Genomic DNA, 64,306 nt, shown 5'->3' on the forward strand with positions numbered 1-64,306 from the left:
GTAATGCTATTCCCACATCCAGAGAGAATGTCAGCCATTATGCTGCAATGGCGATTTATGATATGTTTATGTGACGTCCCCTCCCCACAACAAATTTAGAATACAATGGAATCTACTTGTCTCCTGTCCATAAATCAGATGTGTGCGTGTGTGTGTGCGTGTGTGTGTGTGCATGTGTGTGTGTGTGAGAGAGAGAGAGAGTGAGAGAGAGAGTGAAAGACTGCAAGTGTTGATTGCACACAACATTATTTGTCGCCCCATTCATTCCCTGGTGAGTCCAGTCTGTGTCATTATGGTGCGAAGACAGGCTTTGTTTTTGTGTGAAAATAAAGGGCTTGCTGTGCTGTGAGTAGCGGGTGTGTTTGTTCGCCCGTTAATGTTTTTTAAGGTCTCGTTATGTGCAGCCGGGAGGGTGAGTGAACGTAGTGTATTTGTATAAGAGTCTGTCTGTGAGGGAGTGTTAGGAGAGTGTGTGTGTGTGTGTGTAAACTAAGCTTTGCCTTTGAGTGAGGGCACAGGATCTTGTGTGCACATTCAAAGCCTGCATGCGTCTTTATTGTTGTTTGTTGGCTATGTGCCTGTGGTTTATTTGTCTTTGTCCGTGTGTGTGTGTGTGTGTGTGTGTGTGTCAGGGTCTATTCAGGATCGCTGCAGGGGCGTCCAAACTAAAGAAGCTAAAGGCCGCTCTGGACTGTTCCACTTCACAACTGGAAGAGTTCTACTCCGACCCCCACGCTGTCGCTGGTACGTCCCGAACAAGCACCATTCTTGTTTTTTTTTGTAGTGGCATCTGTCTTGGATCTCCTGTCTAATCTGTATTGTATTGACTTTTGTTAAATCAAAAAGCAAGTAAAGATAATATGGGAAATCCCTCTCAACACACACACAAACACATCCATGCCACATAAACAGCGTTTATCTATCCAAACGCCTTTGACGAGGAAATGATTAATCACTCTTATTGAAAGATGTTTTAAACTTACTGTTTGTGTTCTGTCAAATGTCAAGCCATTTTCACTTTTCACTTCATTTTACAAGCCACCTAAAATTTTAGAGCAGCATAGGACTTCAGAATCATAGTTGGTTACCTACCAAAGTGGCTGAAAGAGAAACAAATTTACCAGCCACCGCCAAATGTAGGTAATTTCTTTCCCTGATTGTATAGCTTTTGGGTGCGAAGCAGGAAACGTTTTTGCCTTCTAGCTAACGGGCTGATAGACTCCAAAATTCCCTGCCACATTTGATACTGTACCGGACAAGTTTTAGAATGAAATATTACCTCCAGATGATATTTGGCTGCCTGCCAACATGGATGATTCTTAAAACGTTGTGGTTTCAGGAGCGCTGAAGTCCTACCTGAGGGAACTCCCCGAACCTCTGATGACCTTCCAGCTTTATGACGAATGGATCCAGGCATCCAGGCAAGGCTCATAACTTTATCAACAGGGATGAAATGCATCATAAATGGATCAACCACTGTACTGCAACTTGGAAGAAAAGAGAGGAGATGAGAGGAGATATTTTTAGTGCATTTAGTCACCTGGAGATTGGACTTGTACTGTGCTCTGCTTTCAGCCTGCCTCTTTCTCTTTCCAGTGTGTCAGATCCAGACAAGCGGCTTCAGGCTCTCTGGGTTGTATGTGATCAGCTACCAAAGAACAACAAAACCAACCTGAGGTTAGCCACTACTCAACTCTTCTTCCACATACCTGAAAGCACTGAATATCTTGTGTTTATACTACGGAAGCTCCCTATTCAAGACTGTATGGTGCCATCCATAGAAATGGGGTCATGAGAGCAGTGTTTTGTCTGCAGTTTTGTCTATTGTGTGAAGTTGGGTCCACACCTTTACTCACTGTGTGTGTGTTGTCATGCAGGTATCTGGTGAAGTTTCTAGCCAAGCTGGCGCAGGACAGCGAGGTCAACAAAATGACTCCCAGCAACATTGCCATTGTCCTGGGACCAAATCTGCTCTGGGCCAAGACAGAGGGGTAAGAGGGGATCAGAGGGGGAGGGGGAGAAAGAAGAGAGGAAGTAGTGATGAGGAAGAAGGATAAAATTCACTTGCTAGCTACTGTATAAAGCAAAGGAAACGTAATCGTCTTTGAGAGGCGTGACTCCAGTCTAAACAAAGAGAAAGGGCAGTGGAGTGGATTTCTTCAGATGATAGTCTGTTATTTTAGTTTATTTTAGAGTGGCCCTCATTATGTTGGCAACCATCTCATTTTCGCCCATCTGTGTGTGTGTGTGTGTGTGTGTGTGTGTGTTTGTACACCCAGGAGTCTGGCTGAGATGGCTGCAGCTACCTCTGTGCACGTGGTGACCATCATAGAGCCTATCATCCAGCACGCCGACTGGTTCTTTCCTGAGGGTAGGTTCCTCTGTGGTTTGTATTTTGCAGGTCAACTACAAGGTTTGATGCCTCTCAATGAGTTGTCTGTCACACACAGACAAAACAAAAGGAAGCTTTCACAATAGATCTATGCTCTTTCCTTAGATTTGATTTTTGTAGAAGCTCCAATGTAGAAAAATCTGTGTTACAATGGTTCCACCAAAGTTTGTGCGCTGTATTTATCTCGGGATGCGATCACACCTAAAGTTTGTTTTCTTTATTCCGAACCATAGTGGAAAGGTCTTGTAAACAAAAGTCACATGGAATCAAAAGTAGCTTGTTTATTGGACAGAGTTTTGGTAACCTGTAATCTCGTGAGGTTAGAGATTTTGGTGGCGGGTGGGAGTGAAAATAAATCTGATTCCAGCATTTAACTGAGCTATGATGCAGTGGTCTGCGCTATTTGCTGCAATTTACCTTCTCTTGTGTTCGTACATAGTTTACAGGTTCTCCCCATGTTCTCCTGGGAGTCAGGTGGATTGGAGACTCTAAATTGCCCGTAGGGTTTGTGTTTATCTGCCTATCTGTGTTCCCCCTGTGATGAACTGCCAACCGGTTTTTCCCAGTCTGCTGCCCAAGGCATGCTGGGATTGGCTCTAGCCTCCCCGTGACCCTGAATAAAAATAAGTGGCTAAAGAAAATTAATGAATGAATGGTGTTCATATCAGTTCAGAACACATCAGTCGAGGCTGCGGCTTAACTTTCTTACCCTCAGTTCATTTTGTTATTATTGTAGTCTTTCCAGTCATGACTAACTGCTGGCTATCAGATGTCAACATCTGTCCCATTATACCCATAAAACCTTGTGTTTTGGTTCAGACTACAAACTGCCTAACGAGTCTTGGTCCTGTCAAAGTATCCTTGAGCAAGACTGTGCACCACTACCTGCTCACTTATTATATGTCACTCCGGATGAGAACGTTGCCTAAAATACCTAAATTCCATAATGCACTCTTGAACCTTCTGGTGGTGTTGTGTAATTCAACAAAAGCAGCTGCCCTCCTGATAACCTCAGTGACAAACCTGCTCTCCAGCACTAAAAGCCGCTTTTCCTCCTAGATCAAGCCAAGTTGGCGCTCAGCCTAAATAGCACAAGTGTTAGTTAAACCACATTGTTTGTATTGGTAAATATTGCATTCTCTCTTGTCGTTCTGCAGATGTGGAGTTCAACGTGTCTGGCATGTTTGCGATGCCCACGCCTCCTTCCAACCACAACAATCACCTAGACTATGACTGTAGTACCATTGAGAGGAAGAGGCCTGGCAGCATGGTGGGACCGGAGAACGATGCGATGCGCAAAGACAGGTAACCAAGCTGCAGTCGCTCAGTACTGACACCTCCTATGCTCCCTCAGGAGCCCCATAGGTTTCCCTCCCTCACCACATTCAAGAACAGGCCTTGTACCGACACTTCTTACAGAGACAACGGACATCAATGGTTGAAATATAGAATTACTTACACCACTGATTGCTTTGTAAATGATTGTGCCTAATCTAACCAAATCAATAACAGATTTACATGTGTAATATATGGGTACTGAATCTGCTGTTTTTTCTAGTTTTACTTTCTGGTCCATTTCTCTTGCTTCTAGTGATAGAATTGCTGTAATATCCTTTAACACTGTTTTGACGCACCTTTCTCTGTGTGCTTTGGGGTTATGGTGATTCTCTAACATGGGTTAATCTTTGGGTTTCTGATCAGAGCTGTGGTGTTTTCTTTTTTTCTCCTTCACCTCCTAACCCCCTATAGCACCCCTAACAAGCACTCGGACCATTCTACCCTCCGTAGAGGCAGTAACACCTTAGGTAGAAAGCAGCACACTTCGCCCGCCTTCCAGCCTCCCTTACCCCCTGTGGAGGCTCCAGGGCCGGGGCACGGGGCCGGGCCTGTCCCCCAACCCGCGGCCGAGCCCCAGGCCCAGCCCCAAGCCCCACCAGGGGGTTTAGGGCCCGACGCCTCCCAGTCTAGCTTGGCGCAGAGTATGGCTGCTCTAGCGGCCGCTCAACAGCTTCTAGCCCAGCACACAGAGGAGATCAGGTAAGGGCTGCTTCCCTCCCTGCCTGCCTGCCTGCCTGCTGCTGGTGGGGAATTACACAGACACGCCACTGCATGTGATTGAGGAAATGAATTCATATGCTTTCTTTGTTCGTATTGTGGGGAGACGTCTGCGCCTCCTCTCAGAACGGATAAGATCCGTCTGATTGCCGTCTTGAAGCACAGCCGGTTATTAATGCCACGATTCACCCGTATCTTGCATGCACAGCCTCTTCATTTGGCCGCTTTTGTTCCGCTTGTGGTTCCCTAGCAATACCACAAGTTTTCATACAGCTCCACCAGTTACAGCTATGCAGACAGCCCACTGACACAGCACAACAATGGCTGCTGTCATTCTCACTCCCAGGGCCTCGCTCCTTCCCAAGCCTCTGCTCTCCTCCCTAAAACACTGGAATCAGCAGCAAGTTCAGACCAACTGGACTCAACTGCCTTGGAAGGCCTGGACATTGGTGCCTTCTTATGTAACGATTGAAGGGGAGTCAGTGAGTGAAAGGACAGCATTCATAACCGAGGCGCCCCAGACAGATAACTCTATTCAGTTCAGCATTCTATTGATCCTACAGACTGTATTGGGAAGGTGAATCGAGGAGAGACACACAGAAACATAATTATAGATTATATGTATGAGGTTTCTCATTGCAGCGCCTGACATTGGAGATCAGTTTTCCGGGTTGAGAACGCACTGTATCTGCTTTTAACGGCTCCAAACTGCAATAAAATCCCTCTCTCTGGTGGATGCTTGTATCTAATCATTACCCAGCATTTCAGCAAACTTGAAGTTTTAACAGGCATTTTTTTTTTCTTTTTTTTCCTCTCTATCCAGCAACCCAAAGCTACGTGACGCCGGCTCCACCTCCAACCCAACCCCTCTGGTCCAGAGGAACGGGTCCGGAGGTGGGGGGCAGGCTGGCATGGGGACCCCCGGGGCTGGATCCATGGGGCCCAGTCCCCACATGATGCGCAGAGGTGAGAGAGTCTGCAAGTTAATACCCCCTTCCTAACTGAAAACCAGTATTATTACTGTGTTTGCTGCTATTATTCATTAGATTAGATGAAGCTGTAATGATCCCTGTGGGGAAATTGGGTTATTGCAGCAGCAGAGGATAAGAGAATAAGATTAACTGAGTACTGAAGATAACAAGTAATTACAACAACCAAACATAGTAAAATAATACAGCAAATATATGATGTAGTGTCTTCATTGACATATTTGTAGAATTGAATGAATGTACAAGTATGCATCGTGACCTATTCACATGTGCTAGTGTACAGATATACAGTATACAACATGCATAATAACAGAAATGTGTCCAGATGTGCAAATATGCAGATTTACTGATGGTAGTAACATGCGTGCAGAAAAATGTTCAGAGCATAGTGTACAGTTATGTTTTTCCAATTGGGAAAGAACTCTAAAATAATTTTTATCATTTTAAAAAAAAAATCTATTATATACCTAGAAATGGTAATTGCTGCTTTTATTTCCACTTGATTGTACTCTTGTCTGGTATCAGTCATAACACACTCTCTCTCTCATGTCTGCAGTTGGTTCAGAACGCAGCTGCCAGGCTCTTAACAGGCATTAGGAGAATAGACCACATTACTCTGATTTTTGCTTCCCTGCAATATAAAATGTATAATTGATTTTAAGTTCTTATTGATCACTTACAAGACAGTATGTGGTTTAGCCCCACCCTACATTTCCAAGCAAATATGTCCACATACTGCAGTGAGAGCCCCTAAACTCTGGAATGACTAAATATAAAGTTTGCCAAGTCTGGATCATCTTATAAGTCTCTTTTAAAGACCTCTTTTCATAAACGTTTTTGTATAATTCTTTTTTTTAGACATTATTTTATTGTTCTTACCTTACCTGTTCTTATGTTGTTTCCATTGTTCTCCTTTACCTACAGTTTTTTTTATTATTGTTCTGTTTGGCTGTAAAGCACTTTGTAAATTGTTTTTATGAAAGTGCTGTATGAAAAGTTTATTACTACTCATATTAGTAGTAGTAGCAGCAGTAGTAGTTTAGTTTTACAAATGGTTCACTTTACAGGAATATACCAGAAAGTATTTTCTAACTTGTTTCACACATTTATTGCATTAGATGGATCGGCCCAACTGTAGTGGAAAACAGACTGTTTACCCCTTTAGACCACAACTAACAAACCAGGAAATAATACAATGTTTAGGTCATGGAAGAGCTCCGAATTAGTTATGGAAAGTCATGGAATTTTACATCAGGATCACAGTGGGAGCCATGTACAATATATACAGTAATGTGTCTTGACAAGCAAATGGGGATTGTTGTTATTTACAGATGGAAGCAGCATACACAAAGACACTATAGAACAACTGATATGTTATTATTTTTATCTTTCACCAATTACAAATCTTGATGTAGAGATTCACCTTCTGCTTCCCAGGTACCAAGAAGCCGGCTCCCGCCCCTCCCAAACCGACAAACCCTCCTCCCAGTCAGCCCAGTAATCCGACGAGCCAGCCCCCCTCCTCGGGCTCCTCCCAGTCCCTCAGCCCCACTCCCAGACCGCTCTCCAGCCACTCGCCCACCTCCCCCACCTCCCCGACCCCACAGCCGTGTGCCACGCCCAGGCGCCACTCCAGCAACCAGCCCCCGATCCAGGCGCCCAGCCACCCGCCCCCGCAGCCTCCCACCCAGGTCAGCCCCTCGGCCCAGCCCAGATCGTTCAGCCAGACCCCCGGGGAACAGCCGGGCCCGGACCCCTCACCTCCAGACACCCCGACCCCGCCGGACACCCCGCCGCCCTCCACCGCCACCCAGGACGGGCCCGGCGCCGCCCCTCCTCCGTCCCCCTCTCCCTTCCAGTCCGGCTCCCTTCCCCGACCGCGGCCCGTCCCCAAACCCAGGAACAGACCCAACATCCCCCCGCCGCCCCAGCCGCCCACACAGGCCGGCGATACCAACGGGATCTGTGCCTCTGCTTACAAGATCATGGGTGAGCATCCTTTCTGATTTGACTACACGTATCGTCACATTTTTGCACTGCGATATATTGAATTTGGATATATTTTGTCCCATCCCTATTTTGTACATTTATTTCACTGCTGAAATAGTAGTTCAATATGTTCCACATGCTTCCTCTCTAATAGTCTTGCATTGCAATACCTCCACAGGTTAAAGAGGCACTTGTGAGAGGTTTGTTGTTGATTGAACTTTGCATTTGCAGCTCCCGCACTTTTCGTTTGCCTTTTGAAACATCATTTATCACCGCGGCCATTTTGTTTTGCCTGCCGTCCACCTGGCCACCCAGACACCATTATAGCTATCATTTATCACCAGTCATTAACTTCCATTCCCAGTTATTGAAACATCTTATCAGTAACACTTTAAGGGTTTGCAACTGACTGTGTGTGTTTTTTTTTTTTATAATTGCCAAATACAAATTTTAACTGCATTTGCAAAATTTATAGAACCGCAGTGTCATTTTCAAACCCTTTACTATCAATGGAAATATTTGCTCACTTAGCTTCTGTGGGATTATTTTCGCAAGGTTTTTATAGGTTTTTAAATGTGAAACATCGTATTTTGTTTGTCTCGTTGTCTGTACTGTCAGTATTTTGAGTTTCAAAAGCACTGCCCCAGTATCAAGCATGTTCAACTCTGACATGCATGTCTGTCACTTGATATGTCTTGTCTCTGGTATGTACCAGCTGAACATGATGTACTGATGTGTATTCAGAGTGAATCGCACAGCCTGCATGCACAAAAGCATCCAAATCACAGCATATGCTCTCTGCCTTGCCTTGATTGATTATTGACTATTACTTTGTTTGTTTGTTTTAAATTCAATCTGAAATGGGGTTGATTATTGTTAGGAATTTACCAGTCCTGGTTCTATTTTTTATTCTCCTTAATGCAGTTAATCTTGTTTATTCTAGGAAAATACACATTCAGATTAAGATATTCTAGGAAACATATTGATTAGTTTTAGCTCTTTGAGTGACTATTCTTTGTCAAACTATGATTTAAAATATAAATTGGGGATATGCAGCATCATATTTCCTGAACTTGGACTGAAATTAGCACTGTCATAGAGACAGAGTATTCCATTACTTATTGATTCCTAGACTTCAAATCAGACAATTTATCAATTCATAATTGATTTAACCCCCACTTCAGATTAACATAACCTTCTGTTATTTCACTTTCTATCCACTCATCACCACTGCTTGTTGCACTTCACTTATGACTGCAGTCTCTGGCCAAACAGCCCCACCTGCTGTTAGAAAGCTCACTGTGACAGAAACCTTCCTGTTTCACTGCTGAACCTCCCTGCTGTTCCAGCCATGGAAAATATTACACTGCTGCACTGGATGGCATAATTGCAGACAGTTTAAATGTTTTCATCCTTCTGGATGAAATTGCGCAAGTTTGTGTTTTTGGCTGTTGTTCATGTAAATGTGGGCATACATAGTGTGTTGGCCTTTTAAGGATATTTATGTTATGTTTTATGTGAATGCCTGTTTGCATGGGAACATGTTTGCCATAGCTTACTAACACCAAACAGTTGTCAAAGCATCTTGTTTTGATTACAAAAGTGAGTATTTTACAGTCTGAATATGAATAGCTTATCTTTAATTATAGCTTATTTTGTTTTAGTGAAACATTGTTTTGTTTTCTTTTGTTAAAGCTGCACTAGGCAACTTTGCATGTTGGTGGCTCCAAATGGCAGGGAGAGGTAACTGTTTGAAAAATCTCAACTTCAATACCCAGAAATGTTTATCCTATATACCAAAGTAAACCAAAGGGAAAGATCTAACGTTGGTGAGTCCAGCTTTCTCTGGACGGAGCGCTGCTCACTGCTGTCCAGGAGACAGTTTGGATTTCACTTTTAAGTTCATGGTCCTTTCCTGTGGGAGAAGTGACCATACTGACACCAGAATTTCATTTTGGCAAACAGGGCGAATCTACAGCGTCTCATTTAGTGAGGGTGAGACGCCCTTCTCTATTACAGCCCCACTTTGTGAATTAGGCTTATAAGACAGGTGTGTTTTTTCATAAAAATCTTGCCTAGTGTAGCTTTAACTAAAGTTATCATCCTCAGTCTTCACCAGAGGCTTATCATGTGTTCTTCACAGTCTGCTGAGTGTGACTTGTGTGTCCTTGGTCTTGTGTTTCCTCTCCAGACCCGGCGATGTCTTTCAAAGGGTTGAGCCGCGCCTTCGTCCCTGAGCTCGCTGTGGACCAGCAGCCAGCGGCTTCCTCCTGCCTGCCTCCTCCCAAAGACTCTGACCTGGACTCTGAGAGCACTGTCCTATAAGGAGGAGAGGAGACCACACCCCCTGCACCTCCTCTCATCCATTCTCCTCCTCTTTTCATCCCAGCCCACTTCTGCAGCGCTCCTCAGATAGATAAACTTCTGCTGTTATATTCTCCACCTGTATAGAGGGCTTTCACATGACGTAACGCACCCTCTGGCGGCCATATTGGAGGTCCACAGTGGCTGTGAACGGCTGATTGTGTTTCTAATTGTACAATTTGTCCGTCTCAACAGAACTGAATAGTCACACATCTGATTTGAGCACTAGCTAACTTATCTAGTAGAAGCTAGCATTCGCCATGGCTAGTTGGGACATTTTAACATTAACATCAGTGTCTTTACTAAATCTGCCTGCTGGCTAGTTAGCTAGCTAGTTTGTTCAGTTTAACTGAACTGACTCCTCTCAAGCTACAACTTGAGGTGCTTTATAGTAGAGGATAGGGCTAAAGACGAGAGCTTTCTGTGTCACAGTAACCTACATTTAGAAGCAAACTGCCATATCGGACCACTCACTTTCACTGCTAACATCACTGAATTAACTTCCACACCACAATAATCCTTTTCAGGTATCTGTCTTCTTCTAGCCTTGTTAAATATTTAGCTGTTAAGTGTACAGTCAGCTCTCCACTGGACCTCCATGATGGCGCCAGACGTGGCTGCTAGGAGATTTGTGACGCAGCTGCCTGCAAAGCCTCTGTACTTCTATACTGTAACATTCGCTCCATGCAGACCAAACTCCAGACAATCAGCTACAAACAGCAGAACCCGAGGACTCGAGCCTCGTGTAAATTTTCCACTGTAGCAACGACAAAGTCCCCATAAAACTTTGTTAACGATGATGCGCAGCAATAAAGAGCTTGGATACTTTCAGTACATGGAGGAAACTCGCTTGTGTTTTGCCTGGGAAGTTGTACCTGAATGGACTGGGCAGGAGGGGGGTGTTGCTGAACTGTGGACTGATGAGACTTCTTTGGTATTTGGTGTGAGGTGTTTTGTATTTTGTTGATGTTGAAAATGGCCTTAGATCAAGAAATAAAGGAGGTGTTTCTACAGCACAGGGGAGAGAGGGGAAACGTTAGAGAGTGAAGTAGAAACCAAAACTGTTGCTGAAAGTGTAGCTGGTGACTGCAGGTTTCCAGTCGTCTCAAACACTTGATTTACCTTTTTAGCCTGTTTTTGTATGGAAACCCATCCTTTTGCTCTCTCTTGTATTTATTTCCGGAAAGAAAAAAAACACAAAAAAAAAAACACACATTCCCTGTGGCTTGATGTAAGTATGCAGTCTTCTAAATGTAAATCATGCCTTACTGGTTCCTTCCAGAACCATATATTGAAAGAGTTACAGCATTATATATTTACTGTATGGAGGATACACTTTAGCTCCTGATGCTACAGTATTTCCAAGAAGCTAATGTCTTGGCAACATTAATATTTCAGGGACGTAAAGAGGCGTTTGACCCTCTGTGGTGGAACTCTTGTTATATGGTTCTGGGTTCCACACAAGCCGTGTATTTAAGATGTGTTTTTGGATTAGATGGCTTTGGGTTTCACAAGCAGAAGTAGCAGCTGTATCTCCCAGCCTGGAGGCAATCAGTATTTTGCCTTTCTATTTTTCCATCTATCTATCTTGTTGTTTACTCTGGTGTTGCTGGGGCATTAGTGACAGGATCTGTATAAAGTGAATGTAGGAAAAGGACGATATCAAAGCACTCTTCATCCCGAACAGCGAGTCACATAAACGGTTGATTTTGCACTTGAGCGCAGCCCAAACCCGAGGAGTGGTTTTTGTAGTGAACAGGTTTCCTTCAGTCTTTCCCACTGAGCTGGGTTTTACGCCGCGCTGTAAAATAAACTCAGTAGTGAGGTGGTGTTAGATTTTTGCCAGGTCAGAAAAATCGCTTCCTTGTATTTTTCTGTGTAAGCTTTGCTTTTGGCCTTGAATATAATTCAGAGTTTGGTTCCCAGAGAACTGACCCGACATGGTACCAACGGGGAAAGTCTTGGATGCTGCAGTTGCCCTGAAAGCAGATTGATAAACTGCTTTTCAGAGACAATCACGCATTATAAATCCCCCCTTTCTCTCTCTCTCTCTCTGCTCCCGGACCTCGCTGCCTTATCCCCCTGCATCAAGACTCCTTGGTCTCTCAAGGCTCTTCAAGACGAACAAATGCCATTAAACTAGAAATGATAATGCTGCAATTTTAAGCTCCATAGTTTTTTGTATGTATGCTGTCTGGTGAGCTTAAACATGAAATAAAAAAAAAAAACATGTAATATGAATGCTTGGTTATACCCCCTTTCCAAAGAAAATAAAGTATATGAAGAAAAGCTTGACTGCTAGTCATCATTTATATTTTGTACAGTAATGGACAGGTATGTACTTGTGAATTTAATAATATCTAAGAACAAAAATCTTCTCAGGTTGGGGGCTGCATGGGGGAAAAACAAACAAATGGGAGTCTATCATTATATAAGTTACTTTTGATGTTTTTCTGTGAACAATGAGTTTTCATAAAAGAATTGACTGACACCTCCCGTTAAAGCTTAGGTCAAAGGTCAAGCTGTTTTATAACATAAATGTGTCAGGAATATTATGGTGATACTACTGGAGATCAAAACAAAAACAAACAAAACCCTTAGTCGTTGTTAAGGTCACTATAACCTCAGTGATATTATAGTGATTTTTCATTAGGAGGCACAGGGATGTCAGGCAGTTTTATTTTCAAGCATAATACTTTTTATAGGTCAAAAACATATCCTTCATTTGAAAGCATTTGACCAAAACATATAAAGGTAAAACATAACCGCACGACATAAACAGCTTTCCATGAAAACATATAAAACAGTTATAAAAGGGAAATTGTAGGCAACGAATAAATAAACTTAAACTAGACTAACAGAATCGCTTGTATTTTAAACCTAACTATCCAGGGAGGGTGAACAGCTCCAGATCTTTTTACATTAAAATGCACCAACATGCAAATGATTTGGACGAGAAACACCGTACTACACTAGTAGCAGCTAGGATCGCATTTTAGGAGATCACACAGTCACCTAAGCCTGACTAAAGCTGTGCAGAAATAAAATTGTGCTTTCCTGATGACATTCTTGAAATTCCCATACGAAAATAAATGATGTGTAATGTGGATTTTTAGGACTCACAGGCGTACAATACGGAACAAAAACGATGAACTGTGCATAGCAAACCATGAATGTACAATCTAAACAATATCCCATCAACGTAAAATACAATATAGCTACAGGTACACCGTGGATGAGTCATGACATCACCATGACAACCAGGAGAGTCAGGAAATAACAATTTACAGTAGGAACTTTTTTTTTTTTTTCTCCACGCCTTTGACATTATACATTTTTTCTTCTTCCATTCAGCAGCCACCCACTTGTTTAAAGCGGGCTTGTGTTTACAACGCTCTAATAATACTCTAGAAAGTGCAGAACCATTAGCCGTCCTCTCTGCCAGAAGCACACAGCGCAGCCTTTTCACATAAAAGCTGGCGTTTATCTTCATATTTATGAATCGACAGAAAAAAAAACCCGCTAATTGTTGAAAAAACGTTTTACTATTCCACCCACGCATTTCATGGAACTGAGATGATTTATGGGCCGACGTCCACAAAGTATCTCATATGGTGCTGATATAGGATCAGTGTTGCCGTTAAAGGTGCCACATTATTCAGTTTCCATCATGTTCTCACACATACTATGGCTCAGGATAAGAATAATGTTCTTCGTGACTTTTTGCACATAAATGTAGTTTAGTTAAAAGGGTATTTATTAAATTCATTTGAAGACTAAGTCCTCACAGGCAGAACAGTAACAATACTGGACCCTGATTGGATGATGCAGTGCCTGTCCAGCCAATCAGGAATCAATACGTCTCCTTGTTTTGATCTGTAATGGTAGCGCCCCCCCTGTTGGGCCAATTAGTGTTTGAAAATGCTGTAAAACAGTGGTGAGATGCATCATGTCCCCAAGTTTCATCACAATCTGTAGCGCCCCCCTCAGGTAAATCAGTGCAATTTTAAAAACGGCACAATGGAGCGATGAGATGCATCATTCCCCGAAGTTTCTTGAAAAACCCAATCAGTGGCGTCTGAGATATTGTGCGTAACGAATGGACAGACTAATGATCCATAGTCGCTCCCCTGATCTCATTGTAGGGAACAATGAGACAAACTTGCTGAGCAAACTTTCCTCATTGGAAGGATTTTAGTAATTGTTTAGTGATGGGAGCCAATCAGGATCAAGTCCAGTTGTGATGCGTTGACTGGAGTTAGGCTGAAACTGCCTGTAAACAAGGATGGATTTTGGAAAATGTAAAATTCAACCACTGAAGTAAAATACATTTTGACAGTGTCTTCATTAAATATATTCGATTATAAATAGAGGAAAAGCTTAATTCCTGTAATAGCGCCCCTTTAAAATCACAACAACATTGTGCTTTTAATTGTGATTTGTGCGAGAATGACTTGATCTGTGATTCTACATCAACATAAAGACTGAGATGCTTTGTGGAAACAGACTGTGGTAAACAATATCTATCATCAAATAATTATCTATGGGAGTCAGTAGGTGTGTATTTACCGTCTCATTAAACACACTGGGGGTTATTAAACCAAACCCCACTCCCATAAACTCCCACTACACTTAAAATGTCTTGATTCCAGATACATCCGGTACAATCAACTGGCATCAGTCTACATCTACGCTTAATCTTTACAATTTTCAAATATGATCTGATAGAAAATATATACTTTATAGAGTCATATAATAAACATAATTAATTTGTAAATATTCAGACCAGTTGTTTCCATCGCTTATATCTCCTTTTAATAGTTATACTGTACAGCAACGAGATATACTGGAGCAAACAAGTGTATCTGTTGCCATATTAAATTTTGCTATATTAAAAAGAGATGTAAGCAATGGAAAAACTGGTCTGAGTGGTTTCAGTGTGCGGTGAATTCCTATTGACTTTGGACACCTGAATGTTCCTGCTCTAACCAGCACCTGAAATAACACACTCACAAGCTGCTGCCATCGTTAAATCAATCAATCAACCAATAAATATATACAATTCCATTATTATCGTTTTGTTTTTTTTCCTATTTGCTATAGATGATGAGTTCTCTGTTCCTGTCGGTTCGAGTGTCTCTGTGTGTGATCTTGGCACTTTGGTTGAGGAGAGCAGAGTGAAAACGGATTTTTGGCCGCGTTTCCCTCTTTTCTACCAGGCCAGAGGGGAAGACAGTCTGGGGCTTCTGGGGTTTTCTGAGCCCTGCGTCTCACTGAGCGCCCTCTGCAACACAGAAACCAGAATCAGTCTGATTTAAGCTTATTTTGACTGGATACTAGCACACATATCATTTTCGGATTAGGGGTACAATTAGTTATTTCCACAGAGGGCTGCAAAAATCCTTCAGAGCTTTAGCTGCTTTATGGCTTTACGGCTGCAGGCTGTTGGTGTGTATGAGAGTGTTAAAGCTAAATGTGTTGCAGTTTTGAATCGGTGTCAGACACCTGCTGTGAATCTGTCAAATATAACAGAGTGTTAGTTCACCTCAAACTTTGACATGAACTCTGCAAAGATGCCGAAGAAGCCCTCTGTGCTGGTGGCCTTGCTGTCCTCTCCGAAGTAGGAAGCCACCTTGCAGAACTCCTCCATGGCTCTGGACTGCAGCGAGTCCAGAGACTGGACCGCAGGGTGGCTGTTCTCCAGGAAGCTCTGTGGTGCCAGGGGTCAAGGGTCAAACACCGGGGTCGCTCTCTGAAGAATCAGTTCTGTGTAACTCATTTTACTACCACTTCTATCCATGTTAAAAATGGATGGACTCCTGCTACTGTAAGGCCTGTTGGATCAAAGTGTCCGCAAAATGGCAGATGTCATGTTACAGTGCATGAAGCATGCAGTGGAGTTACAGATCAGAAATCAGTAGAGTGCTGCACAATAACAACACATTACATACTGAACCCTATCTTGAATATAAATAATATAAATAAAAGGGCTGCTTTAATGGTTACTATGTATTTACAGCGATGTATGTGTGCTGATAGGGTATATTGGGCTGATATTGGCTTTTTATTAAATATCTACAAAAACAGTCTATAAAAACAGTCTATAATGAAATGTTATTTTAATTGTGCCGTATTTATTCATTTATTTTTTTTCAATAAAGTCATTTAAAGGCAGAAGTGTATCCCTGAGTTTCACCTGCTATTGAATTGGTGCAGTGAGTCATCCTGCTTTAAAGAGCAGCTAACACTAAAAGAATTTCAATATAACACCAATACTTTCTCCTAAAAGAAACTGTATTGGTTTCAGTGGAGAGTTTTAGTAGTGGTCTAAATGCTACTAATTCATATCCTAATTTATATATTGTTGATATATTTTTGATTTATTTATCAATTGTTTATTATTATATTCTTGGCTGGAAGGATACGCTCATGACGGAGGCGAAGTGGTCCTCGGAGGTGGCGGTGATCTTCAGACAGGCCGTCCTGATGTCCTGGATGGTGGAGTGCAGGTCGCTCAGCTCAGCTGTGATCGCTCTCTGGTTCACTGCACAGAACAGAGGAATTATTACTGAGGAGACTCATCTCCAATACACTACCAGCTACTAAGTGTTAGTCAGTGGTGGAAAAACTACTCAAATACCATAAGCAATACCATAATTTAAAAATACTCCAGTAAAAGTAAAAGTTCTGCATTCAGAATCTAAAAGTATAGAAGTATTAGCAGATTAGCAAAATGTAAGTATCAAAAGTAAAAGTGCTCATTCTGAAGAACTGAGCGTTTAATTATTGATAACTCTAACAATGCATCATATTCTATGAGCTTATCGTATGTTTTGCATGTACATTCTGCAAAGTAACTGGTAACTCCAGCCGTCAGATAAATGTAGTGGAGTAAAAAGTACAATATTTCCCTCTGAAATGTAATGGAGTAAAAGTATAAAGTCTCACAAAATGGAAATACTAAAAAGTGCCAGTACCTCAAAACTGTACTTAAGTACAGTACTTGAGTAAATGTACTTAGTTACTTTCCACCTCTGGTGTTAGTCACTGGTCTAAGACAGTGGTAGTGGGAGTTGTGCTGACTGCTGCCCACAAATGGGAGCAAATCAGGGAGGCTGTATTTTTACACAGTACAGCCTTCCAGTCCAGTCTTAAAATGTCAAATGAAAAAATGCAAACATTATCTTGGTGTAATATAAAAAAAAACAAATCTTAAAAACAGCAGCTGGAACAGTTACAGACACATAAATCTGCATGAAATGAGGTGCTTTTAGTCCCGGTCTGCTGCTCCTGCTGTGAAATTGAAATGCAGAACACTGTGTACTGTATATGAAGCGATGGCATTTCACAGGATGGAACAAATGCATTCTGCTGCAGAACTTTTCAGGAAGGAAAGCAGAGGGAAAAAGAGCCCTGCTGCTGTAATATCAGCGTACCTTTGGCTGCCAGAGGAACTGTTGTAAGGTCTCTGGAAAAGTTGAGCAGCTCGGGGAAATGTTGGCACAGAGATTTGGCCAGAATGTGAAGAAAGGTGGATTTCCCGTCTACTGTTTTGGTTGTGCTTAGCTGTAAGGGACAGACGGGGGAGAATGAGACACGATCATCCACAGACTTGGAAGCAAAGCTGAACCAACAATTCACAGGGAGCTAAATACCGATTCCCAACAACAACAACAACAGCTGAGATGAACATAAAATAGTTCAAGCACAAGCCTCCGTACCTCAGTTAGGAAGTTGATCTTAAAACTAGTCGTCCTGTGGCTCTTGGGCTGGCCGTTGTTCAGGTAATTCCCCATCGCAAGCACAAACTGTGGACCAAGAAAACAAGAAATTTGACCCCTAATGTACTAAAAACTACAATCTCTACACCAGGGAAACTCAAACACCTTCATTTTCTTTTGGTTTTAAATTTTATAGTCACCAATAACCAACAGTAATACCACTGACATCTCACAACAGTATCATGTTTTACCTCAATTCCTTTATCAAAATAATCAAGAGTGCAGCCACTGTCAGAATGATTGTCGAAGCTTAATAAGAAAATTTCAAGGCCGCAATCTTTTCTTTTCTTGCGGTAGGAAAGCTGAATGGAAACGAGCGTGTTTAGTCTCTTAACCACAACGTTTAGGATTAGGATGAGATGGTAAAATGACGGAGAAGTCATAAAATTAAATACATATCAATGATTTAAGAGAGAAGGTTTTATGAATTCATCTTCATGTATTAATTTAATAAATTTAGGCTACTTATAGTGCATTAATATGATTTGGATGACTCTTTGCGGGCCAGATATGAACTTTGAGAATCTCTGCTCCAAACTGTTCAAACACTGAATGAACTGAGACGTTGTTTCCCATTCCCTGAGTGACAACCAGACTGACTTTACCTCCAGGATCTTGGCCAGTTTCTTGCTGCTCTTCAGCTCCACTGAAGCCTTGTAGATGTAATCGTAGGCAACCTTCATCTCCTCTGTCCGCTCCTGCAGCGTCGTCTTGAAGTGGAGGCTCCGCAGGCGCGTCTTGTACTCCGGCACCATCAGCATCTGACAGAGAGTATGAAAATCATCTCATCTTTGTTCTGGTTCATTTGTCATCTTTAATTTTCTGGCTTGGGAGTGAGATGTTTAAGTAAAGATGAACATTTATTGATTCCCTGTAGGGAAATAAGCTTGTTGCAGCAGCAAAAGTAATAGGATTCAGCAGGGAAAATAGAAGATAAAGACAAAAATAGACTGTAAAATAAGCAATAAAATATAAAAAATGCTAAAACCAATAAATCAATAAGCAATAGCAATAGAACATTATAGAACATTATACTGGCGGCAGTACCAGTAGGAAATATGGGGAAAGAGTATGGATTACTTACATATATGGATTAATTTACAGTTGTTACTTACAGTTACTTACAGTTTTTACTTATAGATGTATATATGAATAAAGTCAGAATCTTTAAACTCAGAATTCTGATTTTATTCTCAGAACTCAAACACATTTTTCACGTGACCCTAATCCTCTGAAGTCTTTTCTCCACTTTTTTTTTTTTATTATTGTTTTATCATTTGTATGCATGTGAAAATAAAGCAAACCTAACCCAGGTGTGTTGGACATGAAACACTGCTCCTGGTTTCTCCTTTGTTTCAGTTTGCATTGGGTAATAATTCAATTTTCAAGCGTGTTACCTGGAGGGTGAACTGGTCAGACTGTGCAGTGTGTGTGTGTTACCTGGAGGGTGAACTGGTCAGACTGTGCAGTGTGTGTGTGTTACCTGGAAGATGAACTGGTCAGTCTGTGCAGTGTGTGTGTGTTAGCTGGAAGATGAACTGGTCAGACTGTGCAGTGTGTGTGTGTTACCTGGAAAGTGAACTGGTCAGACTGTGCAGTGTGTGTGTGTTACCTGGAAGATGAACTGGTCAGTCTGTGTAGTGTGTGTGTGTTACCTGGAAGATGAACTGGTCAGACTGTGCAGTGTGTGTGTGTTACCTGGAAGATGAACTGGTCAGACTGTGCAGTGTGTGTGTGTTACCTGGAAGATGAACTGGTCAGACTGTGTAGTGTGTGTGTGTTACCTGGAAGGTGAACTGGTCAGACTGTGCAGTGTGTGTGTGTTACCTGGAAGATGAACTGGTCGGGCTCGCTGAGCTTGGCGGGGTCCTGGTCAAACTGCTCGTACTGTTTGACCTCCTCGTCGTCCGGAGCGTACAGCAGCAGCTGCTTGATGTGAGTGGGCTCCAGACGCTCCGTGGTCATGTTCATCAGGACCTGACGCAGCTCTCCTGGAGACAGCTTCAGGTGAGCGATCAGGATGGCTGTGGGGGGAGAGGTGGAGGGAGAGGTGGAGGGTGGAGGGAGAGGTGGAAGTTGGAGGGTGGAGGGAGAGTGGTTTAACCATAAGGATCATTTACTTCTGTTCGCCTAAGTCAACTTTGTTCAAGTCCCAAGTCAGTCTCAAGTCTTGAGGCACAAGTCTCAAGTCAAGTCCCAAGTCTAAATGTAGAACACCAAGTCAAGTCCATATTATTAATGTCAAGTCTCAAGTCTAAATGTAGAAACACCAAGTCAAGTCAGAACAAATCAAGAGTCCAGTATCAATTTAATATCCTAAAGCAGGGTTTCCCAAACCTCTCCTCGAGTACCCCTTGTCCTGCATGTTTTAGATCTCTCCCTGCTCCAACACAGCTGATTCAAATGATGAACTCTTTATCAACCCCTGAAGCTGCTTGTTAACAAGCTGATCATTTAAATCAGCTGTGATGGAGCAGGGAGAGATCTAAAACATGCAGGACAAGGGGTACTCAAGGAGAGGTTTGGGAAACCCTGTCCTAAAGAAAACTAAACTTTTTCAATGCAATATGGTTTTAATAGGATAAAAACTTGGTAAGAGCATCATGAGTTTGATTTCTATAATCAGTTTCAATTTCAATAAATTCAATCTTTACATACAAATTCAGAACACAGAATTTAAATTCAGTTGTCTGGTGGAACAAATCTTATCACTATCACTATCTAAGTCATTTACACAAACACAAGATCTCAAGTCAAGACTTTAGAAACCTTTTCAAGTCATCAGAGTACAAGTCAAAGTCAAGTCCCGAGTCACCAGAACCCAAGTCAATTCAAGTCTAAAGTCTTCTCTTCATGCATCAAGTCAAGTCTCAAGCAATTAAAACTGTGACTCGAGTCCAAGTCATGTGACTCGAGTCCCCACCTCTGCTTTATTCCCACTACAGACAAAACGTTTTCAGCCTTCTGTGATGCCGTGTAATTTTCCAGTGTATATTTTTATACTTGTCACCATGTTCCCGTGGTGTAAATTTGTATATAGCCCTGGGAATGAATTTTGAATAAATGAACTTGCATCATGTCTATTAGAGGATTCCCTCCAATGTGATAACCTGGGACCTTCCCTATTACAGAGGGAGGTGAACCCATCATCCACAGACACTGATGAAGGCCAGGAAGCCAAAAATGTTTTGTCTGCAAAGGGAATAAAGTGACTCTCGATTAAAGACTATTTTTGTCGAGTGTGACCCCATTTTCTTCAGGATAACGCTCCAAGCTGTCAAAAACTGAACTGACTCAAGTATCTAGCACCTACCATCATATAGTCAATATTTGTATATACTGTACACAACTCTTTACTGGCTGTATACTTGTATATTTATACCTATTTATATCGTTCCACCCCTTTGCACTGTTCAAAACTCATCATCTGTATATATTTACCTCCGCCAATGGAGTTGGATGAGGGTTTTGTTTTTGCCCCGTTCCGTCTGTCTGTTTGTTTGTCTGTTAGCAGCATTTCTCAAAAAGTTGGATTTACACGAAAGCTTGGTCATGGGGCGAGGAAGAACCAATTCACTTATGAACAGATTCACGTAACACCATCAGACTTTGTGGCCAATCAGCAGACAGAAGAAGAGGCAAACCCTCCATTATTGGCCCAATCAAACAACATGGAGGCACTGGAGAGCTCATTCCCGGTTTAGACAGAACCGACCTGCTAATTTTTCAAAAATTCAAAACTTGAGTCTACCAGTGGTAGAAGGGCAGCTCTAATGGAAACTGAACAGATATAGAGCTGATTGGTTAAGCTAATCAGCTAAAATGCTTATAAGTGTGTAGAATGTGAACAGGCAGATCTCATGTCCCATTCAGGTCCAGTCATGAAAATGTGAAACAAGTTGGTAATGTGGTGTGGAAATTATTAGCTTTTGGTGAAAATCCGACATGTGGAACCGGCATATCTTGACAATTCCACAGCAATGGTGGAGGTATGAACTCTACTGAATGCCATCTAGTTCTATTTTTTATTTCTATTACTGACTTCCATAGCTTCCTATCAGTGCAGTCAGGCTCCAACAGAAATCCCATTGAAAGAAATTTCTATTTTATTTTTTTTATATGCTACTTATACTTACATACCACTTTTTAGATACTTCTAAAAGAGACCTATTTCCTAAAGTTTTATTTTTTCATATACTACTTATATGCTACTTCTTATATACTACTTCTGAAAGAGTGGAGTCAATATTGAATTTTTCATATACTACTTTTTTCACTACTTTTTTTATACTACCTCTTAAGAGACCTATTTCCTAAATTTATATTTTATTTTATTTTATATACTACATATATACTACTTTTTATATACTACTTCTAAAAGAGCCTACTAAAACCTACTATTTCCTAAATTTCTATTTTTAATTTTTTAACAATTTTGTTATGTTAAATGTGACCTATCCACCAAGTCGAACACCTTATATATGCAAACTGATTCTGATTCTTGTCACATACTCAGATATCAGTAAAATCAGAATACTGAGCACAGGATTATGAAACGAATGAAAGAACATAAGCTTCCAGCTGTATCTGTAGGTGTTTTTCGGGCTGTGACATCACAGCTTTGACCTCTCGACCCCTCGGGCGTCTGTCATACTCACAGGCGTTGTAGGCTTTCTTATGAGACAGAATCTCCACCACGTCTTTCTTTTTAAAGTTCTCAGGCAGGAAGGCCGGCTCTGGAGGAGAGACTGATAATTTAATAACAGTGTAAGGATTCGTTCTCCAGGCACCGGGGGTGGACACTACACACACACACACACATACAGAGACACACACACACACACACAGACACTGGCTATAAATAATGGTAGGTCGATGGGTTAATGATACAGAGGTGCGTAACAAGAAAGCTCTTCCATTTAATTCCCTGGAGGCCAAAACAGTCTTCGAAGAATATCTGAGACTGAAAAAACAGTTCCCAATAAATAAAGGCAAGCTGCCCTTTTCTCATTGACAGAGCCATCTTGTTACTGAGCTCTGTGGAGATTGGGGGGGGGGGGGGATGGAGAGAGGGGTGGTGCCTTATGGAGAATGGATTTGATGAGCAGGTGAATGGACAGGCTCCAAAGCAGGTTATGGAGAACATGGTAACTGTGAAGGTACAAACAAAACAGGTCATGTCAATAGACAAATATACATATATATATGTATGCCTACTGTATATACAAGCTTTCATATCAGGGTCAGAAATTAACCAGGGCTCATGGCAAAAATTCCCCAAAAAGTCCATAAAATACTTGTGAAATTAAACATAAGGTTCAAAGAAGTCCCCAAAAGTTCAAATAAGGAGTAGCTTCTTTTGTATTTCACTCTGTTCCCATTCTAGTCAGTGGGTTGTCATCATAGACTGTAAAAAAAAGATTGTCAAATATTCATGTGTGAGTGCAACTACTGTTCCTTGTGGGCCACCGTAGGTGATTTGTGGGAGGCGATGTGTGGGGGGATTCTTTAAAATGCATTCTGGGAAAGAAAACGGATCGGTTTTTGATCAGAAAACAACCGAGTATGCAGCTTGAAGCAGTAGAAAATGATTGTTACTCTGTTTATGTGATGGTATATTATGATTGAAAAAAAAGCAAATCTTAGTGGTACAAATGGTGTGTTTATTTACTAATGTGGAATGTAAATGTATAATTTTATAGTTCAATAAAATAAAATAAAAAGGACCAAAATGCCCCAAAAAATCAGACCTAGGGGGCAAAAAAAGTTAATTTCTTACCCTGTGTCACAAACAACAAGCAAATTCCATTCACATTAATAGTATCAGCGACAGTATAAGGCAGCACATTTGTAAGCAATGATGACAGTGAACATAATGATGATGCAGGGTGATACAGGGTGAACAGAAGCACAAAACAACTTACTGGATCTGCGCTGAGTCCCAAAGTGCAGCTCCAAGTCCAGGTACTTCACCATGTCACTCAGCTTGTCATAGTCTGAATCCTCTCCAAGCTAAACATAAACAAAGACACACTCAGCACATTCAAGGTTTTGCAAGCCACAGCTACCCAGCTAATAACTATTTCTGTAAAAGTACAAATATCAGCCATTATCCACATTACAGCATGTGTTTTTAAATAGTTTACATAACAAAAACAAGATATTTTTCCTCACGTTGACATGAGCAGTCACAGATAGAGTAGATGAGTAATTCTTTCCCAATATGGCAAGAGGATTGTGGGAGATGTGAGAAAATTCACAGCTAAGGCGTGAAGATTCATAGTTAAGGCTGAATTCTCACAATAATAGAACTTCTACTCTCTTTAATCAAGTAGATACTGCTCAGTAAACAACAGATACGATTAGTAGAAAATGATTTTCTCAAGTGCTTTTAACCGTGATGAGGTTTGATAGCACACAGGTATCGATGAGTGAAGAGTCGAGACCTGACTGACTAAACTGAATCTGCCTCATATTGTGGCAAAAAAAAGATATACAATAGAAATACCCAAATTTTGTCCAATGAAATGTAGGTTTCAGTACATTAAAATAGTACTATTTCTTGATTAAAAATTTACACTCCATTACACCTTACAAATGTATTAACCGATGGAAAAGTACTGTAAGTATACAATAATATTTTGTTAGCTTAATGGAAAATCTCCCAAGCGCTTACAAGGATCTAACAACAATGTAAGTCAAATAATTAAATTTCTTACATCATGTATTAGGCAGATTTTCATTAAGTATTTAAGTTTTAAGTTTTAATTAAGTTTTATTGTGGTCTTTCACAGGGTATCTGCAGGTTTCAGAAAGCCAAATTTAAGACTTTTAAAGGACTTTAATGCTGCCGAAACTGAATTTAAGACCAATTCAACAACAAAAACTATTAACTACTTCCAATTGAACGGAGTTAATGAAACTTCTGAAACTATAAATGGGCAGTATTGGAAAAAGCCTAAATGCTTAAAAATAAACCTACATTACATGCAAAAAAATTGAGATCTCAATTTACTGTATTTAAGATGTATAAATATTTTTTAGGGACTTAAATTGGGATTTTTCAGACTTGTTAGACTTGTAACACCCCGTTACACCTTTCCACAGCAGCCGTCTGACTCACCTGACCCCATATGGTTCCCTCTGAGTTCTCCACCTGCTCCCAGCGCAGCCTCTTCACACTCATGTGGTTGGTGTCCGAGGCGTGGGGGCTGGATTTGGGCAGCGGAGGAGGAGCGCAGGGTGGGGGCAGGGGCGGTGGAGGGGGCGGGGGGACCTTGGAGAGCCATAAAACAAGATTTACAAGATGTTTTTTAAACATTTATTTAAAGTGTCCCGACAAACTAAACAGGGATGTTACCTTTTGCGACTGCCGCTCCTGCCGTGGGGTTTCGTAGGTCTTAGAGTGTGTGGGGAGGGTGGAGTGCGCGCTCTGAGTCTGGGACAGCAGCGAGGAGGCGGGCGGGGCTTGGCTCGGGCCGTGGCTCTGGTCCTGCAGGGACGGGGGCAGCGGGCCCTGGTAGCTGTGCTGGTGGTGGAGCTGGTGGTGCCGCTGCAGGACGAGCTGGCTGGGCCTCAGGAGCTGGGGGGACGGCTGGGGGGACGGCTGGCGGACCGGCTGCGGCTGGCTGATCTGCCGCGGGAGGTGGCTGGGGCGGGACGGCTGGGGCGAGCGGCGGGACGTCAGGTGGGACAGTCGGGCGGAGGTGGCCTGGAGGCGCTGGTGACTTCGCTCCACCATCTCCTCTCTGGTGGGGAGCACCTTGCGTAAGGGGGGCCGGCTGGACAGGAACGCCCTGGGAGGGGGCGGTGGCGGCGGGATGATGGGGTGCTGCGGCTGGAAGGCCATGCGGGCGCGGGGGACGTGCTCCGGGGAGAAGCGGACGGGCGGGAGGGGGTCGGTGAACTGGAAGGGGGGCGGGATCGGGGTCTGGAAGGGCGGCGGGGGCGGGGGGCTCTGAGACGGGGGCGGGGGGATGGGCTCGGAGCCGGAGGAGTAGGAGAGGGAGGTGGCCTCGTCGCTGCTGCTGTGGTCCTCGCTGCTGGCGCTGCTGAGCTGACGAGGCATGAAGCCCAGGTCCTGGTCGTCCTGGAAACTCATCTGGAGAGGAGAGAGGTTCACCCGTCAGACCCGTTCTTCACACACATCCTCCTCCTCTGCTAAACTGCTCCTGTCTTGAAGCAAAAAAAATCCTTTCTACCTTCTCCTCTTGCTCTTATATCCTCGCCTATTCTCTATCGCACATGATGATTTCTAGGGTCGCAGGAATATTTTCTTACATTTCTTATCAGGGAACTGTGGCTCTGACACTTGCACTACACTATTGGCTGCTTCTACTGTTGTTGATCTGGGGAATGAAGCTTCTTCTACTGTTGCATTTATTGTAAGTTGCTCTGGATAAGAGCACCAACTAAATCCTTAAAATGCAAAGCAAAAACCTATTCAAAAAACACTTACCTTCAGTTTAAATAGCTTCTGAACCTCTACCCATATATTTATGGAACATATAAAATGTGTACAGTAATGTTGTTTTTCTTTCACTCAGTTTACTGCAAACTACTATAAACTTAAAAATTTCTGTTTTATAACAATTGCAACCCATTGCAGTATGTATAATGCTGAAGACAAACACACAACCATCATGAAAGATGCAAACACAGCTGTTTGTTTCATGATGTTTTTATGTTCCTCTCAACCGATAATAAATACATCTCAGCTAATTGAGGCAGCACACCATTATACACACACCTTATAATTATAGTCAGAAATAGGTAGATATAATTAGTCTCTATTGTATAACACTAAGTAGGTTAATCATTTTTTACTTACAGGCACATCTCTTCTTCTGAAACCATGACAACCACCTTGATATATCTGTTCATGTGACACAAGTGTTCATTGTAGCATACATTAGAGTTACTCTAATGTAAACATGCAACACTACAATTAATTATGTCACTACCACTTAATTATGTCTATGATGTTTCAACATAAGCCTTAGCAAGCGTCTGTACTTCCGAATACACAAAGAATTGCTTATTAAAGACGCTGCGTGAAGCAATTTAACAGCAATGAAAAATATTTTGAGACTTTAGTGTAATTATTGTAAACAAAAAAGATCATCGAGAAGATTGGAAGACTCTAGCAGCCTCTACTGTACACTGCATTTTACTTTGTGAGCCACCAGGATGGATTTGGAGGGAAATTTGCTGGATTGCTTTACGGCACAAAACAGAAAGAGGCCGAAGTGAAAGGCCGATCACAGATAAATCACTTCCAACATGTTTATCCTCTATAGTGAAGCCAAAGAGAAAACAATTGACAGAAGAATCAATATTCTTTTTGTGAGAGCAAGCAGCAGGGTTTATGGGAAATGTGGTCTTAATTTGAGAAACAATAACAATACCACTTGCGTGAGATATAGAGGCTGCCAATCATTTCAAACATGGTCTAATTTGTTTACGGTAATTATACCAAGGTATCACAATTAATTTGACGCAATGATGATGCATTGATGTTTAAAAATGCTACACATAACACCTTTAATTTCAAAACATAAATAACAAATACATTAAAGATTAAAGACTTTCATTAGGGCTACTTCTCTCACACTTTCTTATCAGGTAATACCCAACAAAACTACCATCCTAATCTCAAACCTAAGAAATATGAATAAAAGCCTTGATATGAAGACATAAACAAATCATGATCATATATGTATATATATATATGTCATATATATCATCATATATGTGTATGTATAAAAACAACAGCTGGTCTGTCTGATGGCGGCGGGTCTCCCTCACCTCCTCATAGTCGTTCTCCCCGGGGACAAAGTCGTCCACCAGAGTGACCCGGTGGCCCAGCTGCTCGCTCAGGGCGTCCAGGAACTTGTCGGTGTCGCGGCTGCGCGGCGGCCGGGAGAAGGTGAACAGCTTCTTGCGGCGGGTGAGCGGGCTGAGGGCGTCGTCGGAGTGCTGGGGGGAGGCGGGGGGGCTCTCCAGGCTGACGTAGGGGTTGGAGTCCAAGCTGTTCTGGTGGTAGATCTCATACACGGGAGTGGGCAGAGGCTCCTTCCAGGACAGGGACAGGCCGGACTTCCGGCTCCCTGCAGAGAAACAAAATAAAGTTTCAGTTCAAAGATGGCCGCCGCAGTCATGGCGAGTCAGTGTTCAGTGCAGTTTGCGTGACGTTCGACCCTCGCGCTGCAGATGTTGAGGCCATTTAGTGATGGGAATTCTTTTTTACCAGATGGGCTCGGGTTGTAAATCATGCTACTTGACTTTCTTGAGGGAATGATGAGTGACATTATTTGTTGGCGATGTTTTCCCCTTGAGGACCGTTTCCTCTGAGAGGTTACCATGGCAACAAAAAGGGCATGAACCACATGCTTGTGTGTATATGTAGACTGTAGAATTTGAGTGTGTGTGTGAGTTAGAGCAGCGGTTCTCATGCCACGTTCATGTCTTATTGGGAGAAGCAGAAGGACACGTGTTTAACTCATTGGAACGCCCACATCCGAAATATTTTTTATTTATGAATTTAAAATCAGCTGTAAAGGAATGGCATTTTGTAAGTAAAGTTGATTGTATTAGTGTGAATATAACTGATCATTTAGATTTTTTTTTATGGATTTGCTGCCATGTTTCGAGGGCCAAGGGGGAGATATCAGAGCCTACAAATAAATTCCCACATATCCTACTTGTAATTACCACTAGTAGGCTGACGTGAATATTTTTTCCCAGTCGGAAGTTCGTATTTACAGTAAATCCGACATGACATGAACGCAGCATCAGCCATGTGCCATCAAGGCCCAAAATTATGCAGGTTTTCATTCCAACCAATCAGTAAACCAGCTGATTTCACTAATACTGGGTTCGAATGAATACCTGTAGACTTTTGGCCTTGATGGCACGTCGTTGAGAACCAGATAGTTGGAGAGAGCATGTGTCTCTGTGTGTGTGCGCGTATGTGTGTGTGTGTGTGTATCTGTACACACCTGTACCTGTCATAGGGGGGAGTGTGAGGGGGGAGAGAGAGCGGTAGCCCTCGGTCTGTCCCAGCCCCTCGGGGTCTGGAGAGGAGCTAGTCTGCAGGGGCGACACACTCTTCCCTGCGTACACGTTCTCCAGCTCCGTGTACACACCTGACATCTACGGGCGGAGGCATGACCAGCGGGTTAGCACACATCACTGCAGCTCAATCAGTTTGAAGGTCCATGTGCACACTGCTCTTTAGTTATTTAGAAATAAATTGATGACGACAAGTAAATTGCAGCCACAAATTCATTTAAATATCACATAACATTGAATAGCAGTAGTTATGAGCGGACCTTCAAATGATGTGACAGCAGAAAGCACAGATAACATAACCAGCATTCGTAATGCCGGTTGCCGATTGGCTAGGCGCTGAGAAGCTGCGGTTATACCTACATGTTTGAGGTCGGGGGACTCGGGGAAGGAGGTCCCGTCTCCGCACTGCCTCTCCTCCGGACTCCCAGATTCATCGACATGAATTCCTAAAGCACAATAAGGCATGAGCCGGGACACACGGACATACAGTAAGCATCCCCCAAGTCCATCCACCTCAAGCCAAGAGAGGAGAGGATGAAGAAGAAGAAGAAGAAGTAGACAAATAAGAAGAGAACAGCATGGAGGAACAACAGGCAAAGCTTGGCTCCTGGTGCAGGAGTTAGCGATGGAAATGGAAAACAGGGGAAAACGTGAATGAAACCTGGAACAGCCTCAGTTGGAAATAAATCCCACTGAAGTTTGTGCTTTTGAACTGAGAGTTTTGAGACCTTTTCAAAAGCAAAGCCAACTGAGATATGGACTTAGACTTCATGGAGGAACGATTGATGAGATTTTTTGTCTTATTTAGCCTTTATTTATCCAGGGAAGGCTTTGCTGAACACAAACCTTTTTCAGCAACAGCCTGTTTGACATTCTTACAGTTATGCTCATCCCCACCTGGGAGCTGCCCAGTACTCCCACACTCTTATACTGTTTGCTACTAAGCAGGTCAACTGGAGCAATTGCTGGTTAGATGCCTTGCTCAAGGGAACCTCAGTGGCAGCTGTTGAGGGAAAGGTGAGTATTGCTCATTCACTATCCCTGCCCAGATTTTTCTGTCCAGGGATTCAAAACCAAAGAAACGGTCCAGTATTAGTATCTCAATTCAGGAGATTCCAGTAAAAGTTGCTTTCATAACAAAGCTGCAACTAAATCCTCTGTTGGTTAGATGCTGACTCCATGCCATGGTGAAGAATTACCCTCCATGTTTTATTTGCTCATCATGAAACACAAACACTCCCTAACCACAGAGCGTGTTTGCTTTGAAGTTGTGTTTTTCCGGTGGGAGAACTGGCCGTAAAAGCAGAGGTCTGCAGAATGAGATAAACGAATGAACCTCCTCTGGCGTCAGGGTTCACAGAGTTAGTGCTGCTGTGTTCATTCATTTCAGTCAAGCTCCTGCTTTTTCTGGAACATTTCCTCTGATCTTAACTGAACAGTTTCATTTCTTGTTTGATCTCTTCCCTCCTGTGTCGGTGTGATCTGGGTCGATCTCATTTCACCTTTGTTAAAGGTAGGGCTGCAAGTAACGATTATTTTCATTATTGATTAATCTATCAATGATTCTTTTGATTAAACATTAGTCTATAAAATGTCAAAAATAATGGCAAATGCCCATCACAAGTTACCAGACCCCAAAGTGATTCTTATAATTGCTTACTTAGTCTGACCAGCAGCCAAAAAAAATGAATGATTCTGTGAATCTGTAACCAGAAAATGTTTGCTATTTTTACTTGATAAATGACTAGGAGCAGAAGTTTTGCACACCTGTAGATCGACAGGTGCGTAGGAGAAGACCATGGGCCGACTGAAGTTGAACAAAGGACTCCCTGGGAACAACGTTTCGATAAAATAACCTGATGAAGGTCTGTGTACCGAAACGTTGTTCCCATTACATTTTTTCTAATTGCAAGTGAAGTAGACAGTGTGCGGGAGTCCTTTGTTCAACTTGATAAATGACTAAAACGATTAATTCTTGTTCATCAAAATTATAATCGATTAATTTTCTGTTCATCAATTAATTGATTAATCAACTAATCATTTCAGCACTAGTTAAAGGTGCATTAAGTAATCTGTGATTTCTATCGACCTCTATTGGTAACCAGCAGGAATCACAACAACATCGACAAGTCTCTGGCACTGCCCCCCCCCCACTCCCACCCCTCCCAACCCCTTGAGCTATGGTGGCCTGTAATTGGCACACTCAATAAAGTGACATTTTCACAATAGAGACAAGTAAGTTAGTTAATTAGAGTAGAGGATCCAACTGAAGTCTTAAAATTCCAGGGGGGTCGGGGTTTTTGATCCAAAAGTACAGGCCAGAAAGTGAGTTTTGAAAGCCATAAATCAAATAAAAATAATTGTCGAGTCACTAGTATTGATCAACAACCGTATCAAACCCTGTGAGAGGAAACACTCTTTGTTGTTGTTGTTGTTGTTTTTGTTGTTGTTGTTGTGGTGGTGGTGATCTGCAGCCTACCCATTCCCAGGTGCGTCCCGATGATGCAGTCGTCGGAGCTCCTCTCCCGGACGATGCCGCGGTACGAAGTCCCCGTCACCCGCATCGAGCTGCTCCTCCGGTGGTGCTCCGGCCCCAGCTCGGGCTCCGCCGCTCCAATACACACACACACACACACACACACACACACATACTTAGTATCACCTTTTGCTTTGACTCTGCTGCAGAGATTCGCATGATAATTTACATAACACATGCTTTACATAATAATTACATACCGCTGCTCCCTTGTGTCTCTGGGAATTAACAGTACAGTACATCTCACACCAGGTGGTTTAATACAAAAGCTAACTGAAAACAGTTTCCAATCCAAACTGCCATTATATCTGAAGACAAAAGTAATCACATTTAAGAGTTGCTGTTTTTTTAAGATAATTTTTTAGGCATTTTTAAGCTTTATCGGAGCTGGATTCGAACCCAGTCTGTCATGTACATGGTTTAAATCTTAGCCAACTGGGTGGCCAGGATCTCTCACATTCAGAAGTTTTGAACGCAGATGTGTATAAAAAAAATGGAAAGAAAATCTGGGGCTCAAATGTGATGCAAATGAGGATTTTAAGAGCAAGATTTCGCTCTGAGCAGAAACGCCACGCTGTTTAAAATCAACCAAGAAACTAACTGATCGTCTGCTCATGCTGATAAGTATTAGTGAGGGTTATTTTTTCTTTCTTCCAAATGCAGTTAACCCCCCCGAAGGCCTGCGGTTCTGGCTCACCAGCGCTCTTGAACCCCAGGAAGCGTGAGATCTTGCTTTGGCAGTGCTCCTGTTCGTCGTAGGTCAGCAGCTGGTAGATGAACTCCCAGATCAGCTGTTTGGCCGGAGTGTCCAACACCGGAAACACATCGACGATCAGGGTGTCCACGTTCCTGCAAACACACACACACACACACACACACACACGCCCATACACACATAAACGTCACAAACATGTCACCGCCCCCCTGTTCTCAATGCTTCGTATCATAACTGATTGCAATTCGGTGCAAGGATTTAAATGCCAGATTTAAATTCTCTGCATCTGTAATGAGAAGTTCAGTCGAGAACGAGCGAACAGGATGAAAACAGATTAGGAAAACAGGTAGGAGGACACCAGAGGAACGTCGGATACGGAAGGATTTGTTGACTTGCCTTCAGGTGTTTGCATGTACGTACAGTAGAATTAAGTTTTTAAGCCTGCCGCGTGTCACGCAAGACGTTTGGATCGTATGTTTGGATCAGAATCAAAGACGCGTAAGTAATCCGATTCCTGGTTCCTTCCTCAGCTGCAGCGCTAATCACCATCCATCTCTTCCCTTCATCCCTTCGCCCTTGGAGGAATATCTTCAGAGGTCCACACACTTCCTGCATTCCTCCAACTGCATCACTCTATTTCTCATCGATTCCCTGTTTCTTCTCGTTTCTTTTCCTCTCACCGTCTATCCCTCCACATCCCTCCACTTGGAAGAACATCCTCAGCAACCTTATTCCAGTGTCCCTGTCTCCATCTACATTCCTCTATCCTCTCTCTCTATTTCTTCTCTTCTCTTCTCTGTCCCTCCTTCTACCCCCTGACCTGTGTTGGAAAAGCATAACCCAGAGGCCTGACAGACAACACTCTTATGCTGTGTGCCATTCAAAATCGGAAGTCAGATATTCCCAGCTGGTAGGTCGTAATTACAACAATGCATGCCTTCCAGTGGTCCAGAAATTGGGGAAAACATGGATGCTTGAGAGATTTTCTTTGCCTAATGTAAAACACTGTTCCCCATGCAACAGCAAACGTTATGATATTTGGCAATGTAAGCTAGCTAGTAAGCGCAGACTGTTAGGGATAGGACGAGAAACGTAACATATGATAGATAAATTCCTCATACTCTATTCTATATGGATTGCAAACTATTGGTTTATGAACTGGATCAAATATACAGTGTTGGGCACTAATGGATGCAGATGCAGATTTTGTCCTGTATGTTTATGTTTGGATGATGTTTATGTTTTTGTTTATGTTTATATTTATGTTTGGATGATATCTATGTATTGTGCTGTTAGATGATGGTGGGTTAACATGCCGGAATGAATGTTTGGATTGTTGTTAGTTAATGTGTCTGAATAATTCCATGAGGGATGGGTCATGTAAATGACCAGACACGAAAATAAAATATTCATTCATTCATGTTAGAAGAAGTACAAGTTTCAAATTTATACGTTAACCACACAGGCGTCAAACAATGCTGAAAATGTAACTTTAGGTTACACTAGGCTAAGATTTTTGTGTAAAAATACACAAAAATCAGCCTAAACCACAAAAGAGTATTCAATCTGTGTCCCTCCATCCACTGACCTGTGCTGGAAGAAGGTCTCCAGGGCCTTGCAGACGGTGTACCTCTCCTGGATGGTCAGCAGGTGCTCCAGCTGCTGGCTGAAGGTGCGTCCGTGGACCTTGATGCTCGGCGGGAGGATCTCCGCCACCCACTGCAGAGAGCTGAGGGCCGGAGACCTGGACCGGGGGAGCATGCACTTTATTTTAGCATAATTTATTCCATTCATACATTTATATTTTAAAAAAACCCGAGAACATCAGGATTTTTTTTTTTTTACTGCAGATTGGCCTCAGGCTAGCTGCCATTTTAGGTAGACAGCTCATTGAGATGAGTGACAAGTGTTGGGGCGGGAACTTAGGCCAACTGAGGGGGAAGGGGGCGGGACTAACAATACACTTCCTCTCTCAAAAAGGCAAAAACTATTGTATAGCTTATTTAGTAGCTTATTACGATGTATTTTAAAGTTTAATCTAATCTAAATCTAATGTGAAATGCAATTTGTAGTTTTTGTATCATTCTCCCAAGATTTTATGTCATTTGGTTACTGAGCTCAGTTCTGTTTATGTTTATCCTCTTGATTTATTCTTTCTTTTGGTCTTTTGGGGTTTCTTTGTCTCACCTGCTCACCTTTGTATTTCTTCTCTCCTTTATTCAGTTTTTAGCATTTACATAAGCAAACAAACCTTAACCTATGACAGAACGAAACAGAACAACAGCCAACCCGAGGGACACCTGACGTGAACTGCTCAAAATGTCAAATCCAAATGTCAGGTTTGTCGTCAGCGTATTGACCTGGAGCGCGGTGCGGCGGCGGGGGCCAAGGCGGGCGAGTCCTCCGGGTCGGTGTGGTCCGAGGAGTAGTCAGACGGTCCGTCCTCCACCACCAGGGTCGGATTCGCTCCGCTGCCCTGAAGCATGGACACCACCTTCTCATGGGAACAGTTCCTGGAGAGAGAGAGAGAGAGAGAGAGAGGAAATGAGAGAATAAGGGGGAGAATCTTGAAAGAGAGTGTGTTTGACTGATGCAGGGCAAATCTGGGCTGTAATGGTTTCCAAAAGCGATTTTAATTCACTGTTCACCAATAGAAACACTCATAGCCGATCGATTAGAGTAGAGGATGAAGCATTTCTGAGGAGGATCTCTGTAACACTTAGACAGCAATAAAATCAAGAGAGAGAGAACAAGAGAGGGAGATATGTCTGAGTGTGTTTGTGTATAGTATGGTATATGATGTATATGATGTAGTATATGAAGTATATGTAATGTATATAATGTATAGTATGTAGTATATGATGTATAGTGTGTATATGATGCAGTATATGATGTCTAGTATGTAATATATGATGTATAGTGTGTATATGACGCAGTATATGTCTAGTATGTATATGATGTAGTATATGATGTATATGTAGTATGTAGATGATGTAGTATATGATGCATATATATGTAGTATGGATATATGATGTAGTACAGTATATAATGAGGTAGTATGGTTAGTATGCTTGAGATAAAGGGCTATATAAGTAAACATGACTAGACTATAGGGACAGAAATAGATGATGGAAAAAAGGAGATGATGGACTTTATAAAGCAGACAGAGCGAAGACAGATTTAAAGGGGCGTAAAATAATCTATAACCTTTATTAACCTCTTCTTTCCTTCTACTCAGGTCTCTGGCGCAGCCCACCACCCCCTCCACCCCCCTCATCCCCTTCAATTTTGTTGGCCTGTAATTGAAGAAAACAATAGAGTCCCGTTTTCACCACAGAGATGAGTAAGCTGGCTATTCAGAGTAGAGAGCCAACAGGAACAAGGGGGGGTTGTGGATGACTGCAGGACCTCGGCACCTGGCTATGTAATCGCTGAGTCACTGATATTGATCAACATTATCTATTATGGTCATTTCGCGCCGTGGAGTGGTAAGAATCAAACTTATTGCCCCCAAACACTCTTCTTCTCTGAGGTGAGCAATCTCTAATGCGAAAAAAGAAATAGAATCTCGTCATCACCGAACTCCAAGAGACTCTGAATCTGCTCCTGCATTGTGTTACATAGATCAGTGGTTCTCAACGTGGGGTCCGGGGACCACCAGGGGTCCTTGAGGGGGTTCCAGGGGGTCCCCAAGCAAATTGATGAATTGTTAAACTTCACCATTATTTTATTTACAAGACGTTAACGCAATTAGAGAATGTAGAAAAATAACTGTTTTGATCGTAGTTTTACTGTTATCTCTCTACAATACAGATAGTCATGGAATTCTGGACAAAATCATATCTGACAATAAATATATTCTCAGATTTGGGTTCAAGAGACAAAATCTCATCAAATGGGGGTATGTGGCTTTAATGTGGACTAAATCAGGGGTCCTTGATATGAAAAAGGTTGAGAATCACTGATATAGATCATGGATAAAGCCTCCTGATGGGGATAATGTTGGATAAATCTTACTAACATGGAAGAAAATCACTCCTACTGTAAAACTACATTTTGGGTACAATATATTAGAACCACCTGTTCTTTCAACTGACCAAATAAATCCAAGTCAAACCTATGATCCTCTATGATTCAGATGTAGATGAGAGGAAGGAGACTAAGAGGTTAAAGGAAGATGTTTTAGGGTTTAGAGACGTGGATTGTGCTTCAGCAAGCATCCTGCAGTATTTGGAAAGTGTTTTTGTAAACTGTGTGTACATCTATGTTGTATACTCCCACATCATCTCGTACTTATTTTTCTTTCTCCAGTGAACAACTCCCACTGCTCTCCTCAACACCGCCCACTGCTGCAGCAGCGCCGTCTTATTGGGGCGGGCGGGCGGGCAACAAAAATTATACAAACAAAATCAGCGGATCGCACAGCCACGGGAACAACTGTGTGATTCTTATTTCACATGGCTATCAGCGAGGCAGGGCGGGTAATATAGTGTATCTGCTGGCAATATTGGATATACTGTATTGACTTGAGCTCTCACAAGTGCGATGCAATTTTCATCCGGGGCTGAATTCTTATCTGCACTCCTACACTCGTTCTGTGAAAGTGAGTCTGGAAGCAGCGGAGAGAAGGTCACGAAGTTGCAAAGGGCACGAAAGAACAAGAACTCCCACAACAAAGCTTAGCCTTCACGAAAACCTGTATGTTCACGTGCACACAGACACACACACAGCTGACACCCCCTCCATTCTCACCCCACACACACATACTGTACATACATAGGCATGTCTACTTTACATTTCCCTCCAATCGTTTTGCAATGCATGCCGTATGTAATTCGATTTTTTTAACATTTACTTGTTTTCTGTCATTTTTAAAACACAAACTTCACAGTGGCAAACCTAGCTTGAAATCAACTGTCCCGGCTGACAAAGACGCCCTAAAATTTAGTATAATAAAAAAGACAAGGATGTGACAATCAAGTTTTAGAGGCGACATGATTTTGAGGGATTATTCTCCTGGAGGAGACTTCCGTTTCTTCCAGTGGGTGTCAGGTGATTGACAGCACAGCGGAGCGGGAACATAACGCAGCGCTGATATGAAAACACTCAACTCGGGCACAATGAAATGATGATAAAACTTTTGACAACACCGAAAGAAAGGCTTCGTGTTTGCTGTTGATGGATTCTCTCGCTCTGTGGAAGCTGTTTTTCATACCGGACGAGAATGAATGGCAGCTAATGGCTTCTAAACGAGCGCTGATATCTGCATCTATGCTGACTGTGTGCAGACACAAGGGAGGAAGAATATAAAGGAGAGAGGCGACCTAGATGCTTGGCACAAACTTAAAAAGACATCAGTATTATCCTGTAAATGCAGACCTCATGTCCAGTCCGTTGAGGAAGAGGATACGATCACCCGGTTTCAGCCCACAGTCCTCAGCAGGACTATCTGAGAGGGAGACAGAGAAACAGAAATTCATCAGAGATTGAAAAAAAAATATATATTCTGGTACGACTTCACAAGATGCATGGAACAGGCGGGTGAGACGCCGGGAAAGAGGAAAACTCCAGCAACACACATATTTCCTAATGGAGATGATGAATAATGTACTGCTGTCAGTGTGCGTGTGACATCCAACAAATGAGATGATCTCCCCGCAGACACACAAGGCCAAATCTCCTTACGTAAGGAAACAAATGCCGAGCGCCTGGGGGGGTGGTGGGGTGGGGGGGGGGGGGGGGGGATTGTTTTGACAGCGCTGCGGTGAAACACATCAACCGCCGCTACCTCATCTGTCACCCGCTCGGCACTGAATATCCCCCTAAACCGAAAGTCATGTCATGTCTTTTACCTGACGTTTGGGATATTGTATAACAAGCTATTCATGTGATAATGTAGTATGTGCTTGTCTCGGCACATTCACGGGCCACGAGACAGACTTTGTAGGATCTCTGTTCGAATCACGATGAGAGACATGATATCCGCCCCCGCTATCTCCATATCAGCCTCCATAAGGCCCACTGAGTCAGTCCGCTCCAGCAGAGATGGTGGTGGGCGGGAGCAACGGCGTCATCGTCGAGTACACACACACACACACACACAGAAACACACGCACACACACACAGAAACACACACACACCACACACGCCTCCCCCCTCTCGGCACCGACACACAGAGGAATCTGCCAAAGTCCCTCGACAGAAACTTCACAGCTTCTCTGTCTCTCTGGCTGAAGAGTTTCATCCCAAAAAGATTTAACAAGTTACATGAAGTTCATTACTGGAAATTAACAAAAAAGAAAAAGTGGTTAAAATGTCTGCCGAAGTGTTGATAAATAATTAGAGAATGGCTCAAGATAGCTGTACTTCCTTCACTTGTACTCAACAGTTGACAGCAATCATTTAATCAGAGTAGGTGTGACATTTTTCAAATCTCTCACTTTAGGATGAAATTTTTAATAATTTCTCACTGGTTTATAACAAAACGTCAGCTAGTCTGTCTGTGTGGATTCACATCAGTCATCCAGGTATTAAAATGTCCAAAAAAAAATAGATAAAAACAGAGAGGCTTCATCAGTTATCAGAACTGATGAATCCTCCCGGATGAGTGGTGAAACGCCTTCAACTCTTCAGTTTAAGTCCAGTGGATTTTGTTTTTATATATTATTTTTTGGACATCAGCTAGTCTAAGGTTTCCATGTTTCCCTTAAAATTCATTCAGCAGTGGAGACGCCCCAGTTGCTGGAAGATTGACCATACTGCTAGAAAAATAACACAGTAAAATGTCACAATAAATGTCAAAATTGCATATTTTGATGTAAGTCCACAAATGAAAGCCATTTTTAAAGCACAACAGGTGCTAAAAAGCCAGTTTGGGAAAAGGACGGTATGGCTGGTCAATATGGACAACATTAATACCATGGTAATCCAATGATAGTAAGAAATTCTTTTTATATCAATATATAATGATATCTGCTAACATATGAAAAAATCATAAGTTAATCAAATGGATGTTCTTCACATTGAACTGCATGGTAGTATAAAGTACGATAAAACTGTAATTTTCATACAGTATTCCCGAATTTGTTGTGGATCTCATTTTGTGAGAGATTTGAATTAGTTAGTTAGTGCTTTTTATCATGAATTTAGACAACAGACTGGTGCATCAAGATAACTCAATATCATATCATATCATTTCATCATGATATCATTCTACTGGACGACGATAAACAATAATACTGAGTTATTGCCTCGCCCTCGAACATGATCGTTAAAAATACCACTGCTCCTCACTATACAAAGATATTCAAAGCACCAGATAAAAGTCTGTGTAAAATGAATAACTGCATAACACTTTGACTGATCCTTATAAATCAGCCAACATCTTTCAAACACCGCCCTCTTTTATTGGACAGCACAAAGTATTTTCCTCTCCACATCTGATTGGTGAGTCACACACATCATCCACTTCCTGGTCCAGTCATAGCACACGCACACACACAAACACACACACACACACACACCTCCGGATCACCTACAAAAAACCTCAGTGACTGGCACTAACAACAGATTCACCCACATGAAGCACCTCCACCCCCCTCCATCAAACCAGCAGCACACACACACAGAGAGAGAGTTTGAATAGAGAGACGGTACCTGACATGACAGAGTCGATGCAGACGGGGGCGTGGCCTCTCAGCGTGAAGCCGAAGCTCTTCTTCCCCCTGTAGACACGAACGACCCTGAGGAGGGGGGAGAGAGAGAGGTGAGGCGGACCGGGAAAACTCATTTGTAGTCAGCAGATTTACAGACGGAGCCATGGGAGTCGTTCTTGGAAGTCTTGAAGTCACAGTGAAATGAGAAATTACTTTTTTCACTTTATTGGCTAATTCTCCATATCATACTGCACAATAAATGCCAAAAAAATCAATTAAATTTTATATTTTCTTGTATTTTTATATTAAATCCCATTACTTCTTCCTGGAAAAAGTTTTATTTTTAGTGGTTACTTCATGGCGCACCAGTAGGCATGCATGCAATTTACAACCAATAAGAATAACAGTATCACAGACTTTTTAACACTTTAACAGTTCTTTCCCACATTATAACCCGCCCCAACATCCCGTTTCAAAAGGAAATATGTAGAATTATGAAAGCAAGACACCATCGAAATGCCGATTCCTCGTGACTTTAAGTATTTTTAGTGAATTTGTTTTGTCTGGGAGCTGAGATGGTGTGTAAACAGGAGAGATTTGACGGTAAATTCGGTAAAAAAAGTATTTCAATTCCACTTTATGATTACTGCTGTCTCTTTCCAGTAAAGACTCTCACTCTCTCTGTGTTGTTGCTGTCATTAAAGCTGCACCAGACAACTTCACAGCGTTGGAGTCTCCAGATGGCAGCGAGAGCCAACTGTTTGAAACATTTGAACGTGCAGAAGATGACGTCAGTAAAGTGCAGACAGCACACTCATGTTTACCAACCAGCCGGTCTGTGATGCTTTATACCAGTCATTCTCAAACTTTTTCATATCAAGGACGCCTGCTTTAATCCACATTAGAGCCAAGGACCCCCATTTGATGAGATTTTGTCTCTCAAACCCAAATCTGAGAATATATTTATTGACAGATATGACTTTGTCCAGAATCCCGACTATCTATATTGTAGGTAGAGAGATAACAGTGAAACTATGATCAAAACAGTCATTCTTCTACATTCTCTAATTGTCTAAATTTCTTGTAAATGAAATAATGGTGAAGTTTAACAATTTGTCAGTTTGCTGGGGACCCCTGGAACCCCTTCAAGGATCCCCGGTGGTCCCCACACCCCATGTTGAGAACCCCTGCTTTATACCAAAGGAAAGATAGAGGGAAAAGATCTAATGTTGGTGAGTCCAGCTTTCTCTGCTGCTGTTTAGGAGACAATTTTGGATTTTGCTCTTAAGTTTTGGGTCATCACACTTAAATTTGGGCAAACAGGGTGAATCTACAGTGTCTCAATGAGTGGGGATGGGATGCCGTTCTGTATTGCAGCCCCACTTTGTGATTTAGGCCGATAAAAATCTTGCCTAGTGTATCTTTAATCCCACACCTCTCCACATTAACACTCATGAACTTGTGTTTTATTCCTTGTGTTTTATTCCACCAGTTTTAGGCCGAAATAAGAAAACAAAAAAGCTCAGGCACCATTGACATTTAGTGACAGTGACACCTCGTTCTCATTGGAGGAAGACACAGTGAAACCTTCCCACTACATCAAAGATGAGACGGAGGACCCGTGCCATCTATCCGCGGCGCGTTGCCACGGAAACGACTCAAGGCAACACCGCCGCGATATGTAAACACGAGTGCACAGAAGAAAAAGAAAAAGACAAAGGGACGAGAAAGCAGATAAATCTCTTCTCTGATAGCTATACAGTTACCGGCTGTTATGTAAGAGGAGCTAAATGCAGATGGGTGGGGGTGGGTGGTGGGTGGTGGGTGCTGGTGGGGGTGTGGGTTGGGCGTAGCGCTGTAGAGCCACAAAGAGCAGCGCAGCCTCAGCCTTGGTGTTTAGCGAGCGCACTTGAGAAGGCGAGCGTCGAGGGAGAGAGTGGCTGCGACTGTCAGGCTGTCAGGATGAAAAAGCAGCTCTCCCTCCTCAAGGCTGCTGCCGCCTTCCATCCCCGTATCAGCCTGAACATGAATCACAGCTCCGTACTTCTCCTGTATTTCGCAAGTCATCGAGCCCAGAACTATTATTTAACAACCCGAGAGGAAGTCGAGTCTTAATTAAGTCCGCTGAGACATCAACAACTGGCACATTGTGTAGCAACTCCACTCCTCGCTCAAATACTCGCCTAAAAAGACGATTGCTGATCCATACTGATTAACTTTCTGTATCTGATAGACGATTTTGCGAATTTGCCAGCCCATCAGGCCCCGGGACAATGCTAACTAATAACAAACTGCTCAGTATCGCACACACAGACTCAAAAATAATTGGATGGCTCACTTCCATCCTATTTGCCTTTATCACTGCAGCTGTCAAATAAACACCACTTTCCACTATAACACCACTTTAAACAGTAGGAAGGGTTTCATTCCAAAATGCTACACATCCATTTTTGAAAGTGATTTGACTTGATGATCATTGCTTAAAAAATTCAAAAATACAACTAACTGTATCACTTGCAATGTAACTATTTTGTAAACAAAGGTCTTTAATCAACTGATAACTATTGTTATGTCTTTTATTTCATTGTTATGTCTTTTTTATGTACTTATTTTTCTCTCTGTTTTGTAAAGCACATACTGCGTTTTGATAAGTACTATATAAATAAAGTTTATTATCATTATTATTATTATTACTTTCGTGTCACATTTATCAAATGGCTCTCTCATTTTGATGCATATTTGTCATGCATGTCAGAAGATCTATCTCTCGCTCTGTCGCTCTATAGATCTATTTTTTAGTTACTGTGGAAACACATCAATGTTACACAATACTCTTGAGGGGTTTGATCAGTTCAGGCAAGTTATCAGCATGCAGCGCGGTGCGGCTCCTTATTGTGATTGTGCCACTTACAGCCGCGAGGTAAATCTCTCCTTTAATACAATCAGCTGCCTCCTGTCGTTACATGACCTGCCAATATGATTATATGATTACACTTGACATATTCAGATGCATTCAGAAAGGATAACAGGGGTAAGCAGCTGGGGGATGGAGGGCGGACGGTGTGTAAAAGCCGGACTGGAGCAGAGGTGTGTGTGTGTGTGTGTGTGTGTGTGTGTGTGGGCTAGGTGCTAAAGACAATGGACTAGGCAGTGACAGTCCCATGTATGAAGACAGAGCTTTGGATTAGTTTGTTAGCTTGTAGTGGGAGTGTGGGAGTGTGTATCCCCCCCCCCCTTTAATCCTGCACCAAGTCCATTGTGGCATTATTAATTGGACAAGCATGTAATCACTGTGTTAGTGGGTGGAGAATAGAGTCGAGGCTCTACAACACTGCAGGATTAAATAGATGATGAATAGATGGTGATCTACACACAAACAGATGGCAGTTTCAGTGTCAGGGAGAAGCCAAAAACAGAATTATTTTTCAACATGGCAAATAAATCCCAACATTTTCTAACTTGTATGGGGCAGAAAATGTTTCTGATATACACACATTTGGGATTTTCTAAGCAGCCGGTTCTGTATTTGTGACTCTGAGCTTTATTAGTTAGAGTCAGAGGAAAACATGAGCGTGAGGATGGAGGAATCAGAAGAGGAAAAGAACAGGGAAATAGGAAAGAGAGAGGAAGACGAGGAGAAAGAGATGCGGGCTCTATCTGAAAACACACACTGTCTACTGGTTAGCATTTTCAATTCTCGCTCAGAGCATCTTGCCTGTAGAACATCAGAATAAAAACATGAATCCTTGACTGCAGATGCTGCTTTGAGTTGAATTCCTGTAGTAAACAATACTTTCAACATAACCAAAGAGACTCAAATGGGTGCAAAAGAAAGTTGGCGTCATATCATAACAAAAAAAAACAAACATGTACTGACCTCTGATTGGGTCCGGCGGCAGGATGTCCAGAGACGGACTTCCTGAATCCCCGGTCCCTCTCGCCCTCGCCCCTCCCCCCGGGCTCCCCTCCGTCCCGGGGCACGGAGCTGGCCCGCTTGGAGCCGTGGTGCCGCTCGGGGTGATCCTCGCTCCGACTGCGGCGGATCCGACCCTGCGGCTCGCTGATGCTCTTGCTGCGGCAGATCCGGTTGATCAGGTTCTGGGAGACGGCCTCGTCGAAGCGCTGCCGGTGCTTCTTGGGGATGAAGATCCTGGCGAACATGGCGGGAGAAGGAGAAGGAGAACGAGCATGTGAGGGAAAATAAAAGGGGGGAATGTTAGTTGTTTTTTTTTGGTCTGTCTGAAGACCAAAGAGTGAGAAACAGGATGGATCTACGTCACAGATCCCCCTCAATCCATCTTAAAATCATACAGTCCATAACCGAAAAGCTTGGGTCTGGCAGTCCGGTGGAAGTCCAAACCTCCAGATTGAGGCGAGATAAGAAGTGACAATCAACCCGATCAATACAATCCAAGTCTGAGCTAATTCAGTTCAACAGGCTTTCCTCCTGAAGACACACACACACAAAAAAAACGGCTTTTGACGGACAGGTAGAGAGGTGTTATCCCCGCAGAAGACAGCTGTCCTTAGAGAGGAGAAAGGAGGAGAAGTTGAATGGGAAGAAAGAAGGAAAGAATATTATTCCTCTGAGGAGAGACAGGGAGGAAAATCTTGGCGTCACTCGCTGCTCTGTAGTGTGGAGTCTCACTGCTGCAGCGTGAGGTACCAGAGCCAGAATACAGCAACAGCAAAGGTGTGGGAGTGAGCGAGCATGGGATTTCTCTCTCTCTCTCGCTCTCTCTCTCTCACACTATCTCACTCTTTCTCTCCTACACACACACATATTCCTGTCCCCACTTCACCTCCGTGTCACACTCCATGAGTGTAGAGAAGAGCTGTCGTCATCTTGTTCACCGAACACTTTACCCATTTTCCCATTTTGATAAAAAACTCAATACTACCATTTCAGTTTTTTCAGCTCTGGTGAATCTGAGATGCGTAACAGATGAAATCCTCCATCAGAAACATATGAAGTAAAAGACAAACAACATATGTAATCTAATCAAAGACAGCGCTCAGTCTGTATAATGTAATCAGTAAGTGAGATTGTCCCTTCTCAGTGAAATGGTAGAGAATACAGACTCCAGTATCTTTTCATCAGCTTCATCTCAAGACATTAAAAAGCTGTAATTGGATTTGTGTGTCAAAAAGACAGCAGTGATAACATGATCAACAACCAGTTTCTTCACACTAAGACTGTAAACTGGCTCTTCACATTGACTCTGTAAAGCTTATAATAAGTGCATCCTCTCTGTTTGACAACAAAATATATTCAAAAACATCTGACTATAACTTAAGATGAATAATATGAATAATATTTGGTATGAAAGGCTGAACAAAGTTTTGCCAGTGAGACAAATTAGCCCAGGTGGCTAAAGGTGGTGAATACTTTAAAAACAAGACATTTCTGTTATTGGAATTTTATACACACAGAAAAATAAAGATGCAAACTGGAACTGAAAATGGTTCTTCGGAGCGATGCTACAGAAGGTTCCACAAAGAACCTTTCAAGAATCATATATGGTTCTTTGGGATATTAAAAGGTTCTTAATTGTTAGTTATTGGATGGTGGGTGATGGCATAAATGTGGAAAATAACCAAACCCCTCCATAGTATATATTGTGCAATTGCAAATGAGGCTACACAAGAGCAGATAAACAAAAACACAATGCAGGTTTCTAAGCAAAGGAGAGCAGAAATGCTTCTTTAAAGAACCTTGGTCTGAAAGGTTCTTTATGGATCCAGAAATGGTTCTTCTATGGTCATCATCATGTGTATGGCTGTGTTTCAAACTTATGTATGTTTTAAAATCTATCAAATAAAATCAATCAATCAATCAGTCACTCCGAAGAACCATTTTTGCCACCTTTATATTTCTTTGTGTTTTTCCGTATGTACTTTCACATGTATTTCTCCAATTTCCATTCTCCCTTTCCGACCAAAAGTGCCAAACGAGTGTATTTAGACGTTATTTTGCAGCGCAGTGGTAAGTCAAACGGGGTGGCGCTTGTGTTCCTGTACATGCTGCTCCATCTGTTCAGAGGGAGTGCTGGCTGTTTGTGACTGTGAGAATAAAACATAATGGGTCGTCCTCCACGAGCGAGGACTCAGCTGACAACACAACAACAACATCTCATTCAACTGATCAGAGCTGCTGCCAAGAGAACAAGACACCCACACACCCGCACACACACATACAGTATACGCACACACACATACACCTACACACACGTTTGTATTACTATACTTGTGAGGGGGATTCATTCTCTAACCTCTAATGCGTTTTAGATTACCTGCTACAAAAGCTACAAAGCAGTCTGACGTACCGAGCTACACTGTCACCAGTGGAGCAGACACGTGTTTTTTTCCAGGTGGTCACTGACGGTTCATGACATCATCACATTGGGTGCAACAACTAATGATGTCATACTGTCAGAGCTTTGTTTTGATCCCATTTATATTTTAAATATAAAGTGCTGCTAAAAAACTGCTAAAAAAATGCAAAAATGCTGCTACATTTTATGTTTTTCCACTGAAAATGAATGAATTCCTGTTGCTTTGTAGCCTGTAATCTGAAAACACCGTAACACCAACCTGAACCCTCACTACTACACCCCTAAGCTGCATTTCTGGGGCCATTTTGTGGTGTGTTTTTCTTCTTTGCGGATAACTGGCAATATGCTGACAACATCATGTCACGACCAGATATTTCCAGCAGCTACAATGGAGTTTAATAGCAGAAAAAAACTGTCAGTTATCTAAAACATCAGCGGTAAATGTCAGGTTTTGGTGTCAGTCCCTCAGAATCAAAGAGCGAGGGCTTCTTTCTAGAGCCGCCATTTTGCACCGAGAGACGCTCAACAATCATACAGGGAGAAATCCATCGTAGAAGAGGAGAGAGACCAATTTCTCCACCCACAGGAGCAGGAGAGAGACCAGAATGCAATGCAGCCACAAGAGTTGTTGGGTTTCGAGTAAGGGGAGAAAGTCATTCTGGGAAGGATTAGGAAATCACTGACTGAAGTGGAAGTAGACGAGGCAGGTTGAGGGAAAGTGGGTCCAACATTTCATTACATAATCACTCCTGCAATGAACTGAACATCACAAATCGATAATATCTAGCAAGAGTATTTTTCCTTTAACCCTAACCCTAACATAAACCTAATCCTAATTCTAACCTTACCCCAAAACCCCAAGTCCTAACTCCTGCACTAACCTCATAAAGAAGTAAGGAGCAAGGAGGAGGAGATTTGTGAGGATAGAAACATACTTATGGGTCCTCATAAGAGTAGAAACACACACACACACACACACACACACAGCATGTAGCGTGTCTCACCATCACGTATTATCACAGCAAGACCCGAGGGACATGTGGAAAACACAGATTGTATTGTTTGATGAGAAACAAACAAAACCCCCAAAATCTCAGTTTTAACACATCAACCGAGTCAGAAGTCAGTTAACTGCTGGTTACACGCTCGTCGAATCACAACGGCTTTAAAATCAAATTGAGCGTGTCGCCTAAACTCAGATCTCCAAAAACAACACCTACACCGGCCTGTTCTGACTGGCCGATCAGATGAATCAGCCATAAACAGACAGCGTGGTTTTTTGCACCGTGGAGCATTCTGTGAAAAAACAGCACCGGTCAAGTAATTAGCAACAAAAAGGGGGTGAAAGGGAGAAGGGAGAGACAACAGCGACAACGTTGTACTTGTCCAACAGGAGCTAATTATGGCGCGTGAAAACAACTTTGACAGCTAAATAAAGCAATTAGGACACAGTTATTGTACAGAGACGGAGAGAGAGAGAGGGGGGAGAGGGAGAGAGAAAAGCAGATATGAGTCCTGTCCGCTGTGTTCGTCTCATTAGCTGGCATTGTTCAAGCATTTTCTTACAGAATATTCAGATAAATATAGAGCGTCTCCAGCCTCCTCCTCTCCTCCTAGTTTACAGATTACAGAAGCAAAAATTCACAGATTCTGTTAATAACACTGAGCTGGTCGTCTGTATGAAGAGTTGATTTTCAAAACACTGCATATATACTGGAAGTTCACCGTTCAGTGTCGCTAAGATATAGAGGATCCGGTCTGTAAAAAGTGTTAATATTTTGTGACTGGGCGTCCTGGTGGGTCAGTGGTCGAATGCGTGTTCCACCTCTCTCTCTCCACTTATAACTGTCTAATAAAGGCAAAAATTATTATTTTTTTGGGCATAAAATTAATGTTTTTTTTGGGCATAATCGAAACAAGAACTGAAGTCACATACTGTTCTCTAAAAAGTGATACTAGACATACTTTGGATCCTTCAATTGCTAGTAGAAAACTGAAGAAAAAATGAATTCTAAAAAGCAGTGACCAAAAATATCATGATTTGTCTTTTTTTTTTTTTTTGCAATGATAGTTGTTGTTGTTGTTTTTTTTAAATGTGGATAAATCCTGTTGAAACCAGTCTCTTCATGTAATGTAAATACTGCTGATAGGTTAGAGATTATTTAATCTGATGCTCTCTCCATAGATGATGGACTGCATTTGACACAAACTTGATTTAACTCTTGCTGTGTTTCTATAATAAAAGCAGATACAGTATATTGTACTTGCATTCAAGCATATAATCTACTACTATTACAGGTGCAGGTATTCAGACACAGGAGATGCCTAAAAGTTCACTTTCAAAATGTTTCATTCATTTTGGAAAAACACAAAAACATTATCTGAAGTTTATCATTCTATATTTCAAAAATATAGAGCATATAGACTGTAAAATTGTTGTCACAACAAGGACTTAAGTTACCTACCATCCTCTTAAAAAATATGATCATTTGTTTTAATTTTGTGCTAACAGTCATTATAACGGCGTAGGTGCCACTTTTTAAAATGGCAGAAATCTCATTTTGGAACAAAACTCTTCAGTTACAGATATAGGCCAAATATTCCCAGCCTGCTTCATCCTCTTCATCAGGTTTACAGACATTTCATGGAAGCTTGGGACAGACTTTCCTGAGCATATAGCCTACCGCCGGCTTCAATAGGCAGACTCCTTAGATAAAAATAAATGTACTTTAGTCATGTGGGTGTAGCAGCCCACACAGCCGCTCTCTGTTTTCTATCTGTAGCTTCTCTGGTATTTGTGATCTATTCATACCACAGCGCTAATGTGTACCTGCTGATATTGATATGTATCTGTGCACGTTATCTGTGCACGTGCATGTGTGTGTGCACGTGCGTGTGTGTGTGTGTGTGTGTGTTTGCCTGCCTGCACACCTGCTGCTGCTATCGGCGTCACGTTCCTTCCAAGACAGACTGACGCTCGTCCCTCACAAAACACAACGCAGCCATCTGTTGAAACAGCCGCCTCATCACAAAAAGTTTTTCGACGCCGCCTCTTTGAAACTAAATGAGTTCTGCTCTGATTTGACCTCGTTTATAAAGAATGGAGATCTATAATTATCTGGAAGTGGTGGTGGGGGGAGGGGAGGAGGAGGAGGCAGGCAGGGAGGAAGGGATGGATTTCTCAAAAGGGAGGAATGACATGCAGAAAACTATATAGAGAAGACCTCATTTCACTTCTAGTGTCCAGATGTGGCTGTAATTCAGGCTAATCTGTGAGTTTGATGCTGTGTGAGGTGTGGTGACAGTATGTGTGATCAAAAAATAAAGCAGTTTGGGCTGGGGAGAGTCCTCTTAATTATTTATTAGCTCGTTTTTTTGTTTTACGCTAACAGAGAGTTAAGCACAGCTGCCTGAGTGGTAGGCCACAGATTTAAGGATAAAGCCAGTGGAATTAAGGGATAATTATATGATTTCAAATCTGTTATTAGGGCCACTGGGTTGCTGGTTGGTGTCCAGGATTTGTCAAAAGCAGATGTTTACAAACTGTCTGTGGTGAAACAAGGTCAGACATTCATCATTCATCATCCACTGTGCAGAGATATAGATCTGTTAGTGTGATTCAGCATGTGACTGATCGCTGTGTGATCATGATCAGCTTGGTGATAAAGGGGATCCACATAAGAAATAAAGAATAAGAAACAACTGTCTGTGGAGTGTGTCAGGATTTCAAGCAAGTTGAGAAAAATGTAATTATGCTTTTGATATGTAAAAGTACAAAAATCCAGGTTCAGGCAAAAATGTATACTTTAATTGTAATGTATACATACATATACACACACACACATATATCTGTATATCCATGCCACTTTAATAACATGATGAAGTGGATTTGTCGACACCACTGTGTAGTTTAGTCCCTACACAAGATGTACTATGCTGCTGAGGCTTACTGATGATGCTGCTGCAAGGCTGAGCTCTCAATAACTGTACGTTAATGAATATGATTCAGAAGTTATGCTTGCCTGCTTTTTTTTTTTTTTGTTGCTGTTTTGTAATTTGTATGTCGAATTTAAGACAAAGCACCAGAGGTGAAAATGGTGATTTTGGCTGGATTGGTCAATTTTTGAGATATTACAATATTTTGTACCTCAAGTACCTGCTCCATTAAGCACAAAATTAACCAATAAAACTAAAATAACAACCATTTTTTTCAACTCAACTAGATATTGCCACAAAGTTTGACATGCTGCTTTTAACAAAAACAGCTATTTACTATACCTATTTGTTTACAGCTACTAAGTATTTAGTTATTCATCTGAATGAAGCAAGAAAATGCACTCTGACTTTATCCACTGAGAACAGTTTACGGTAAGCTGATATGCAAATTGATGCATTTTTTATGAAATAAAACCTAATTTGAATATGTTAATAATAAGTAGAAGTCATAATACAAAATCTTGTTTATGTCCATATTCAACATATAATATTTACTTCTGACAGTACTGGATTTTCCATGATGGTCCTTGTTGTTTTCAGCCTGAGTAAGGAGATGACAGGTGTCAAGCACAAGAGCGCGTTCAAGTCAAATCATTATTTGTACTCATATAGTATTGTATATTTCACCTAAATGCATCTTTTATAATTAATAAAGACATGCAAGAAGCCAACAGGTTACATAAACCAGACCCTAATTTTATCATTAAAGATCAATGGATTCTGGTAATTTATTCCACTCCACATTAGCAATACTGGCTTAAGTGCTGTATCTGTGGTGAGGTACACAGATACAGCACTTAAGCCAGTATTGCTAATGTGGAGTGGAATAAATTACCAGAATCCATTGATCTCTAATGATAAAATTAGGGGCTGCCTTTGTAAAATAATTTGCAAGGTACTTGAGGGCCTCTGTCATTTCTGATCTTGTGTAGTGCTGACAAGCTCCAGGAACTAATTTACTGTAAAAAAAAAAAAATGTTTTTTTCTAATTTTGAAGCTACTTAAGGGGAAATCTAAGGGGAAAATCAGGGTGCAAGGGGTTAAGTGAACAGTCCACCCTCAGAAACCATGTGTTCAAACTGCCCACATGACTCCTGCAGTCCAGATCAAATACGAGCTTTATCAACTTTTATCACTCTTATATTTTCTAATCCACCATTACTTATGACTGTCAGCAATAAATAGCAAAAGACACTGATAGAAAATGGTTTAGTTTACAAGGTAGAGCCATAACTGACTGTAAATGTTTGAAGATGAAGATGTTAGTTTGATGTTTGATGAATAGTTATTAAAATCAGAACTGCCTTCTCTTGCTATTCCACAAAACAAAGCCATGAGCAAAACATCAGGCAGAACAGAGGAGAGGTCAGCAAGGGTCGGCTGCTACTTTCAGAACAGACACACACAGATTAGGTATAATATGGGCGGATAAAGTTTAAAAGGAATATTTATATAATCTAGAATTCCACATGATGCCAAACAATACACACACACACACACACACACACACACACACACACCAAGAGATTACAGCCTAAAAGAGGTGCATCACTCATCCTGATGAGTTCTGTCTCTTATAGTAAAGACAGGCATTTATGTTGTTAACTGTTTTACAAGTGGTTGCTGTGAGGGGTGAGGTCGTAATGAGACAAACTGAATGAACAAATTATCAGTAATGCTGAATCGCTTGAATTGATTAATTATTGATTCAAAGCTCTAAATGGTCAACCGGAGAGGTTGAGAGTGGAGCTGGGAGACAAAAAAACAAAAACATCAAACATTAGCAGCAACATTTTGTGCAAGATTTGTCGTACTGCACATACACAAACGCACACACACACACATACACACACACACACACACCATTGAAACATAATTTACAACCTTTTAATAGAAATTATATACAATGCATGTCAGGAGAATTTCATGGTCTGATGCCACAAATATCACAGGCTAGACAAAAATGAAAATAAAGATCTAAAAAATAATAGATATTACTTGTGTATATTTATCCCTACCCTACTGTGATTCAAACACTCACACACTCACTCACACACTCACTCATTCACACACATATACACACAATACACACACACACACACGCGTGCACACTCACACACACACACACACACATACAAAGTGTGGTGCAAGACGATAATTTGTTAATGTGTCAGCCAGCAGCTCATGCATTAAATCATATTGAATTACAAAGCTCATTCTCCTCCCACTGTACCTGCATAATTACATCTATAACTGTCACTTTGCAGTAAAACCAGTGCAGGTGCCAGAACTATAAACAACATGACAAAAACGAATAAAAACCTCCATAAATAAATAACCATATCTGGGAACCTCAGTTTATACAAAACACACTTGAAATGAAACTAAGTGGAGCTGAATTGAATAATATACTCACCCCAAACAACTCATCGTTTTAGCAGTCTGTCATAGTTCACAAATAAAGCAAACCTAGGTAGAAGTTGCAGCATCTAGGTACCAGGTAGTGTTGTGCGTGCCTGCTGCTACAGTGCTGCTATCCCTAAGGTGATGAAGATGAGGGGAAAAAGAGCGTGGTGCATTCAGGAAGCTGCCTTCAGCAAATGTCAGGGGAAAACGGCCACCGCACAGAGAGCGGGGAACAGCCAGAGCTCAGAGCAGAGAATAATGAGAAGAAAATCCATCAGAGCTAAACACTGAAACCCTCTGAGAGAGAGAAAGAGAGAGGGAGAGAAGGGGGAGAGAGGGAGAGAGAGAGAGAGAGAGAGGGGGGGGAGAGAGAGAGAGGGAGAGAGAGAGAGAGAGAGAGAGAGAGAGAGAGAGAGGGGGAGAGAGAGAGAGGAGAGAGAGAGGAGAGAGAGAGAGAGAGAGAGAGAGGGGGAGAGAGAGAGAGGGAGAGAGAGAGAGAGAGGGATAGAAGACAATAGAGAGATGGCATTTATAATGCTATTATTGGTGCTTGTGCAAATAGGAGCATCTCCTCTCATAACACCAACCCTACGAGGGAGCGCGCTCAGTCGACACCTTTTGAATTATTCATGAGCAGCTTCAGACAGAAAAATCCACTTGTGCTGCACCTCAATGCAGGTAGGTAGAGGATAATGAAACTGCCTGGCCTCAAACTCATGGGAAACATTAGTTAGAGTATATCTATACCACTACAAAGAGTTAAAAAGTGTGATTTAGTATCATGCAGTCCAATGCAGTCAGGGAATAAAAGCTCTGATTGGCTCTCGCAGGCTCGTCATTTGCAAAGCCTCCTGTTGGGCAGCATCAGAGACCCCCCCCCCCCCCTCCCCTACACACACACACACACACACACACACACACACACCCCAGATTATGATTTACAAATGCTGCATCTACGTACTTTAAAGCGGCACCATCGAAAGTGACAGATAACTCTTCACTCTTCTTTGTGCACCGACTGCAATCTGTGGACAAACTGTCTGGGGGATAAAAAAGACTTCAGAGGAGAGCCGGCTGGCTGGTGGTTTTGGCACAGAGACGCCCAGATAATTCTGCCTGTCTGAATGCTCTTTCACTTTTAGATATCTAAAGTGAGTTATTCCATTTCACAGCAAATGTAACACACCCTCAAAAAACCTTTCAGAGTCTTGGACTAAACCTCTCGGGCCCAGGAAAAATGGGACTGCATGCCCAAAAGCATTGGTAGGATGAAGAGAATACTAAACTAAAACTGTCTTTATCTCCACCAAGCTTACTGTGGATCAACATCACAGACTCCTCCATGCTGTGACTGCGCTACACGTTGCCAAGCCTCATTTACTCCCTCATTTACCGCTAAAAAAAACACTAAACTCGAGCGCTTCCATGTCCGTTTAGACTCTGAGACCCTGCAGCTTCACTGACTCCAATGACATTTTAAGCGACTTGGAGGGTCACAGTGGATTTACGCTGGCTGGCAGATGGGACCCACCTAAACCACTGAGTGTATAGCTTCATAATGGTTGACACTAAGCAAGACCCCCTCTAATCCGTCCTCCAGCAGAATGAGCAAAAGGAAAAGCCTGTTTACATGGTCATTATGAATTAATCCCTGCAGATTATGTTACTTTTCACTGGGACTTGAAAACGAGGACTGGGGATGTGTTGGATACAATACTGAGGGACAAAACTAACAAATAGGGAGACAAAACTAGGGGCTTTAGCTATTGAGTAACAGCACATAACACTCACTCTTATGACCATTATGTCCCAGGAACATACTTAAGCCAAAGAAGTAGAAAGATAAAGCATTTCTGTGGTCATTACCTGGCCAATTTGTTCAGTTTCACATGGTTTTTGAGGGTGGACTGTTCACTTTACCCCTTGCACCCTGATATTCCCCTTAAATTTCCCCTTAAGTAGCTTCAAAGTTAGAAAAAACTAGAAATAACTGCCCCGCGGCTGTATGCCTCCGCCAATGAACTTTGTTTTATCATTGCAAGGACAATCTTTATTTATTGAACATATATAATTAATGTGATTATTAGGTCAACTTAAAGGATTTTGGTGTCTGCAAAAGTAAGTGACAGCACTTCCACCGTTTTTGTAGAATGACCCAAGATCATTTTCTCAGCTACAGTGGTAAGCAAAACATTATGATGTCACAGTGAAGTTGACCTTTGAACTTTTGGATATAAAATGTCATCACTTCATCATTTTATCCTATTAGACATTTGTGTGAAATTTTGTCAGAATTAGCGTATGAATTCTTGAGTTATGGCCAAAAACGTCTTTTGTGAGGTCACAGTGACTTTGACCTTTGACCTTTGACCACCAAATTCTAATCAGTTCATCCTTGAGTCCAAGTGGACGTTTGTGCCAAATTTGAAGAAATTCCCTCAAGGTGTTCCTGAGATATGGCGTTCACGAGAATGGGACGGACGTACGGACAACGGAGGCATACATTTTTTTTTCCATAAAGTACGACAATGTCACATACTCTATATATATATAGAGTACTGTATATAAATATATACTCTATATATTCTGTATCTGCTCATTCCAATGCTTCATTAAAGATAAAGCACGCTTACACTGACTGAAATATTCAAACCTCAGACGCTGCACCATCACATCAAATGGAAAAAATCTAGATCATCATTATACACATTTCCCTCTACTTCTGCATGACATATTTGGTATCTTTGGAAACCTTTGGATCTTGACTAAAATTTAAAAGAAAGTTCTGTGGGTTAGAATAAAGTTTGGCCGCGCAACATGCGATGGTAATGATGGTGGAAGAGGTTAAGAAATCAAACACTGACTTGTCTTTCAACTTTGAATTTCCCAACCTTTCCACTGAACTTGTAACCATCTTTCAACTCTTTTCTCTTCTTTCTACTACTGTGCCATAAAGCAATCCAAAGTGACGGGAGCAGACACCTGTGAGTCTCACCTGATGCTGGAGATGAGCTGCCGCTGCTCATCGGTGATCAGTACGTCTGGCAGGACTAAAGCCAGCCAATCAACTTTCTTCTCCGCTGCGTACTGCTTCAGCACAGCGAAGAGTCTCTCCTTCACCTCTGGATCATCACCCAGAATCTGCTCAATCTGACGGGAGATGGGATGATGATGTTAGAGGTTTGGGTAGTTTGGTAGACCGAGGTATAAAAAAAAGGGCAAATGCAGTCCCCTCATAGTCTTACAGCATTGCTAACCAGATTTTTTGTGACCTTAACAAAACTTTACCTGTCATACAAAGATACAAGATAAATCCACTCAGGGCTGAACTACATGAGTCTGGTCTCACAATCACTTTTTTGACTCGTCTCGGTCTCTGGCCCATTTTGACTCAGACTTGTCTTGGTTTCTGCCTAATGAATGCTCTACTTTTTCCCACCTACCTAAACGTTTTCCACCTGGTCCACCTTTGTATATTTTCTCCTCTGCACTATAAACAGTTTAAGGGATTACATCTGGGTATTGTGTGGACATTAAACTTCTAAGCATTGATTGAGTCAAAATCCTACACATTAGATGTTTACTACAGTTTAGTTCGTCCTTAAGAAACTCCTTAAGCATTATTTTTACATTTGGAAAGACATGTACACTCTTTACTGTCTATTTTGGTCTTGAGTAGGACTCGATTTGTTCTGGTCTTGGTCTTGACTTGGTCTCAACCCTCTGTAGACCTAGACTTGACTCGAACTCGACTGGACCTGGGGTCAGTTGCATGAACTTGGTCAAGACTAGTCTAAACCTTAGACTGGTCTTAGATTATCAGGTTAGGCTAGTCTAATTAAGATTTTCTGTTGAATAAATATTAAGACTGACTTGAGTTTAGGCCGACTTGATGCCATAGCGACAAAGTCGGCCTAACCTTCAGAGTGCACAATTTAAAGACCCTATAGACAACTTTTTTGCTTTAACTTATCATTATGAAGTAAATGTTGATTGCACAGTGTAATGGCTATAGAATAATGACACCATCAGCGTTTAGATTGGTTCCCTATAAGCCTCGCTTTCACTATGCAATTCTGTCTGCCACCGGGTACGATCTCCCGGGAGAATTTACGGCACAAAGGAAGTGCGTCATCCATTGCGCAACCAAAAGAGGAATAGGATAGTTTTCCCCGGTAGCTATTGGCAGCGTTAGCCATGTTGCTAACGCTACCGCTAGCAGCCAGAAAACGAACCAGGAGCTACAAGGAAGCCAGGACCAGAAACAAACATAGATGTTTGTTTCTGAAACAAAAGAAACAAACATCTAACTGTTTGTTTCTGGCTGCTAGCGTTAGCAACGTTAGCCATGTTGCTAACGCTAGCTACCACAATACCACTTGGAAACGCTGGGGGGGGGGACAACGGGGGGGAAAGTTGAAAAGTTGTCTGCATCCACTTTAAATACTGTAGCTATTTCATACAAGATGGCAAATTTTTGTTTTTTGGAAAGAGCCTTTTCTAAAGCCTTTTCTTTGAAAAGAGCGCTTTCTTCTAAATAACTCTGAAGAGTTTTTTAGAAGAAAGCGAGTGTTTAGAGACCTAGTGGAGCGACTGCGATTTCTGAGAAAATCTGACTAGGTTTATGTGTCTGCAACTGGCCCCTGGTCTTAGAATTAACTTGAACCTGAGATGATGATCTTGACTTCAGCCTCGACCCCACCTCACTCTCTGAGCTCACCTTCCTGTTGAACTCCAGAGCCTTGTGTTTGCGGTCCAGCCTCATCCCGTCTATTCCCAGCTGACTGTCCTCTATGCTGCTGCTGCGCTTCTGCCTGGAGCCGAGGCACAGCACGCCCAGACGGAGCGTCCTGCCCTGCGAGGCCTTGATCAGCGCCGCCGCCGTCTCGTGCTGCCGGACGGGGATGCCGTTCACCTCCATGACGTAATCCCCGGCCCTCAGGCCCCCCCGGCCAGCCGGAGAGCAAGGCGAGCAGTCCTCCACCAGCAGGGGGCAGTCTCCAACGATGGTGAAGCCGAAACGACCGTCCGGACCTGGTGTGATGTCCATCTAGAATGCAGGGGGAAATACATAAATACATAAAAGCTGCTAGATAGACTGTAACTAACTGTAACTGTAACTATAAATGTTATCACAGATACAACAAAAATCCCTCATGTCAAGGAATGTTTTTACTCTTACGTACAATTACACACCAGACGCAATTTCACGAGGTGAACAGTTTGCCCCCATTCATTGTCTACGAGAAGCGAGTAATCATGTGCAGACAGTGTGACGGGAAAAGCGGTGATGCGAACCAGGCGATGAGCAAAAGTTGAAAAAGTTGTATATTATGCAAATGAGCTCAAAATGGTCACGGCACAAAAACCAATCACATTTGGGCAAAAATCCAGTTCAATATTGGCTGATAATTGGAAAAATAAGAGACTTGGGTACCTAGCCTACAATTCCTACTGACACAGGATGAATTATATTCATTACTGATTGTGAATTTTTAGTTAAACACTGTCCAAAATTGGACATGCTGACGTGTTCACTAGCTAGCTAGCTTGTTAGAGTAAAGCATTATTTCAAGATTACATTTTCCAGACATCTAATTACTTGGGCAAAATGAAATTAAGAAAATGATAAAATACAAAATGGGTCTACATAAACAAATAATATTAAACAAACAAATAATTTGCTCCGATGCCTGACGCCAGAATAGCCTACAACCAGTGAAACTCCCACAAGTGATGACTTTTGATAGAGCAAAGCAAAGCAAAGTGTTCAAGGTCGTGGTTGGTCTGCATGTACGGTTACTGCACTATGAAATATAATTCCACACACATTAACCTATATATGCATTCGTGTGATGGGATTCAAGAGGCGGGTGACCTGCTGTATGCGCGACACCACTCCGATGCTGGGCGGGATGTTCTTCTGGGTCTGGGCGATGGCGATGACGGCCTGCGCGCCGAGCGTCGACACATTGTGGCCCTCGATCTCCAGGACCTGGTCCCCCGGCTGCAGCCCCGCCAGGTGGGCGCTGCTCCCCTCCTCCACGGACAGGATGTAGCTGGGTCCGTGCCCTCCCAGCTGGAAGCCAAACTCCTCGGGCCACCCCTGGTTGGACGTCGGCATGTTGAGGACTTGAGGGAGGGGAGGGAAGGGAGTGAGGCGGGAGATAAAAGGATGTTAGATTTGGGAATGGAAAAAAAGTGAAGAGAAGAAGTCTCATAATCCAACATCTTCAGGTCTTCTTTGGTAGTTTGGAGGACAAAAACCTGAGAGGCGATGACACAGCATGCTAAAACAGATGAAGACTCACATATTTTATACACACTAACATTCAAACACGCAAACACTGGCATACCTGCTAATAGCATCGATGTCAAACCTATCAGTTTCAAAAACAAACCCTGGGATCAAATAATCCTTTGCATGTTTTAAAAGAGATTAAATGCTGGGTGTTCGCGCAGTGTCTCTCCTTCCTCCAGCTATCTCTCCTGTCTGGAGTTGTTCTCTCGAGTGCGGCTCTGTAACCCTCTGCGCTGAACCATGACACGCTCACTGGTCCCTGACCTGGTTCACAAACTCCAAAGGAGCCAATCAAATTAAGGCATCGCAGAGATTTTGACCTTGATGAGCCTGAGGGGAAAAGTTTCTCCAACAACTCTTTCACTCAGAGGACATGCAGCTCTTTGCTGTTGAATGCCTTTGTAAGCAAGCTGCATACAAAACAGCATTAAATAACAAGTAAAAGAGAGAGAAATGACAAATATATAGGCCATCATATCTTAAAGGCCAAATTTTGGACTTTGAAATGTAAGCTGGAATATTAAAGTGAGAATGAATTAACCCACATATTACATTTTTCCGAAAACATTCCTGATATGAGTCTTACTACTGCCAAATACAGAATTACAAAAATGTAGATCTTTTGTTAAAGATAATCTACCATTAACCCTACAGTTCAACAGGAGGGTGATGATGTGATTCACAGCCTCCAAAGCCACGGCACAGCAGGATTCACACAGTGGACGAAGCTGATGAAAGACTTACAGAAATCTTTAGGCGGATACCGAGAGCCCCGTTTGCTCTGCCGAAAAGAGTATCTGCCTTTTTTGACCTGCAAGAACTTCTTCATCTTGAATATCAAAATAGCAGGTGGCCTGCTACCGGGCTAATATCCAATATCTGTCCTCTCAAATATAAAAGTACAGCAACAGAGAAAAAAAAACACAACCCTAAGTCAAATTGAAGGGGTGAAGATTTCAAAACACTGCCCCATCATCAGAGTCCTCCACACTGAAACCATAGCAGCCTCCACATGAGCACGGGGTGACTGTGCAGGAAAAGCGAGTGAAGTCTCTCTGTGAGTGTGTCAAGGAGTTAGTCCTGCGTCTCATCCCTGATTCATCCTAGGGCCGGCCCGCTTGCACAGTGTTAATCAGAAAACTGGGACGCGTGCACCCGCGCCACTCCGTTCCTTAATAATTCTCTCTCCAAAAAGGGTATTGTGAGGCCTCATTTTTCTATAAATACACCGATGTGTCTTTTTCCTCCTCCTCCTCTCTTGGCTAGGTGGCTCTCCAAGGGGCCGCTCCTGGCCCAGAATCACTCAGCGTCGATGCAAGAAAGCTTGATGAGTACTAACTGGAGCGTCTGCCTGCCTGGAAGTCTGTGTGTGTGTATGTGTGTGTGTGTGTGTGTGTGTGTGTGTGCATGTGTGTTTCCCTATATGTGAGCAGGCCTAAATGCTCAGTCCATTGAGAAGGAGCAGGGGCAATTTAAGACTTTGGCCCATAGGATTAGCAGGATTAAGGGATGAATCTTCAGATCCCCCTCCACCCCTCGTGTGTCATGAACAGGAACACACGCCCCCCTCCCTCAATCACACAGAGAGCTGTGAAAATCCTCACTGACCCCTGGTAGGCAATATGCTGTACCCTCGGGACACAGCACTTCAGCGTGTGTGATAAAAACACTGCAGTCACAAGATGCAGTCTATGTCAGACACTGAGCATCAGTCAAAGCTGGAGAGGACATGCAGGAAAACACTCGGGATTTTACAATTTAGTGCAACAGCAGAATGAGTTTCATATTCTAGATCAGTGGTTCTCAACCGTTTTGGCTTGTAACCCCTTAAGATGAAGAAATTCCTACTTGCGACCCACCTGTCACAGACTGCATATGGTGGTAAACAGATCAACCAAAGAATGATTTTCCTTTTTCAGGTTGTTTCATTTGATTAATTATCAGAGGAGGCCTAGAGGCTCTGAAAACTATTCAGAATTTATAAGAAAAAAAGCAAATATTTGAGAGAAATCTGAAAAAATACACATGATAATAAATTTGTATAGTAGAAATATGTTTTTTTTCCTATCCCAAATAGAAAAGGTGGGAAGCCGTATAAAGCACAAAACAAGAGGTTTATTTGCTGTAAATAGTGCTAAAAAATACAAGCACTTCAAAGCAATAAATGAACAGAAATATAGGCTTGGTTTAGCAGCTACTCAGATGCAACACGTTTCAAGCTTGGCGCTCTTCCTCAGGCAGACCATAAATCATGTCGGGACCCCCCCAAAATGATCTTGTGATCCCCTGGCTGGTCCCGACAACCCAGGTTGAGAACCACTGTTCTAGATCACCAACATTACAGGCAACCAGTAATAAGGAGTGCAAGGGCCAGTGACATGGTGTCCTCACAATACTCTTGTGACCCTTAAATGATCATGTAATAGAAGAAGAAATAAGAGAAATAAGAGCTAAGGAGAGAGGCAGAAGGGTTTTGCTTCAATGTGAGAGTAGAGGAGGAAGATATGGGAGAGAGGATATGATTTGGGGGAACCCTTGCTGGGAAATGTGCATTAACTTTATCTGACAGTAAGTCAGCATGTGTTTGATGATGCCACTACAGTTAACAAGATGCAGTCAACACCGCTGGAGAGAAAGTACCTGAGATGCAGCCTACAGCAGTGATTCTCAATCTTTTTCATATCAAGGACCCTTAATTTAGTCCACATTAGAGCCGCAGACCCCCATTTGATGATATTTTGTCTCTCGAATCCAAATCTGAGAATATTTTTATTGTCAGATGATTTTGTCCAGAATTCCATTCCATGACTTTCTGTATTGTAGGTAGAGAGATAACAGAGAAACTATGATCAGAACAGTCATTCTTCTACATTCTCTAATTGTGTTAACTTCTTGCATGGAATAATTCTGAAGTTTAACAATACATCAATTTGCTGGGGACCCCCTGGAACTCTCTCAAGGACCCCTGGTGGTCCCCGGACCCCATGTTGAGAACCACTGGCCTACAGGACAGGTTGGCTCATATGAGTGAACTGTCATTAGCGGCAAAGCAGACAATAAGGAGCAGCCAGTACGTTACCAACTGAATAATTAAACACAAATGGTTGTATTTCCAAACAGACGCTGTTCCCTTCAATCAAACTCTCCTCTTACACCTCGGCCAAGATGGATATTTTACTTGTGTGACTGAGTAAGGGAGAGCGAGAGAAAATGGACATTTCACAGGCAACTGAGTCGGTGGTAAGACAGCCTCAACCTGTATTAACCACTTTGTCAAAGAAAACTCACATCATACTGGTAATCTGGTATTTTCTAAATTAACATTATAGACTAACAATTAAGGGACCTGCAAGAATGAATAAACTGGAAAACATTTAGAAACAGTTCCCAATCCCAAACTATATCTACAAATATACTAAATGCTGTGTGACCTATCAACTCCCCCACCATAAAGAGATACCCAAATTGATCAAAGCCAAAAGTCCAGTATGATCATGCGTCCCGTACCTTTTTAAACAGCATCCATAGATGTGCGTGCAGCCTGCAGGAGCTCTCCAGCACTGTGGACTGTAACATGAGTGTCGGGGCCAAGTCGGCAACCAGATCCAACAGGTGTCTTGTGATGCCTTGTTGCATTGTGTGGAGCAGTAGGTGGCAGTGGAAGAGAGAAAAACATTAGATCACTGAGTAAGCCGTTTAGTTAAGACACTGAAGCCAAGAGTGTTGTGTACAGTTTTAATCTGAGCTCCAATAAAAATGAAATAGACTGGAAGCTTTTTTGTACGGCTTACTGATTTCACCACATCTCCCCTTCATCCAGGAAACGGGGTTAAAGAAATATTTTGAGATCTTGAAAAACAGACTGAAGAAGAAGGCTGGAAGGCTTCTTAGCTCTGATGTTAAAGATAGTAGGGTTGGGCGCTCTGCGGGAAAAGGGGTCTCCCATGAGGAAAAAGAGATCCAAGACACTCTAAAATATGTTCAAAAGCCTTTCTTCTAGCCTATTTGACTATTACAAACAGTGCAGCATTGGGCACAGTTTTGAATATTTTCATAGTGAATAGCCAAATACCTATTTTGGAGTGCCTAGGCCAGTGGTTCTCAACGTGGGATCCGGGGACCACCAGGGTTCCTTGAGGGGGTTCCCCAGCAAATGGATGAATTGTTGAACTTCAGCATTATTTCATTTACAAGAAGTTAACAAAATAAGAGAATGTAGAAGAATGACTGTTTTGATCATAGTTTCCCTGTTATCTCTCTACCTACAATACAGACAGTCTTGGGATTCTGGACAAAATCATATCTGACAATAAAAATATTCTCAGATTTGGGTTCGAGAGTCAAAATCTCATCGAATGGGAATCGGTGGCCCTAATGTGGACTAAATTAGGGGAGAATCACTGGCCTAGGCTCTATTTCCTAAGGCTTTACAAGTAATGCATGGATTGTGGAAATTAGTGTGTGCAATTAGTGTCCCCGGTATTTTACACTTATATTATTTTGCTGTCCTAATATTTTGCATAATCAGAGCTGACATATATACAACCATGTAGTTAGAGACCCATTCAACACCAGCCTCAGCAGGTTAACAAAACAATGCCTGCCCTCCTATTCATCAGCTGTTAGCTTGGCAGTTAGCCGCCACCGATGCTAAGGAAGTAGCATTCCCACTGTTTACAGAACATGGACCGAGAGTGAAGCGGGTGGCTACACCACCAAAACAACTATGTTTACTTAAGATAAATCACTGAAAGGCAGCTATGTGTTACCTGTGACAAAAGGTAAGGGGGGGAATGAACGAATGAATAGCTTCAGTAAAGTAAAGAAAGTAGAGATATCGCTGTGGAGCTTTGCTAACGTTAGATAACTGACCTAGCTTGCTAACACAACTTGTTCATTTGAGGCGGTTTTTATTAGGAAGACAAGCTTTAAACTTAACTGAATCGAAACGGAATACGTAGGAAAAACCGTTGGGACCTACAATGTAAACCTTGGTTGAGTTGCTAGTGAGCTGTTAGTGAGTTTTATAGCATTAACACCTGTTGTTGTCTCCCTGTCTGAACCTGCCAGGTGAGCCATGGATTTCCTCACTCTTTTCGCTGTCTATGTCGCGGTGGTGCTGACATGCATAGCTCTGGTCTGCAGATACTCAGGCCAGCAGCAAACCCCCTTTAGTTTACTCTTCAACTACATATCAAAGGTGAGAGTGAAGAATCTCCCAACTGTACTTCTACAAACTGGCACTGAGCGGCGCTGTAACATTGTAATACCTCAATACATAGACATTAACTGAAGCTGTGGCTCGCTCATGAATAACTGTTTTTTGTTTTTCTTCACAGCTAACTGCACCTTTTACGCCTAAATGGCTCCAGAGGTTTTCACAGTGGACCTTGCACAGGCTGTTTCATCAAAGGTTTGTAGTGAAAGAAATCCACTCTCATGCATATATACCAGTCAAAAGTTTGGACACACCATTTTTTGGACACACCACATTTTTATTTATTTTTACCATTTTCTACATTTTAGAATAATAAAACTATCTTATATTTTAGATTCTTTAAAGTAGCTTAGCCGCCCTTTGCCTTGATGGAAAGGCAAAGGCTTTGGAAAGAAATTCATACATAGGCATCAACTTCACTATTTATATTTGTCTAAGAAACAAATTTCAATCATTTAAGCATAAGCCTTTATATCAAAATGGCTTTAAGAGAATGAAAAA

General features: G+C 42.2%; 2 protein-coding genes and 1 long non-coding RNA gene across 5 annotated transcripts in view; 2 read left to right on the top strand and 1 right to left on the bottom strand.

The window, feature by feature from the left end:
• The window catches only part of arhgap17a (Rho GTPase activating protein 17a), a 33,491-nt gene extending 21,440 nt beyond the window's left edge, over positions 1 to 12,051 (top strand). The window contains exons 12-22 of one of the 3 annotated variants that reach the window (XM_071535724.1): positions 633 to 744; positions 1,340 to 1,421; positions 1,597 to 1,677; positions 1,878 to 1,991; positions 2,280 to 2,371; positions 3,550 to 3,697; positions 4,142 to 4,429; positions 5,271 to 5,413; positions 6,874 to 7,425; positions 7,604 to 7,625; positions 9,617 to 9,738. In XM_071535724.1, the coding sequence (XP_071391825.1) occupies positions 633 to 744; positions 1,340 to 1,421; positions 1,597 to 1,677; positions 1,878 to 1,991; positions 2,280 to 2,371; positions 3,550 to 3,697; positions 4,142 to 4,429; positions 5,271 to 5,413; positions 6,874 to 7,425; positions 7,604 to 7,608 (1,617 nt within the window). In that variant the 3' untranslated portion in view covers positions 7,609 to 7,625; positions 9,617 to 9,738. Of the gene's footprint in view, positions 1 to 632; positions 745 to 1,339; positions 1,422 to 1,596; positions 1,678 to 1,877; positions 1,992 to 2,279; positions 2,372 to 3,549; positions 3,698 to 4,141; positions 4,430 to 5,270; positions 5,414 to 6,873; positions 7,426 to 7,603; positions 7,626 to 9,616 lie in introns of all 3 variants that reach the window. The other 2 variants (XM_071535723.1, XM_071535725.1) reach the window with 2 other exon arrangements.
• Positions 12,052 to 15,001: 2,950 nt separating this feature from the next.
• On the bottom strand, positions 15,002 to 58,410 carry LOC139657792 (delphilin-like). The gene is made up of 24 exons (XM_071535732.1): positions 58,165 to 58,410; positions 57,007 to 57,336; positions 55,282 to 55,436; positions 43,427 to 43,699; positions 39,551 to 39,636; positions 37,274 to 37,343; positions 34,255 to 34,407; positions 33,483 to 33,638; positions 31,883 to 32,028; positions 31,123 to 31,254; positions 29,004 to 29,089; positions 28,525 to 28,724; positions 27,378 to 27,687; positions 24,931 to 25,671; positions 24,694 to 24,846; positions 23,495 to 23,582; positions 22,229 to 22,306; positions 19,398 to 19,594; positions 18,176 to 18,331; positions 17,511 to 17,597; positions 17,226 to 17,355; positions 16,215 to 16,333; positions 15,335 to 15,499; positions 15,002 to 15,073 (listed from the first exon to the last, which is right to left on the bottom strand). Exons 1-24 carry the CDS (start codon positions 58,408 to 58,410, stop codon positions 15,002 to 15,004), a joined length of 4,329 nt encoding a protein of 1,442 aa, XP_071391833.1.
• Positions 58,411 to 63,259: 4,849 nt separating this feature from the next.
• LOC139657782 (uncharacterized) lies at positions 63,260 to 64,001 on the top strand. Its single transcript, XR_011696185.1, has 3 exons — positions 63,260 to 63,368; positions 63,658 to 63,787; positions 63,927 to 64,001. It is a non-coding gene; the product is annotated as an uncharacterized lncRNA (long non-coding RNA).
• Positions 64,002 to 64,306: the final 305 nt, after the last annotated feature.

This window comes from Centroberyx affinis, unplaced genomic scaffold (assembly GCF_046629955.1).
Source record: "Centroberyx affinis isolate AG114_WGS23_722 - 3 ecotype Tasmania unplaced genomic scaffold, CSIRO-AGI_Caff_v1 ptg002757l_1, whole genome shotgun sequence".
NCBI lineage: Eukaryota > Metazoa > Chordata > Actinopteri > Beryciformes > Berycidae > Centroberyx > Centroberyx affinis.

What these genes read in the sequence shown, in the direction of transcription:
- LOC139657792 (XM_071535732.1), bottom strand. Translation starts at nt 58,410, where the DNA reads ATGCCGACGTCCAACCAGGGGTGGCCCGAGGAGTTTGGCTTCCAGCTG. An exon ending in AGTCCCCCGACCTCAAACAT is followed by an intron (nt 28,725 to 29,003) that starts GTAGGTATAACC and finishes CTCCGCCCGTAG; the next exon opens with ATGTCAGGTGTGTACACGGA. An exon ending in AACTGGCCAAGATCCTGGAG is followed by an intron (nt 17,598 to 18,175) that starts GTAAAGTCAGTC and finishes CTTGGTCCACAG; the next exon opens with TTTGTGCTTGCGATGGGGAA.